The 68,880-nt window shown below is 50.3% G+C and overlaps 2 protein-coding genes and 2 long non-coding RNA genes across 10 annotated transcripts; 3 read left to right on the top strand and 1 right to left on the bottom strand.

Annotated features, from left to right (window-relative positions):
• Positions 1 to 22,634: 22,634 nt before the first annotated feature.
• On the top strand, positions 22,635 to 26,157 carry ATP6V1G1 (ATPase H+ transporting V1 subunit G1). Its single transcript, XM_085076351.1, has 3 exons — positions 22,635 to 22,794; positions 24,475 to 24,575; positions 25,422 to 26,157. The coding sequence occupies exons 1-3, from the start codon at positions 22,713 to 22,715 to the stop codon at positions 25,593 to 25,595; spliced, it is 357 nt and encodes a 118-aa protein (XP_084932477.1). The 5' UTR covers positions 22,635 to 22,712; the 3' UTR covers positions 25,596 to 26,157.
• Positions 26,158 to 26,210: 53 nt separating this feature from the next.
• TMEM268 (transmembrane protein 268) lies at positions 26,211 to 42,946 on the top strand. Of its 5 annotated transcripts, none has more exons than XM_085076347.1 (9): positions 26,211 to 26,310; positions 34,328 to 34,646; positions 36,686 to 36,795; positions 37,524 to 37,631; positions 38,861 to 39,010; positions 39,325 to 39,435; positions 40,819 to 40,899; positions 41,724 to 41,906; positions 42,672 to 42,946. In XM_085076347.1, exons 2-9 carry the CDS (start codon positions 34,547 to 34,549, stop codon positions 42,828 to 42,830), a joined length of 1,002 nt encoding a protein of 333 aa, XP_084932473.1. In that variant the 5' UTR covers positions 26,211 to 26,310; positions 34,328 to 34,546; the 3' UTR covers positions 42,831 to 42,946. The 5 variants fall into 5 exon arrangements, with proteins under 5 accessions (XP_084932473.1, XP_084932472.1, XP_084932475.1 ...); XM_085076346.1 differs by lacking the exon at positions 26,211 to 26,310 and adding an exon at positions 31,191 to 32,095; XM_085076345.1 differs by lacking the exon at positions 26,211 to 26,310 and adding an exon at positions 32,235 to 32,489.
• Positions 42,947 to 43,451: 505 nt separating this feature from the next.
• Positions 43,452 to 45,937, bottom strand: LOC146429979 (uncharacterized). Its single transcript, XR_014855400.1, has 3 exons — positions 45,793 to 45,937; positions 45,432 to 45,542; positions 43,452 to 44,162 (listed from the first exon to the last, which is right to left on the bottom strand). It is a non-coding gene; the product is annotated as an uncharacterized LOC146429979 (long non-coding RNA).
• Positions 45,938 to 45,967: 30 nt separating this feature from the next.
• On the top strand, positions 45,968 to 60,886 carry LOC146429978 (uncharacterized). Of its 3 annotated transcripts, none has more exons than XR_014855404.1 (3): positions 45,968 to 46,079; positions 48,003 to 48,125; positions 60,390 to 60,886. It is a non-coding gene; the product is annotated as an uncharacterized LOC146429978 (long non-coding RNA). The 3 variants fall into 3 exon arrangements; XR_014855402.1 differs by having other exon boundaries at positions 48,003 to 48,151; XR_014855403.1 differs by lacking the exon at positions 45,968 to 46,079 and adding an exon at positions 47,410 to 47,553 and having other exon boundaries at positions 48,003 to 48,151.
• The last annotated feature ends 7,994 nt before the right edge of the window (positions 60,887 to 68,880 follow it).

Here is a 68,880-nt window from a genome sequence, read left to right as displayed (position 1 = left end):
TGCTCAGCCCGCCCGGGATGGATCGCTCTTCCCCAGCGCGTCCATCCCTCAGCTTCCCGCCTGCCCAGCATGGCGAGGACACTTGGGATGGAGGACACGCGGCAGAGGACACTCGGCAGGGATCGGTTTACACCTGAGAACTGCCTGCCCCGCACACGGAGCCGTTACCTGAGCCGCGGGGCTGTTTTTCCATTGCCCGGCGTGCCAGGTGTGGGATTGTTGTTACCTCGCAGTGCTGCTCGCTCTAACTGCTGAGTTGCGGTGCTGGGGATGCACCCGTTCAGCCCAGCACCTCAGCACAGCCTTTGTTTTAATCACACCTAAACGAAATTTAGGCACATTTGTTATTGACAGGGTGTTGAAGGAATATATGACTGGGGGAACAGTTTTAAAAAAGGAGATATTTAGATTAGATCGTAGGAAGAAATTGTTCCTAAGAACTAAATGAGGGTGGGCAGGCCCTGGCACAGGGTGCCCAGAGAAGCTGTGGCTGCCCCTGGATCCCTGGCAGTGTCCAAGGCCAGGCTGGACAGGGCTTGGAGCAACCTGGGATAGTGGAAGGTGTCCCTGCCATGGCAGGGATGGGATGAGCTTTAAGGTCCCTTCCAACCCAAACCATTCCATGATGTCAGGCTTGGAGTTCACCCTAAACTCACAGCAATTAACCTCTCCTTGTTTAGCAAACCCAGAGAAGCCTTTCTGTGAGGGATCCTGGTGATCAAGATGCTGTCAGGGCAATGCTGGGTAGGTGGGATTGTTCCCACCTGGGATGCTGCTGCACACCTAACCACCCTCTTCTCTGCCTCCACACCCATCACTTGTGACCTCAGACCCAAAGGAAAAGCATCAGCATCAGGAATCGCTGCAGAAATCCAGGGACTGCTTTTCTGATTGCTGGATGAATTATTTCTTACTACGTGAGGTTTTAGTTTCTTTTATGTCTCTGGAGCATTTTCCATCTCAGTCATTTGAAATCTTTCTGTCTTTGTTGAAGTGCCTTCCATCTGCTACAGTAGAGGAGGATTAAACCTAATTCATCAGATGCATCTTGATAGCAGTGGAATTCATTTTGTTCATGGGTATGATGGAAGAGCTTAAACAGCTGCATTACAAGTAGCTTTATGTATTAAAGCTTTGTTGAAGCTTTCAATGCCTTGTTTAAAACAAAACTAAACAAAGCAGATTGCTAATTGAAATTCGCGTTCGAAATGTGAGTGATAAATAAGCAGATGGAACAGTCAACATTACTGGAAAGAAAAGGGACAATATAGGACAGAGAAGCAAGTAAAAACAAAAATACGCCTACATCAGCCAAACAAAGTGAGAGAAGGGCAAACAAGGTACTGCAAGCCTTTGAATTGCACTCAAACACAATGTTAGTGCTCAGACTCCTCTATTTAAAGCACTGCTGTTCCCACCAGCACAGTGTCTGAGTTTCTCCAGCCTTTTTCAATCCCACACGAAGACTCCAAATGTGAGTATAGGAGCACATGCTGGGAGAGCTGCCCCTGCTCTGTGCTAGCTGCAGGCTGGAGCAGCCCATCCACAGCTTCCCTTTCCTCATGGCAATGCCCAAAGCAGGGCCACCACGGCTGTTCAATGACCAGAGCTGCCCAGTGGTGGCACTTGGTCCCTGAGCTTTTGACCACTACTCCAGAAATTATCTCAAAACCAGTTTCCCAATCCCAGGACAACTCCAATCCAATGCTGCCCAGCAGAAACACACAGAGCATCCGCAGGAGTAGCTGCATTTGGGAATAATGCTGTTTTCTTGCTGCCACTACAGCCCTGCCAGCAGAGACTGCTCATCCTTGAGATGCCCCAGCTGCCACGGGACAGCTCTGAGCCTTCCCTTTGGATGTGATGCCTCTTTCAGTTTCTCCTCAGAGACATTTTAAATTTAGATTGTTCACACATTGCAAGCTGGATCTTAACCCCACACTCCAGACAGGGGCTCCCACTGCTTTTCCTTTGGGGAAGAAAGGGATTGAGGTCTTCTCATGGAACCTCAGCTTTGAAGTGAATCTGAGAGATTTCTGGGAGCTTTATCCTTTCCACTCTGTAAACACTAAAGCCTATGGCAGGGGGTTGGATTGAGATGCTCTTTAAGGACCTCCTAACCCAAACCATTGGTGGTGGAGTCCCCATCCCTGAAGGTGTCCAAGGAAGGCCTGGATGTGGCACTCAGTGCTCTGGGCTGGGTGACAAGGTGGGGATCAGTCAGAGGCTGGACTCTATGATCTTGGGGGTCTTTGCCAAGTTCAGTGATTCTGTGATGATTTGGAAAGGGAGCTCTGCCAGGGAGGAGTTGGCAGCAAGTTCTCAGGTGGAAGATCAATGTCAGGTATGAATAGCGTCACCTGCAAACATCCTCTGGAGCCAAGACTAGCGAACACTGAGAGTCTGCAATAATTCCTGGGACAACTCCTGCCTCAATAGGTCCTTTGTTAACTGGGGGGACCAGACAGACCCTGGCAAGGGAACCTCAGCACCCTCTCACAGCAGAGAGCTCCAGAGCAGCTGGGCACTGCTCAGTTCCCAAACACCTGCCTTGCACAGCGTGCCTCAAGGCCAGCAAGAGCCCCAAAGGTGTTATTCCTGTGAGTTTCTGAAATCATCCTTGCAGCACGAAATAATCCGATGCATTTGCTAAGTGCCACCCGAATAAATTGCCTAACCTTTCCGCTTTAATCCGCTGTAATCACTTTCCAGAGGCACTCTTTGAAAAGTGAGCTCCGTGTTTCCAGAGCAGCTGTGCTCCTAATTAAAAGGCACTGTAGCAAGAAGCCAACAAAACCTAATTCTGCCTGGAAATGCCTTGCTGCAGTCGGAGGACTGAGGTGAACTGTGAGGAGGGCCAGGGAGGAAGCAGCAGCTGCCCGTGCTGCTTAAGAGAGTATTAGGAGAGGGCTGGCACTCGGGGCTGCCTCTTGGCTAAATCCCTGTTTAGCAGATTGGCTCCCAATCCTCTGTCTCTGGCCGGCTGGGCTGGTTTGCACAGCTTGGACATGTGCAGGAATCAGCTGAGTGCTGCAGCTGAGTGCTCACTGAAGGAGCCAGCGCACAGGGAAAAGCATCCAGAGGGATTTCCAGCAGAATCCCTGGGTGCCTTGGCTTCCAGCACCGTTCCTCCTGCAACAAAGCTGAACCCAGCACAGTTCAGGCACAAGTTCCCCATGGTGCAGGGAGAAGGCTCATGCTCAATCTCTTCAGCTCCAGATAGCACAGGCAGAATTGGATTGGAAGGAAAGCTGTAGGAGCAGTGAGAAATCATCATTTCAAGGGAGGTTTTTTAAGCTCTGCATTATGAGCATAAACCACTCACACCAGGAATGTTTCCAATGAATGGAGGTTGCTGTGCTTAATCAGATCAAGTTCAGTTTGGCACATCCCAGCTGGGGTGGATCCTGAAGAGCAGGGTCCAAGCAGGCAGAGGGGGTAGAAAACTCTGACACCCCTTAAATCCTTCTATATCTGCATATCTACAAATCTCCTGCTGCTCAGTGCCACCCTCAGCCTGTACCTGAGCACAGCCAGCCCGAAACAGCTTCCTTTGAGTGGGGATTTGGTGATTTCCATTGTGCCAGAGAAGATCAAAGATGAGAATTTTAGCTCCAAACCACTGAGACAATGTTTCCACGGGGTGGACACCACAGGATTAGAAATTTATCATTTAGGTAGTCTGGATTAAAAATCATATCAAAGAGACAGCAATAGTTTCACCTGTATTCCCAGCAGTATTTTGATTTCAAGCCATAGGAATGCTGTTAAAACTTATTAAAACCCTAAGTCAAAGCAGTTCACATTAAAACCAACCTACATTTGCTCCATTTTCTGATGCAAAAGCCTTTCCAAGGAGCAGAAGTTTCCCCCTGATTTGCCTGCAGTGATCTCTCCACTGTGCCAACACCACTGAGTGTAACCCTGCATCGCAGAGCCAGATGATTTAAGAGCTGCAATCCTCCTCCCCTCTCCAGCAATTTCTTGCACTTATGCACTCTCCAGTCCTGCTTGAAATGCCTGAAAGAAAAAGCTACTTGCGTCATCAGCTTTTTTTTTTTTTCCTTTAATGCCCAGCACAAATCATGGCTAAGTCACGATGTGGGCCTGAGTGTCACGGCCAGGCAGAGCTGGCACTGGCACAGGATCAGGGCAGTGCCTGTTCTCTGATTTGGGCACCTTGGCCGTTAAATTTGGTGTTTAAGAACACACAGCCTGTTCCTGAGGGCTGAGTGTCCTTGGATGGGAGAGGTGAGGTTTAGTGAACCTGCTTAGTGGAAGGTGTCCCTGCCCATGGCAAGGGCTGGAGCTGGATGAGCTTCCAAGCCAAACCATTCTGTAATTCCATGATTCTAAGGCCATTCTATGATTTTATGATTGTGGAGCCATGGCACAGGGAGGACATGCAGAAGGAGGCAGCCTGAGGGGTGTCAACACCTTGCTCCACAGGACTGGGGTTATTTACACTGTAGGAATTGTCCAGCAAATCCAGAATTCCCACCCAGATGAGCTGGATGGCAGAGGCCTGGCTGGATTTGCACAGGGAGTTGCAGGATGGAAGGAAAACTCAGACTCTTCATCCTCAGTGCTGCCTTTATGCATGACTTGGGGTCGACCCTGTGCACAAGGGATGCCCTGGTGTAAATTGGTGCCTCCAACCCTGAATTCTCCTCCTGCTGGGACATCACTGCCCCAGCCCAGCCTCCACCCTTCAGGCAGGGATTGCATCGTGCTGGAGGTCATCATAGCAGAGCATTGGCTTCTCTTGGAGTGCAGCACATCCCACACAGGCTGGGAGACTTTACTGATAGAACCATGGAATGGTTTGGGTTGATCTTAAAGCTCATCTTGTTCCAAACCCTGCCATGGCAGGGACACCTTCTGCTATCCCAGTGTGCTCCAAGCCCTGTCCAGCCTGGCCTTGGACACTGCCAGGGATCCAGGGGCAGCCACAGCTTCTCTGGGCACCCTGTGCCAGGGCCTGCCCACCCTACAGGGAACAATTCCTTCCCAATATCCCATCTCTCCCTGCCCTCTGGCAATGGGAAGCCATTCCCTGTGTCCTGTCCTTCCATCCCTTGTCCCCAGTCCCTCTCCAGCTCTCCTGGAGCTCCTTTAGGCCCTGCAAGGGGTTCTAAGTTCTGTCTGGAGCATTCTCTTCCCCAGGCAGGACACTCCCAGCTCTCTCAGTCTCCAGAGCAGAGGGGCTCCAGCTCTCAGAGCACCTTCCATTCTCCTCTGCACTCACTCCAGCAGCTCCACATCCTTTTGATGTTGGGGGCTGGCTGGGGAGTACCAAATGAATTTGGGGGAAGTGCAGCCCCTTTTGGAAGAGCTCTGTTAATATATCCACCAATTTCACATCAGACCTGAGCACTGCAGAGCTTAATTGCACAAGTTCAGTTTCCCAGCAGGTGGGAAAATCAGGGGCTTCACTCACCCTGGGAATTGACAAACTCACACAGAGCTAATCTAATTGGAAGGTATTTATCTCATTTGAAAACATTTCTCTCATTCAAATACATTTATGAGGCTGCTGGTTGGGGAAGCCTCTCAGTCTGGCAGGATTTATGGGCCAAGTTCCCAAGCATTTCTGCAGTGGTGCAAGTGACTGCAGTGGTACAAACCATCCCTGCAGGTTTGCATCAGGAGCACAGCTCAGCTCTGCCAGCAGAACTCGGCTTCGAGGTCTGATTGCATAGATTTGGGGAACAAATTGCAGGGCAGAAAAGAAGGTTACTCCTTACAGCTCCTCACTGAGACTCTCCCCTTCCCTGTGAGACTGTTTGTGTCAGGGGGAAGTGCAACACCAACAATTCCCCAGGGAGCAGCTCATTCCTGCTGTGACAGCCCTGGAATGCTGCCAGAGCCCCGGGAAATTCTCTCATCCTCAATTCCCCAGCCCAGCTTCGCACTGCTGGGAGTTTTGCTCCCCGTTCAACCATTGCCACAGGAACACAGGAGTGAGATCTTGGCCAGCCTGGAGGTGAGCCTGGAACTTCCCCACGAGCATCTCTCCTGGTGAGGATGATTTACACCGAGATTCCCCCACTCACTCAGAGGATAATTGGGCTGCAAGGTCACCCTCTTCATCCAAAGCATCACTCCCATCTCCTCCAGCCTGCAAACCCATCCCTGCCAGGCTGGGGAAAGATGCAGAACTCTGGGCTCTGTTATTTCATCACTGCACGAAGACAATCAAAAGAAAAGAAAAGGTTAATGAGGTACTAATCATTATAGATTTGTAGTATATAATGCAATAAATACCCGCTGCCATCGATTAAGTGTAGTGGGGCAAAGACATCTAATCCATCATATCGGCCATTTGATTTTTCAAAATTAATTTCCTACCATCAGGGAGGGGCTGGGAGATGCCAGAGGCCCAACCTCCTGCCTAAGCAGCTCGGCTGGCAGAGCAGCAAAGCCTCCATCCCTCCCAGCACCCATCACACTGCGGCCAGCCCAGACCTTCTGCTGGAGCTGCAACAGGTTCCACTGAAAATCCCACAGAGAAGAATTGGGAACATGGAGAGATAGGAAAAACACCCAGGACAAACTTGAATCCCGGGTCCTTTCTCTGCAGGTTTTTATTTGTTGGCTTCCAGCCCAACCTTCTGGTTTTCTTGCAGAAATGAGGGGTTTGGGAGAACAAATATTAGTTGGGGGGGGGGGGGGGAATAAAAAGAAGAGAAAAACCGTTCTGAATGCTTAAAGTTCTCCTAAAGTGACAAACGGCCAAGAGAAAGCAGATCAAAAACCACTCTCACAGACGTCATCACGATTCTCAGACTTGCCAGAAGACAGGGAAAAGCGCTCGGATTTCTCTTAAGGACACCAAGGTGACAAAACCCACCTACAACCAGGTGTAGGCGATGGGCAGTGCTGTGGCAAAACCTGAGTGACTCCAGGAGTGGCGGGCAGGCGAAGTGGCTGCGCTGGCAGCAGAGGATGACACTAATTAGGGCTGCGATCCCCTGCCGCACACGCGCTAATGCCCGTGGATAGATCGCTAATGCTCTCAATTCGTGCTCATTAGCACCGGCAGCAAAGACAAGACAAGCGTGTTATGTCATCGTTTAAATCCTGTCACATTTCCCCAGTGACTCTGATGACATTTTTAAATATTCATTCGCCTCCCCCGAGGCGGGATTGCCATGCCCTGGAAGCTCCAGATCGGGAGATTCGCTCTAAGCAAAGCTTTCCCGCACGGACTGAGGCAAGAGGAATCCCCTGGTAGAAACACTCAAGGCATCAGCTCGTGCTCCCCTAATTTTCCACATGATTTTACACCTCAGACCGGAGCGAAACGGAGTATTTTCTAGTCCCCTTCGCACGAGGAGGGATTGTGGTACATCTCTGTAAGAGCAGCCACGCTCCAGTTCAATAAGCACAGAACACCTTCGCAGCACGAGGAGTCAATGGTTCCTGTAAGTCAACCGGCAGGAGTGAAAAGAATAAATATTTACAGACACCTCCCGCCCTGATCTGTGCCAGCTGTATTTATAGCAGCTCTCAGAAGCTGCTTTCAGCCTCCTGCCCTCGCTGCCCAGTGACCTGCTGGGGATGGGTGGGTTGGAAAAGCTCTAACTCCTTCCACAGGGCCTCTGAGCAGGGAATACTCAGGAACACCCAGCAGAGAGAGCAGCAGGGTGGGAGGGATGTGAAATCAGCCCTCATGCCTTGAAAGCCTGGGCAGGGCACATGGAAATGCTCACAAACCAACGCTGTCCAAGGGAAGGGAAAATCCCTTCCTGAGCTCAGCACAGGCTGGATCAGGCCCATTCACTCTACCCTGTAACAAACCATTTCCACAATCACTTTACAGATGCCACAGAGGGAGGCAACCTGTCCAGAGGTTGTCCAGAGCAGCTGTGCCACCCCCCAGCCCCAGACTCAACCCCACAGCCCACCCCATCCCATCCCACCCCATCCCATCCCATCCCAATCCCATCCCAATCCCATCCCGGTTTCCCAGCTGGGTTCTGCAATAGGTGTCAGTGTAGGAATCTTTCTCCTAGCCTCACTTTAGCACTGCAAACAGTACCAGCAGGCCCTTGGGGAAATTTTTCCTGCAGGATCTCCTGGGAAAGGGCTGGATTGCTTTTGTTCCAGCATCTGAGGATTTCAGACCTTGCATATCAAAGCAGGGAGAGGAAGAAATAACAAAAATAACTGGATGGACTTGGATGTGCATTAAGAGGAAGGGTTTACACTAGATGGCACCTGATCTCATCACTTTAGATGCAGAAGGGAAAGCCAGCAGGATTACTGTAGGGAATGATGTTATTCCTTCCCCAGGAGCTGCCTTTGGGTCTCTCCCCGAGCTCCCAGCGATGCAGGAGGAGCAGCTCACCCTGCAGCCAGCACTGCTGTGAATGTTAAACACCCTCTGCACAGCCCCACTGGGAATCTCTTTCCAGGTGCTGGAGTTCCCTGCTTTGCTCAGCCCAAGCTGCTTCCAGAGCCACTTCCACAGGCTAAAACACGCCCAGCCTGTTCCCAGCCAGGCTGCTCTCACTGCAAGAACAACCTCACTCGGTGGCAGCAAAGGGAGTAAGGAGAGCTCTGTCCCTCAGGGACTTAGCTCGGTGCTAAGAGGCAGCAAAGCTGCTGCAGGGCCATGACGTGGATAATCCAGCAGATCCCAGCCTGCCACCCTGAGCACAGCACAGCCACTTGGGCACGTGGGGACACCCCAGCTCTGCCAAAGGGGTGGCACAGACACACCAGAGCCCTTCTTCCAGCTGCTCCCTGCAAGGATGTGGAAAGTGCTGGAGACACAAATGAGTGGCTGTGGTTCTGGCAGCCCACAGAGGATGAAGGGTTTGCAGGAACCACTGCCCACACATCTATACACACCCATGGAATAATTCAGGGATTTGCTTTGGGAAAAGAGGAGAAGAGGAGCCTCAGGCTTGCTCCTGGTGCAGCACATCCTTTCTCCTGCTGGAGCCAAACACACCAGAGGTGAAAGCTGGGCACAGTTAGTGGCCATTCCTGAATTACCAGCCTGAACCTGGATCTAGGCTGGATGGATCAGGCTTGGAGCAACCTGGTCTAGTGGAAGGTGTCTCTAGCAGGTGGAGCAAGATGGTTTTTAAGATCTCTTCCAACCCAAACCAGTCCATGATTGTACAACCTGGGCCAGAATTGCCCACCTCATCCAGTTTCTGCTCCTAAATACCATCAGTGAGATTCCCATTAAATAAAAGCTGATAAATAAATAAAATCTAAGCAGAGAGTGAGGAAATGATTCCTCCACAGAGGCAGAGCCACCAACAGGTCTCAGCCCTCACCTGGATTATTCTGCCTCCTCTTGGCTCCTCCCTGCCTTGGGGAAGGGATTTGTGCTGGTGGCAGCTCTGCAGCACCTCCCTCTGTCACAAGGCTCAGAGGAAGGTCACAGTCGTGCTGCTCTGAAGACATTTGCAGGGAAATTGCTCTGCCTCTCCCAGGCACAGACACTCACTGCTTCAGCAGGAGGCAGTGAGCACATTACATGAGACAATTTAGTAGCTGACATTAAAAACACCTCATTTAGCCTGGAATAAAAATATCTTCATTCAGCCTACACTGTATTGAGATAACTGAATTCATAGTAAGTTTTGAGTGGCTGCTCACCTGGGCAGCTGAATGAAGTCTCCAAGTAAACATCTCCCTGTCACCATGTCCTTGCTGGAAAGCAGGAATGCCAGCAGGGACTACTGGAGTAAAAGGATCCTCCTGTGGCCTAAACCTCCCTCTCTGGTACAACAGATTGCATTTTCCAGCTTTCCTGTAGGAATTGCTTTTTACCTTCTCCCTGGTGTGGGCCAAGGCCTCCAGCTAAGAGAGCAGAGAGATGAATTTTGCTGCATCTCAAGCAGCTGCTGCTCTGTTTGGTTTAATGCTGTGCTGTGAGCAGAGCTATGGCTGCAGAGAGCGAGTTAATAATATCCTGAATGAGACAAGCTACAGGGAGAGGAGATGGAATGGGATTCAGGGAGGAGGGATACTTAAAACACTGGTTTATCTGATAAATTCTGCAGTTATACATCCTTTACTCTGCTTTCCAGCAGACAGATAAAAACAATTTTTACGTGGCATAAGCGGAGGAGAAGCAAATGAACTCTTACTCCCAGTGCAAGGTTCAGCTGCAGAAGTGCCACCTCTGAAACCTTTGGAGATGTTCATAATAAAGGATTTACCAAAAAAAGGGAAAGTATAATCCTTGTCCAACCCCAGTTTTGGGGCAGCAGGTGCTCTGAGGTGTTTGGGATTCACTCCAACACCAGTCCAGGAGAATCTTCCCTCAGCAGCTCCGAGTTCCTGACTTTCAGCAGCAGAGCCCAGAGCTCTTGGTGCACTATGGTGTTACCACCCTGCTCTCCCAGCTCCCCCAAAAAAGCACCACTGGCAAAGCCCAGAGTGGCTTTATGGTTCACCATCTCAGTGTTTCTGTTATCCAGAGCTGAAGAATCAGAATTTGCCATTCCTCCTGCCCTGGAGGCTGCCAGCAGTTCAAGGTGTGGTGCTTCCTCTACCTGCCCAGGTAGGGAGGATTCCTTGGAGGTGCACAGGTGCTGTCCCAGCTCTCTGCTCCCCCCACATCATCAGCACAGCACTTTTCAGAGAAAAACACTCAAATCCAAAGCTCTGTGGCACCCTGCTCCTTTGGATCCCTTCCACAGGTGCTCTGGTCTCTTCAGACTCTTTGGGCACCCAGCTTGTGGCTGGTGGTGCTCCAGTTCCCATCCTATCTCTGACCCTGGTTCTCTTCCTAAAGGATTTCTTCTGAGCTGACATTTTATGGCTCAGGTGCTCCTGAAAGTGAGGGCAGAGGGACTTCCAGCCATGAGGAATTACAGCACCAACTCACCTGGTATAAATCACAACAGCACCTTTAGCTGTTGCAGAGGTGCCTGATTTAAAATCTTAGGATCTCCTGAGTTGGAAGGAGCCCACAAGGATCATCCAGTCCAGCTCCTACCCCTGCCCAGGACAACCCCAACAATCCCACCCTGTGCCCCAGAGTTTTGTCCAAACACTCCTTGAACACCAGCTGATGCTCTGGCTCAAGGACCAAATCCCAAAGGAATCCCTCAAAAATCCAACTCAAAAAAAGTCTGGATAGGGCTCAGAACATGAAACCAAATTCTGCCTGTCCACAGACTGCAGGAAACACTGATGGACCAGAAGAGACATCACTGTCCTTCTGGATTTGCTCCCTGGAGCTCTGTCAGGGAAGTCAGAAGGCATTTGGCATGTGCAGCTGAATATCAGACTCACAATAAGGACGTCTGGGCTTGTTTCCCAGCTTTGAGACTGACACACTTTGCAAGCTCAGTCAGTTGCCCTTCCTCCCCAGGCTGGATTTCTCCCCACTCTGCACCTTCCCGAGTCATTTTGTACCTGCACAAAGCACTAGCCCAGCCAGAACGTTTTGCTCCCTGCGATGGGTGTCACATCTAACACCGAGAGGGGAGTGCTTCCAGCATCGCTTAATGAGGCTTTTCTGCTTTGCATGAAAACTTGGCGATGAGCTGGGCAGGATGAGAAAGGAGGAGGAGAGCTGCCAGCTGCCAGGCAGGAGAGACAGACAGCTCCTGACATTCTCCTTCCCTCTGGAGATGAGCAGGAGGGGCTGGGAGGGCAACCAGGCTGCTGTTTGGGGTCTGTGTTCACGTCCCAAAGGGGCTGTGCTCATCCTTGATTCCTGCCTGTCCCACATCCCAGCGTTTTCCCACTGCTTTGAAAAGTTATTACTCTATTATTGCCCCTGCAAACCTCCAACCCTTCCAGCCCACACAAGCCAAGGCAGGTGCAGCCAAATGCTCCTCCCTGAGCTCTGCTAGGAGCCTCTGGCTGCTGCCCTCCCTTCTCACACCCTCCAGCCCACCCTTCTCCCACCACCAATAAACAATCCCAGGGTTTCAAGTTTTCCTCATCTGAGTTTCTTCTTGCATTCCCTTGCAGGATTTCTGTGGGGATTATGCAGCTGGATGGCCCCTGCTCCATGCTTGATGGAAATGGCTCTTTTCCCCATTGCTTCCTGAGCTCAGAAAGGCTCTCAGAGGTGCAGAGAATCCTCAGGTTGGGTTGGCCTCATCTGCAGCTCCTTCTGGGCTGTTTGGGACACCGAAGGGTAGAGTCCCCAGTGCCACCTCAGCTTCCCAGCCCTCCTGCTGTCCCCTTGCACTGTCCACAGCCTTGCTGACCCAGGATGTGCCTTTCCTTCCCTGGAAAAGGGAGACTTTAGGTTCCCCTGCATTGGTTTCAGACAAGTTTCCAGTGACAGGATGTTTGCTGAGTTTTGGCACAAAAAAACTGTTAAAATTGATTTTGTTACTGTTGAAATTAATTAGTCTCCGAGTGGTCAGTGCTGGGGCTGAGGCTGCAGCTTTGGTTGCAGTGCACAGGCTGTTCCTGCAGCTCCAGGAGCTGTTCTCCCTGCAGGATAAGCCCTGTTCCACAGCATTTTAGCAGAGTTTGCTAGGAGACACTGCCTAGTGTTTGATCTTGGAAGCTTTTCCCCCCCTGGTACAAACCAGAGCATTTAAGTGGTAAATTAGGTGCATTTGGGATCTAGATAAAGTTGCAGACTGATAGGCCAGGGGGGCTGTTAGCATTGTTAACCTTGGAAATTCTGAATTACCCTTTAGGCAGGGGCTTGGCAGGGATTTTAACAAGAAATGCTAGGAAAAGAAGACCTTGTTCTCACATGGGTGACTATGCAGCCTGCAGCAAATTGTAAAGGACTTTTTTTTTTGCAAACACCACTGAACTTCCTTTGGCTTTCTCAGAACCAAATAATTTCCGTGATTCGGGTCATAGGAACACATTCCCCTAAACAAGGATTGTCTGTAGTGTTGCACATTTAACTCTCAACCTGCTACAGCAAAGATCTGTTTTCCCCAAGCACCAGACTCTGATCACCTCTTTCTCCTGAAGGCACAGACAGAAAAACCCAAATTTTAATAGGCTGAGTGCTCGTTGTTGCTATAAACAGCAACACAGCAGACAGGAGCTCAAGTCTGAGTGTCACTTCAGGACACTGCAAAAATCCTCAGTACTGGGGGGTTGTGGCACCAGAACAGCAACTGAGACCTTTTATTTGATAAACAGCACATGATGCTTCAGAACAACTTTGGGAGGTAAAACACTTAAAGTCCAGATTTCAGTGGAAAATAGCATAGAAGCCAACGTGGCTAATGATCTGATAAGGAACATGCAAAGTTAATTTAGGAGTTCTTTAAGTAGAATGCTTGATTAGGCACCAGAAAGGCATTAAATCATGTAGGTGTTCCTTGGGAAAAGCATCTGTAATGAGGCTGTGGTGGGAAAGTTTGAGGGAAGTTGGAGAAAACAAAGAGAACAGAACTGATCTGGTGAAAGAAGAGGTGGCAGCAGTCACTGGCACTGCTGATTGCAAGGAGTACAGGCAGGACCAAAGCCAGGGAAGACACTTCATCTGGACATCCTACCCTTTTGCCAGGGTGATTTAGGAGTTATTAAGCAAAATCAGTCCTTAAGGGAGCTCCATCCATCCCTGAGTTCCACCTGGCTCTGGTTGCCCTGGGCAGCCCCAGCTGGAGTGTCACCCCTGGCTCTCAGCTGAGGGCTCAGGAGATGAATTTCAGCTCAGCCCTTGGCTTAGATCATGCTGTATCATGTGTGGGTTTATACCTTGACTGCTTTCCTGGGAACCTGCGTGGAAATTAAAGGATTTCTAATCAACCTAGAGCTCTTTTCCTTCTCCTATGCTCTTCTTGGTGCTGCCCTTTGTTCCCTGCTCACCCTCCTTGAAACAACAAAACGACAGCTCCCCAAAGAGCTGGAGCACGAATCTCACACCCTGAGGAGCTGTGATTGCTGTGCCCAGGCTGTAGGGTCATGTATGCCATGTGATGTGGCACAAAAAAGAGTGAGGAGTGATTATTGATAACAGTGTTGCTCCGCAGCCTGGGCAGTACCTGCAGCAGTCACTGGATGAGAAGAGGCAAGTTACAAAGAGTATGAAAATGAGGTGTTTGCCAGCAGCCAGGTTCAGCTTTGGAGAGGAAACTCCTGATCTCTGATTTAGATGAGATGCTGCCCAAGCTGTTGGGTGATATTTCTGCTTTCCTGTGCAGGCACCTGAAGCCAGGCACTGCCTCCCGTCTTGTTTCTCATGTTTTCTGTGAGGTGTGGGGTTTGGCATTCCCTGCTCTGCTCTTTGCCCGTGGCTGATGGCTGGAGCACCCCCAGCACTCCTCTCTGTGGTCACAGAATGGTGACAAAGCCCTCCCACAGCAGCTTTTGCACTTGTTGGATGCCGTTTGGGCAGTTTTGGGTGCTCCTTTCAAAGAGCCAACAGCTGATGAATAACCTGGTGTTTTCACACGTGATGATAGTCCTCACAGTCTCGATCAATAAACACAATAAGCTTGAACAGGCTGGTGTTGTGAGCTCTTTAAAATCATATCCTCTATTAGAGACAGCAATCGATGGTGCTTATTCCAGTTTAGCAGTGATTATGTGCTGGTTCCTGCAAAAAGCCACCTGCAAGCCAAAGTGGGGACTGTAACTTCCTCCTGCTGTACAGCACACCTGTCCTGCTCCATAAATATTAGTTTTTAATTAAAGTGGGTAAAACGCTTTTGGAAAATGTTCTGTGCTTGTTTAAATACCAACCATCAGTCATGGCAAAGGGATTTAAAGAGGGAAGTTTGGGCTTTTTTGCAATGAAATGTGTATCTGGTGTCTCACTTAGCTGGGCGCAATCCATCCAGAGTGTCAGGCCCGAATTCCACGTGCTCTCTGAGTTAGAGGGAGAGGAGGAAATGGATGTTCTGTGTATCTACAGTCTATAAATATGAAATGTTTAGGTTTGATAACAAACATTTTTATTGAAATGGTGGGAATCACACAGCAAACAAACACAGCTGGGAGCTACAGCCCAGCACATTGATGTGAGGAACACCTGGGAGCTTGAACTGGAGATTGGGGAAGAAAATAATTCCAGGTGTGGATGTGGCAGATAAGTGCACATCTGCTGCTTTGGATCTTATCTGCTGGAGCATTGGAGATAGAGAGGCTGAACTCCTCTTGAGCAAAATCCCAGGGTTCAGGCCTCCTGTACCAATAAACCAGAAGTGGAGAGGGGATTTTACCCATCATAAATGTGGTTTTCGGTATGACAGTAGTAAAACCAGGTTTCCTGGAGTGATGGACAGGATGTTTGTGGTAAGAACAAGCAAAACTGGTTCATTCCCCATTGCTGGGCTGGCTGGAATGGAGCTGGAGTTTGGACACTGCCAGAGTCCTACCCGGTAGCAGAATGAGATGGCAAAGAGAAACTCCACATGTTTGTTCCCCCCTTTTATTGCAAACTCACTGTATTTTATTTTGTGGTGGGCAGAACAACCAAGGCAGTGAGGCAGGAGCTGTGCTGCTGGTGCCAGGTGGGCTTGAAACTGCTCTGACGGGACTTGGGCTGCTCCAGGAGGTGGGTCATGGGATCAGTGTGGGTTGGATATAGGGAGACAGGCTTTTCAGCATGGAATATCGATGGGCTCTTCCCATGGGAGGGAATTCAAGGCTCCTGCAGCACTCAGGGCACACTTTGACCTTGCTCTGGGGCTCTGCAGTGAAGGACTGTAAAAAAGGCTTCTTCTGGGGGTTCAGAGGAGCCTTGCTGCAGTTCCCAATAAGTCTCCAAGCCCTGTGGGTGTTTTGCCTCTGATGCCAATATTAATCGAGGTCAGCATATTCTGTGCTACCAACTGGCCCAGTCTCTTGGTGTCCCAGCAATCTCCTTGACTTGGATCTAATTTTTGTCACTGGCTGTAAATAATCCCCAAATTAAAGCAGTGAGCTGTGGCCCAGCGATTTGAATTGGATGGATGGACTTGTTTTGACTTATTAATGGCAGCAGTTGGCACTTCTTGTCCCATCTGTCCCTGTGAAGACTCCTGCTCAACCCTCAGCCTTGGTACAAGGAGCACAGAGCAGCTGGGATGTAATTCCTCAAGAACTGGAGAGCCAGAGAGCTGGGAAGGGTCTGTGATCTGCTGATTCCCACTGCAAATCAGAGTTAATGGAAGGAAAGAGAACCTTCTGAGCTGTAGAAATACCTGAGCACCTTCCTACAGCTGAACTGCATTTGAGAACACCCAGGAGACATCTGGAAGTGATAAGTAAGAGCCCTGGCAATGGTGTGCTCCAAGTCCTGCTGGTGCCTTCCTGCCTGTGGATGGGGACTGGGTGTAGCACAGGACACTAATCCAAAACCAAATGGCTCTTTTTCTGCTTCTGTGCCTGTGGAATATTTTAAAATTATCCCCTGAAATGTTCCTTGATGTTATAAATAGCCTGCTTCAGAGGCTGAGAGGCATATCCTTTTCCCCTCTCAGCCTTGCTCCTCTCCAGCTCCGGGGATGTGGATTTGGCATGGCAAATGGTCAAAGGAATGATGGTCAAGGAATCTGCCCCAAGAAAAGGAAAAATTCCCCTCCCTGGGGGTGAGCAGGGCCCTTCCTGGGGCTCATTCAATGTTTCCTGTCTGGATCAGGAGCTGTGAGCAGATGACTCACAGTCCACGTGCAGGAGTTATTCACTTGTGCCTCCAAGGAAACGAGAGTTTGCATTCCAGCTGTGGATTATGTGGAGTGGCTCTGGGTGTCTTTAATGTCCTTCAGACATTGCAGCTCTGTTGGATCGCTGTTCCTGTGGGGGGAAGGCAGCTGGATCCAGCAGGGCTGAGCCTTTACCAATAGCCCTTCTGTATTGCAAGGGTTGTGTATGGAAAACTGCACGAGCAAATCCTGGGAGCTCAGGGCTGTGGGATGTGGAGGAGCATTCCATCTCTCAACTGGATCTTGTAGGCACTGGATTGCTCGATGCTGAAGTAGCCATACTCCTTCCCATGTCCTTCATGCCCATGGCAGCTATATCTTGTCCTGCCTCCAGGCCCTGCAAAGTCATTCCCAAAGCCTTCTGGAAAGGACTGGTCAGCAGGTGGAGGTGGGGAGGGGCAGAAAAAGTCACTTTACTTGTGTCCATATTTTACAATTGTAAAATCCAACAGCCTTTCCCTCTTTGCCTTCTGCATTCCCAAAACCCCAACAGTTTAATCCTATTTTGGTGGGCTTTTTCCTGGGTATTGCTCCGTGCTGGGGATTGTTACAGCCCTGTAGACAAACTCATGGCTTTGCAATGCAAAAAACCCGCGGGCTACCTGCATGTATGAGATGATTTATTGTTCTTGATAATCAATTTGTTACCGCGGCTGTTTCAGGTTAATCCCGCTATTAATATCCCGAAACCACTGAAGTGCAATCCCATCACACAGAGCCCAAACTGTGCTGCTGTGCCCCTGCCTGTGGCACAGTCAGGCAGATCATTGCAGCCTCTGCTCCAGCAGCTCTGCAACTCGGTGACCAAATGGCCCTGGGCTGCTTTGGTGGTGGCCACCAACTGCTGGGGAGCTCATCCTGCCAGCACGAGGCTCGATGCCGGGCGGAGCATGAAGCCGCTGGATGAGGGAGTGGAAAAATAGATTGATTTTATTTTTCCCTGCAGCTGAGAGCTGGCTGGCAAATCACATTGGAAATCAAGCGGGATGGAGCAGGGGTTTGATTTGGGGAGGGGAGAGCAGTGAGAGAACAAGGGGGTAATTCAGGCAAACTGGGTGGATTTTATTCTGCAGTGAGCACTGTAATTAAAGTCCAAAGTGGATGTGCAGTGTGGCCAAAGCAGAGCAGCAGCCTTTGGGGTGATTTTGATAAAATCAAGACCATGGGAGGGTTGTGGGTTTATTTTTGGCTTTTTCCCATAGCCCCACAGGACTGGATGGGGACAGTGAGCACAGGGATGTAAAGCTTGGATTTTCAAAGGCATTTAAGCTAAATATAGAAATTGGTTATTAAGATTTTTCCGTCAATGTTGTAAACAAATTAGTTCCACTAGGTAGCTATCTGCATGCCTAGGTACTTATGTACCTCTGAAAAACCTTCCTGGAGGAGCTATTTGTTGTCTGGCTTCAGTCTCCAAACTCTGCTCAGCTGTGAGCAAGGGAAGTTCACCTTCCTGGGGTAATTCTGAGCGTTTGGTTGAACTGGTGCAGTGAAGGGTCTATTGCTCCACTGCCTTAACGGAGAAAAACCTGCAGGGAAACCTCATTTAGCAGGCAGAAGCCCTGGAGCTGAGCGATGTGAGCAGTCCCACGAGGAAGCTGCACATCAGCAGCTCTTGTTCCACATCTCCTCAGGCCCCAGAGGCCACAGGGATGTTTGCTGGAGCTCCAGACATTGTCACTCAGATGCTTCCCGGAATCACTTTTGTTTGAACAAGTGTTGGAGAAGCATCCCCCAGCACCCCCAGCTCCTTCCCCCGTGGCCTAGAAATTCATCAGCTGCTCCAGGCTGCTTGGCATCACTGCTGCAGTGTTTTGTTATTGTCACACATTTCCATTTCTCCCGAGCTTATGATAAGCATCCAAATTAAACCGCGGCCTCAGACGTTTCTGATATTTCCAGGCAATATTGATAATGAGGCTTGTGCTGTGGTGTGTCATTTACTCAAACAGCTCCGAGCACCAAACAATCTACGTACCCAGGGATTGTATCATCCATCACTGGAAGTCAGCAGCGCCTGTACCACGGTGCACAACGACATTACTCAGTGGTTTGGGGCAGAGAAAGCGGAATTGAGAAGCCAAAAGATCTTTTATGGCAGGGCAAACAAGATTTTCTGTGTGTATTTTGTTCTTGCAGAAGCTGGGGAAGAACTGGCAGTGCCTTCAGCACCCAAAACTTTGGTGCTGCCCATTACAGGAAATGCTATTTATTACTGTATTTATTGTGGTACTCCAGAATCTGCTTTGTTTTGCTGCCAGATCCAAAAATCCTGGTCTGAACAGTCCGTGGTGAGTCCATGATGGCCCTTACAGGGTGTTCCCTGATGGAGGAATCCCAATGGATGTGACACATGGGGAACACTCAGTGTCACATCCATTCATCTTCCCAGACACGTCCTTTGCAAAGGACACTTGACCTCTGATTGAGGATGGATGCCAGGAGATGTCAAGGAAATGGAAATGGAGATTTCATTTGGTAGACAAGGAATTAATAAGGTCTGCTGACATTTCATCACAATGGAAGAATATATAAACAGAGCTTCCAAGCTGGTTCTTATGAAAGATCCTGATTTGTATGAAACTGAGCCTGGTGGCTGATGTGAGCCACTGGCACAGCCAAGCATCACCCCAAAGCAGCTCTCTTATCCCGAAGGAAGATAACTGAGGCTGACACAGAAATATGGCTTCTTAAACTGCTTTTAAAAAAATCAATTCTTACAATATCAATGTAAGTCCATTCTGGTGTAATCCCATCACTGCAATCGGGTTACTCCGGGCTTTAAATCGTCCTTGATCACAGAGCAACTCCAAATGAGAAATGGAGCTTTCTTTCTCATTTTGGGATATTTGGGCCAAATTCTTGGTGCAGGTCAGGCACAGAAGAGTGGTACTGGTTTGTGCACTGCAGGGTTTAATTGATTTCTCTATGTAAATTCTACTGCTATGCTGTACTTCAATTTCTAATTCTCTGTTTATGAATTGAAAAATCCCTCCAAAATATGAATGCTGATTTATAATCATTCATTGATCACCTTTTAACAATCAACCAATGATCTTTTATCAACATCCAGCAGCTGCATCAACTCAATGCCTTTCTGTTAATGAATTAAACCTCAGAAGAGAGAGGCCAGCTCTGTTCCCAGGGATGAACACAAAACCTCTTGAATTCTTGAACCTCAGACAATTGCCCAGAATAACAGTTTAACTTGGGGAATGGGGAATAATAATGGATCCAATTGAAAGTGCAAGGGAATTTAGAGAGGAAAAATGTAATTACCTGCTCTGGAAAGAGGCCAGACACTGTTTAAAATCTCATTCCTTCCAAATATGTCTGGGAATCCTTAATGATGGCAGGATCATGAGACATGGCACATGTTGCCTGGGCTTAGAAATTCAAAGAAAAGCAAAAACAAGCTGTATAATTTCCCCCTTAATTCTAGAAATACCTGTTGGTATTTCAGTAACCTGTATGACACATGCTTGGAGTTGTGGCCCAGTATAGAACAAAAACAGAGAGAGGAGAGATGCAGCTCCAAAATTAAAACAACTATTTAAAGCTTGCAAGAAAATGAAAAAGCTTTTGGGAAAAGAGCAAAAATTAATTAAGAGATGTGTTTAATTTAATTTTCATTATTGTGATCTGTGGAAACAGCTACAAAAAAAAGAAAATGCTTCCATTTATTTATTTGAACAGTTTGTTTTCCCATCCTAGAGAACAGGACCAGCCTCAGTCTCCTATAGATATGCTTCCTTCAGTCTCCATTGAATGTGAGCTGCATGAAATTTAGGATTAGCCAAGTTTATCATCCTCAGATGTCTTTTTCCCAGTGCTGGACAAATAAAGGGATGCCAATGTCAGTGTCAGCAATAGCTGCCTGCTCTAATAGCGAGTGACAAGCTCCTGTTCATGAATCTGGGGCAATAAAAGCCAAGCTCAGAAGTACTCCTGATGCTAATTAATTATCAACCCACTGCTGGCAGAATTCAAGCTGTTCCAGCAGCTTTTATTTATACCTGTGCAAGTCTGAGGATTGGAAATGATGGGTTTTGATTTGTTTTTGTTATTGCAACCAGCAAGGAGCGATTTTTCCCAAATGTTACGTGAATGGGGAAGTTGTTCAAACAGCTTTTGGATTCACATGTGTTTCATGTGACACACACCACGAGGTTTCAATTAGCTTTTGGGCACTTGTAAACTAGAAAGCGACACAACCAAGCAAAAGATTGTTTTAAATACAAACTGCTGTTGTCTCATTTGTTAACTGTCAAAATGAAATTGCTACAAACTCATCACATGTTTTTCAAGCAACCCAGAGCCGAAATTCAGAGGGATTTTGGTCCGAAAATTTGGTGTGATCATAGCCAAAGTATTTCTGGGGGCAGAAAAGGGCAGTGTTGTCATTATCACCTTACAGACAGAAGCTGTGAGTCTGAAAATCACCATCACCCAGGAGAAAAACCACACCCCAGTGCTGCCTGTGACTTCAGGGCAGAGCCAGACCCCTTGGGAGCTTTGCTCCAAACCCTGTTTGACCTCTGCTATCCCCTTCAGGGCATCCTGCTCTGGGGTCATCTCTGCCTTCAGCTGAAGTGACTTAATTAACAGGGAACACTTCGGAAAAAATGGGAGCAGCTAATGAGCATGGTGGGTTTCTTGATGGGAATGGGGCTGAGGGACATCATCTGAGGGCTGTGGGAGTCAGAGGGAGAGTTAATGATTTTGTGGCTTTGGTCTGAGCTGAGAAGTGGGCAGGGGCTCCCGGGCTTTGGGGTCAGATAAAAACCTCATTTCTGGGTTGTTACTGTTGTAAAGGAACCTGGATTTGTCCCAGCTCAATCCACCAGGTTTTTTTGGCTGTGGCATCTTTTGGAATAGAGAGAGCACTTCAGGAAGGGCTGGAACTACTGGAAACCCCTTCCGACCCAAACCATTCTATGATTTTCTGTCCTTCCTGAGCTCCCTGAGCTCCCTGTGTCCCCTTGGCTGGAGCTGCCCCATGTGTGACATGATGTAGGACCAGATTCCCTGGGTTTCCCTTCTTCCACAGCTCATCCTTTTGCTCCCAGTGCTCCATCCCAGCATCCCAGCCTTGCATAAACCTCGGAATGATGGTCCAAACTCTTCTCCCCATTTTTATCTTTCACTGAAGCAAATATCCCCCTGAATGGATGGGCACGCTCAGCCCATTCAGTTAATCGCTGGGCCCAGTTGAAGGTCACCCTGAAAACACTCATAATTCCTATTCAGCACTATAAATATGCGTTTGATTCATTGTCTCCTGTCCCTTCCATCACGGGGGATGGAGGAGGCGGACCGGCAGCAGCCTCGCCTCTCCCGGCAGCGATGAGTCACTGGCCTGGCTCTGACGCTTCATCAGAGCGATATTATTTGACAATAATTGTAATTTATGCTCCCAAAGTGCTCGGGGGAGCTGCGCTCAGGGCTTTAAATGGCTCCTGGGACGTGATGGGCGAAGGCTGGGAGGGATGGGGTGAAGTGTGGGGGTGTTTGGGGGAGGCTTGGCTCTGCTGGGAGCCCCTGAGAAGGATGGTCCTGGATGATTGCAAAGTGCCCTGAGCACCAGTGGCTCTGTGATGGGTGACATCCCATGCCAGAGATGGAGGAGATGCCACAGCCCGGCAGGGACCGCAGCATCCCCGGTGCTCCTGTCACCGCTCATCCTGGGGCTGCCGCATTTCCAGCGATCAGAAACCAGGAAAGAAACAAAAATAAACAGCATCAGCGCGTTCCTGAAGGGCTTTAAGTGGATTTCGTGGCGGGAGGCACAGAAAAGGCTCAGGGAGAGGAGACAGGGGACGCCGAAGTGGGAACTGTGCGCGGCCGGAGCTCCCCTCACGAACCGCGGGGGCGGGGCCTGAACGGGGCGGGGCCAGGCGCATGGGGGCGTGGCCAAGAGGCACCGGCCGTTTCTAATGGATGGGGCGTGGAAGTGGGCGGGGCTGAGCTGCGGGGGTGGAAATGTGGGCGTGGCTTAGCCCCTGCGAGAGGAGCCGTCAATGGGAGAGGCGTGGGAGTGGGCGTGGCTTGCGCTCTGTGGGCGTGGCCTGCGTGACGCGGTGACGCTGCGCGGCCCGGCCGGACGGAGCGGCCACCATGGCGAGCCAGTCGCAGGGCATCCAGCAGCTGCTGCAGGCCGAGAAACGCGCCGCGGAGAAGGTGGCCGAGGCCCGCAAGAGTGAGTACGCTCGGCCAGGCTCCGCCGCGGCGGGTGAGGTGGCGGAGGATCCGGCCTGGCTCGGTCCGGCCCGGTGTGGCCTGTCGTGGCAGGGCCGCCTTAGGCCTTGCGGCGCGGCCCTGAGGGCGATGGGGCAGCGGGATCCCCCAGCCCTGCCCGGGGCTGCTCGGGGCGCGGTGGGGATGATGGCCCGCGGGAGAGCAGCGCTGGAGGCTCGCCCCGAAGGCTCAGTGCGGTGTGAGGGGTCGGAGCCGCAGGGACCCTCCTGCCAGAGCCGCAGGGCTCAGGAGCTCGGGGACTCCTGGCTCTCTGCAGCAGCCCGGCCTTCGCTTGGGCCATGGCTGCGCTTATCTCTGTCCTTCCTGCCTTCAGCTTCTTGTTTCCCGATGGAAACAGTGTGTTTCCATATCGGTGATTATGGAGCTATTCCTTATAGATGCAAGTTAGCGTCTTCTGTAAAGCAGGTGAAATTCTGGATGCAATGACCCCCAACTTTGCAAGTCTTTTCTGCTTCAGACAAATACGTGTATATATGTCTATATCCATATTTATATATCTGCCCTGGCTTGCGGTTCAACCCCGTAACAATGTTGCAAGAGGCAGATTTCTGTAGCTCATTCTGGTATGGATAATCTTGGAGGGCAGAATGTGATGGGAAGTCCAGGAGGGGAAGTTGAGAGGCTCAGAGAGACTGCATGCTCATGTGGACTGGGGCTATCCCAGACACGGGAACAGACTGGGAGGAGAACTTTGTGGTAGAAACACTGCAGGGAACTTGGGGGTTCTGGTGGATGAGGGGCTGGACATGAGCCTGGAGGGCATTTGCAGCCCAGAGAGCCAAACACATCCTGGGCTGCATCAAAAGCTGCCTGGGCAGCAGGGCAGGGGGGATTCTGCCCTTCTGCCCTGGGCAGGTGAGACCCACCTGCAGAGCTGGCCCAGCACAGGAAGGAGCTGGAGCTGCTGTAGAGAGTATGGATGAGGCTCCAGGATGACCAGAGGGATGGAGCAGCTCTGCTCTGGAGCTGGTCTGGGAGAGCTGGGGGTGTTTACCTAGAAAAGAGAAGCTTCGGGGAGAGCTCAGAGCCCCTGCCAGTGCCTTAAAGGGCTTGTGAAAAGGAGGGAGAGGGACTTTTTGTATGGGCAGAAAGTGATAGGACAAGAGGCAATGGTTTTAAACTGCCAGAGGGCAGGGCTGGATGGAATATTGGGAAGACATTCTCCCCTGTGAGGGTGGGGAGGTCCTGGCACAGGGTGCCCAGAGAAGCTGTGGCTGCCCCTGGATCCCTGGCAGTGTCCAAGGCCAGGCTGGACAGGGCTTGGAGCAACCTGGGACAGTGGAAGGTGTCCCTGCCATGGCAGGGGTGGAATGAGATGGGCTTTCTGGTCCCTTCCAAGCCAAACCAGTGTGGGACTCATTCTCTGTATAAAGCCAGACCTGAACAATGCCTGATGCATCCACGTGCCCTGAGAACCTTTCCACTGTGAGATTCACTGGTGGAATCTCACAGCTTGGTGACCTTGGCTGTGGTTTGGTGGGGTCCTCCTGAGATCAGCAAACTCTGGGATGCTCATGCCTCCTGCAGAAGGAGCAAACCCTGTGGGGATGGCTGTGCATTAGGAAAACAAGCTCTCAGTGCTTTCTCTTCTTTCTTTCTTTCCCTTTGTCCTTGGGAGCAGGGAAGAACCGGAGGCTGAAGCAGGCCAAGGAGGAAGCCCAGGCTGAGATCGAGCAGTACCGCCTGCAGCGGGAGAAGGAGTTCAAGGCCAAGGAGGCAGCGGTTGGTTTTCCCCATCACTCACTTATTTCCAGCCCCTTTGCCTTGTGCTGGGGGTTCCTTGCCCTGGCAGCACCCTCAGGGTGGAGTGAGTTGCAGCAGGAGCACTTCCCCAAGTGCCTTCCTGTGAGACACAGCCACGTGGCCCAGAAAAACCCGGGGAAGTGGCTCAGGACATGGTGTGTTGCATCTTAACTGGCAAGGAAACAGCTTAATGAGCTCCTGGGTGCCCTGAGGAGTGATAGCCTCCCAAGCCTGCTGTGTGTAGCAGTGGCCAAAAAAAACCTGAGCTCATTGCTCCTGTCACAGGCTCGTTTCCCTGATGCTGACATGGCAGAAGCCACTTGACTTGCCCCTAGTCACCAGAAGGGAAAGCAGAAGTTTTACAAAGATTCTCCGAGGGTAGAAGGAATGGGATGATGTGAATTGTGCTTAAACTGACTCCTGGATGTTACTTTGCTTTCAGTCTCTAATGCAGTTGTGCCCAGGGGTTCCTGTTGTCTGTACCTAGGACCTTTATTTTGGGCAGTCTTTAGAAGCTCATGCTCTAAACTGGTGGATAATAAATAAATGCTCCCATGGCAGGGAGCTCGAACAAGATGATCTTTAAGGTTCCTTCCAATCCAAACCATTTGATGATTCCATGAAAGAGGGTAAAAGGCAGGGCCTGAGAATGAAATACTTGGACAAATTTAGGGCAAAATCTGAACCAAAAAGTACTTTTGCTTTTTTAACATGAACATTAACACTAATCTTCCCTCAACAAATGTCTGAGATGCCCCAAGGTGGTCCAGAATAACAAAACCCAGAGCTTGATGGGTTGATCTCCCTTTATTCTGCTGTTTGTAGGCTCTTGGCTCCCATGGCAGCTGCACCACTGAAGTTGAGAAGGAGACTCAGGAAAAGATGAGTGTAATCCAGCAGAACTTCCAGAAGAACCGGGAGGTGGTGATGTCCCAGCTGCTGTCACTGGTGTGTGACATCAAACCCGAGATCCATGTCAATTATCGCATCAATGGGTAGAGCTGGGAGGAGGGAGGAGTGTCCTGGGAGTGCTGGGAGTAAAATCTGAGCTTCAGGTGGAATGTACAGCTCTTAGCCATACCTTACCTGTCCTCCTTGTACATGTGTTAAGTTATTTCAGTGAGCTCTTGGAGTTCTTAGTTTCTCTTTTGACTCGGATTCAGAGCTTATTCAATCATGAAGTGGCCATGTGTCAGCTCTGTGCTAAGTTATTAAATATATATTGCAGTTGGCACAGGAATGCTCCCTTTTTATGGTGATAGTATTCAATGAGAGGTTTCCCTCTGCAGAGTAGAAAAGGGGGAGATGCTGGCCTGTGTCAGTAATTGTTAAACCTGTGTACCTGTATTCTTGTTGACCCAGCTGCATTTTTCAGTGTGTTGTTAAACCTCTGCACAGGGTTTAAACCCTGCAAGAAGAACTCTCTGCCTGTACAAGTCCTGGCTGATCATTTTCAGGTGCTTTGAGTTTCTCTGTATTGAATCCTCTGTATATTCTGCTGTTAGCTTGAGGTGCAAGTCTGGCACTGTGACACTTGAAAGTAAAAACACGTCACTCCAAAGCCTCTGCTCAGTCTGGTTCTTCTGCTAACTTGTTTTGGGAATGCTGGCAGGTCTCACTGGGCACCTTGGGAGTCTGGACTCTTCAGAGTGACCATCAAGTATTGATAAAAGAAAGTTTAAGAGAGACAGCCAATATCTGAAGGTCACAGCAGGTAAGTTAAAACCCATTACAGAGCTCCTCCTCTTGGCTCCAGTCTGATGCTTTACCTGCCAGATCATTCTGCAAACCTTCAGGAACAAATGTTCTTGTGACCATTAGGGGAAATAAAATGGTGCCAGTTCATTGGAATAGTTTGATAGCCAGGTGCTGCACAGTAATTACCTTTCCTTGGGTCCAGTGCTGGTCACTGTGTGTTTGTACCAAGGTCATCCCAAATCCTGCAGCATCCTGTGTCTGGGAACAGCGGGAAAGAAAAGTTTTGGGGTTGTCTGCATCACTTTTTAGCTCTTTAATCAAAAATACACACAAATACATCAAAGGCTTTTATGTTCCAGTGGTTTCTTCCTCTTACCAGCAGAATATTAAAGGCAGAATATTAATTTGCATTTTTTGTTGAGTTCAAATTCAGGCTTTTTGTGGAAAAGGGACCTCAGCATGTCCCTGATTTGACCCAAGAGTTGTGCACTTCAGGATCTTTACAAGGAACCTCATTGATGCTGTTCTGTTCCTCAGACAGAACTTGATTTCCTCAGAGGCACTGCAAAGCCTCTTGGACCTCTGGAGCTGTGATTGGGAGGGAATAAAGCAGGATGGATGTGAATATGAATCCTGCAGGCACTGAAGGAGCAGACAGCTACAGGCTCTCCTCTTGTCATATTTTATGGTAGTGCACTGTACTCCTGAAAAGATCTCTTCAGGAATTCAAGCTATTAAATGGATTATAAAATTGAAACAAAAGCTTCTTACAAAGTCAAATATGCCAGGCTGGGGGAAAAGCCAGGTGGGTACAAGCAGAACAGGATCAAAGCAGTTTTAATCTGTGTGCTGTAATGTGGAGAGCTGTTATGGCCTCATAAAAGATTGCAGCCATGCTAATTCCACTCTGTCCTTTGGAGATGAAACATTTCTCCCTGTTGAGAGCAGGTGCTCAGGCTCCAGCAGGACACTCCTCAAAGCCCTCTTTGCTCCAGGCTGTAATTAGCAATTTCATTCCCTTTGTTATCAGTGACGGACTCAAGACTCTGTCCAGAATAAAATGAAGTGCGTGCTCCACTTTCTGATATTGGTTCATAAGTTTCCCTTGGTTAATGAGGACTTTTATCCTTCTTTAGAACAGTCAGAACCAGGAGAAAAAGGGGAAAAAAAATCCTGATTATTTCTCCTTGGCAAATGTGCCGTAAAGTTGCTCCCTTTAGAACATGCAGAAGTGTTAACGTGTTGCAAGAATACTAATTTTCTGCAATACTTCCCTGAAACTTAACTACTGAGAATAACTCGAACTTTGCACTGAAGGAAGTATTTCCAATTACTGCTCTCCAGGAAGGCTAGCTTTGTTTGTGCAGTGCAGAGATTTTATTTTCAGTTGAGATTCTTTCATCTTGCCCTGTGATGCTGTCTGTGCCTAAGCCAAGCTGTGCCACAGAAATACTCTGCAGGGAACAGTCCTGACACAGCTATGGAGTGGGACACGCTGCTTCTTGCCACTGAAATCTGATTTTTTAACCATTTTGCATCAAGTTTCAGGAGCAAAAGTGAAGCCCACACCAGCTGTTAGAACAAGTCTGTATCTGAATTCTTCCTGCTGCTCCTCTGCCCAGAGAAGCTGTGGCTGCCCCTGGATCCCTGGCAGTGTCCAAGGCCAGGTTGGACAGGGCTTGGAGCAGCCTGGGACAGTGGAAGGTGTCCCTGCTTGTGGCAGGGGTGGCACTGGATGATCTTTAAGGTCCCTTCCCACCTGAACCAGTCTGTGAGTCTGTGATAATCCCTCATGACTGAGGCACAGCCTGCTCGTGTACCACAGAAAGAGCAGCAGCTGCTTTGGGCACACACAGCATTGTGTGATTCCCTTGATTTGGGTTCCTATTGCTGGAAATACCACCTGGCTCCTGCTCCTGGGGGCAGTTTGGGCACTACAGAGTAAGTATCTGAAGGAGGGACACAGGGATGGGAAGGGTCTGGAGAGCCCATGAGGAGCAGCTGAGGGCACTGGGATTGTTCAGCTGGAGCAGACTGAGGGCAGAGCTGCCCAGGGGCTGCAGCTCTGAGCTCTGCTCTGGGACAGGGACAGGAGCCAGGGAATGGCTGGAGCTGGGCCAGAGCAGGTCAGGCTGGAGATCAGGAAAGGTTCTTCCCCCAGAGGGTGCTGGGCACTGCCCAGGCTCCCCAGGGAATGGGCACAGCCTGAGGCTGCCAGAGCTCCAGGAGTGTTTGGACAATGCTGCCAGGGATGCACAGGGTGGCATTGTTGGGTGTCTGTGCAGGGACAGGAGCTGGGCTGGGTGACCCTGTGGGTCCTTCCAGCTCAGGACATTCTGTGATCTCAACATTCTATGAAATAAAGGAGGGAAATCACCTCTAACCCTGTGTGTGGAGTCCAGAGAGCTTTCTTTAGGAGGGCAGCAGTTCTGGCTGGCAGTGCTCTAGGAGCTGCCCTGGCAGCTTGGTTTGGGCAGCTCCTGAAGCAGCAGAGAGAACTCCACATTCTCCTGCTGCTAGAGGTCAAGCAGCCATTCCCCTTTCTGCCTGAGCTGCAGCCTGGCTGTGACATCAGGGAATCATTCAGGCTGTTCCAGGCTGCAAGTCCACATTTGGCAACCTTCAATTCCTCTTTCTTCTGCTTTTCTGAGGTCACTACACAGTTCCTGAAGAACTTTAATAAAGTTGGAGCTGTTTAAATGCCAGATACAAGCCCACTGAGCTGCTGGCAGTCCCTCTATTCCTTTCCTGCCATCCCCAGCTTTGGGCTCCTGCTGTTTTCTGCCATCCTGAAGCCCAGCTGACCCCAGATGAGGCAGAATTTGGTAACCCTACAGAAAATCCAGCAGTTCCTGGCCAGTGGGGCAGCTCCTGTGGGGTGTGAGCAGCAGGATGGGGGATCCCAGGTGCTGTCCTGCTGTTGTGGGGTGGGACCACCCTCTGCAATGTCCCCTCTAAGTGACTGATGACTGTGTAAAAATAATGCAGCTCCTCTGCCTTCTCTCTGCCTGCATTAAACCTGCTCTGTTTTCCCTCTTTGCCTCTGTTTTCCTCATCTGGACTCTCTTTCCCTTTTATCTCTCCACTAGTTCTTGCATTAATGCATAATGGGAGTGACAAGCCAAGAACCTGCTGATCCCAGCTGAGGTTTTGCCTTTAAAGTCTTAACAGAAAATACTATCAAGAACCCTCTAGATCAATGTTCTGCCGAAAAAGTTTTCCCTAACTAATCCAAGGAAGGACCACAGTGTAATCTTTCTTTGAGGTTGAAAGGAGAAAGTGCTAATTTCATGCAGAAAAGATTGTATCTTGGACTGGCATAGGAATAGAAAATAAATTGGTATTAAATTACATTCGTCTGCCTCAAAATAATCTAATAAAGCATCTCCTGGATCAATAGCTGAATCATTATCCCAGGCACACAGCGAGCCTTCCTTCTTTTAATTTGAGATTCAAGAAAAGAGGTTTTTGCATTACCATAGTAAAAAGAATAATACTTTAAGTCTTGATAGGAAAAAGGCAGAAGTAGGAAAAAAAAAGATAAGAAGCACACTTCGAGCCTTAAGCAAGTGTCATTCTTCATTTGAAACTTGTAATATATGGGTGGTGTGAAATAAATTTTTATATTTAATGACTGTCAATCTGTCAGCTTTGCTGACAAAAAAACCCAACAACGCAGAGTCTGAAAGGACTTTGTGTGCAGGAAGGGAGGAGAAGGGCAAGACAAGGCTTTCAACAACTTTGTTCTCCTAATTAATGCTCACCAGGGGAAAAAAAAATAAGAAGAAGATGGCACAGTTCTCCCCTGAAAATGCAGTTTCATCAAAAGAAAATGAGATGTGCCAGCGTTGGCTGCAGTGTGCACAGTCCAAACAAGGCTGACGTGGGGAGAAACTGCAGACTGTGGCCAAAAAAAGAGCTGGAATCACAGGGGTGTGGATTCCAAACACTGCAAAAGAGTTCAGTTTATCAAAGCATGGAGTAAATATAGAGAGAACATGGTCAGAATGGGCAAAATCAGACTAAATGTGTGTATCTCAGTGTTTAAAGCAGTGAGACTTCAAATAGGTACTGAGGAGTGACCTCAGAAATGACATTAAGGACATGATGAAGGGTGAGATTATTCCTGAGGCCAGCAGGGCTTGGTGGGCACTGTCAGCCTGGGACAGTCCTCAAACTTCTCCTCTCTTCAAACAGCAGATTTATTTCTTTTTCCCCAGAATCAGGTTCCCTGAAATATATTCATTAATGCAGCAGGTGGAACAGGGAGTACAATATAAGTCCAGGGCAGCAAGCTGGGAAGAGATACAAACAGTACAGAGCACTGAATCACAATTCCAAATGATCTTGATAAGTGGGAGAAATGATCTGAAACCAATAGCCTGAGACTCCCTGCAGGGAAGAGTAACTGAGAAAGGTGAAATCAAATACGGGAACTCTGAGCAATCCACAACCAGCTGCACAGCACTGCAGGAATTTGGGAAAAAGGAGGGGAAATCCTCCAGAGGCAGCAAATATTGTGGGAAAGGGGAGGGTAAGGCCAGGCTGGATGGGCTTTGGAGCAGCCTGGGCTGGTGGAAGGTTTCCTGCTCATGGAAGGATGGAATGAGATGGGCTTTAAGGCCCTTCCAACCCAAACCATCCTGGGATTGCAGCCTCTGGTGATCCCAACGCTCCTCTCACACGAGCAGGAGTTTTGTTCTGGAGGTTTTGGTGCCAAGAGCAGCCCACAGAGCAGTCTGGCCAAGCAGAGGGTGCAGGGGATGTGCTGCAGCTCATTATCCACCTTGCTTTCCAGTTGATTGTCCCCCAGGGATTTGCCTGGGGCGTTTTCCTGTGGAGAGCTGACAGTGCTCTTGGCTTCTCATGTTCCCTGCCAGCATGTCTGCGTGGGTGAGGAGCAAACGCAGCCAAAGCTTTTGATGAGGAGCGTTTGCAAAAGAGCCCAAAGCTTCCCATGGCCCTGGCTGGGGTGGGGATTGGAGCTGGGCCTTGAGCTGGGGCAGATTTAGGGGATTTTCCCCCATGCCTGGATGGTGTTGGCAGTTTGCAGTGTAACAAGATCCCAGCAGGGTGAGTGGTTTTGGATTTGCTCCTGTTGCCTGTGGAGCCACGTGATGGGATGAACTCAGAGCTCAGCAATGCCTGGAGCAGGCAGGGCTGCACAACCCATCCCTCCAGGAGGAGAGTGGCCTTTGCTCCAGGAAGTGCACAGACACTGCAAGGAGCTCCTTGGTTCATTTTCTTCAACCACTCACCACTGGATTTGCTTTGTTCCAACTCTCCATGGATCCTGCAGCTTTTGGGGAGCTCTGAAACTGCAATTCCCAGACTAAGGAGTTTTGTTTTCATGGTGTCTCTCATCATTGTCTCTGCATGAGAGCAAACAACTTCTCCAGCTGCTCTGGAAAGTCCACCTGTGCCTGAGCCTCCTGCTTCTCTTCTGGACCTGCTGGAGCAGAAACTTGCTCCATATCAGCACAGCCTCCTGTTTTGAGGAAGGCTACAATTCCTGCCCTGCCTGTTATCCCTGTTCCTGTGTGCTTTCCGTGACTTTCTGATAACTAGACAGTGACCTCTTGTCAGCCTTGAGATCTCTGTTTGCCTCTTCTGACATCTCCAGCCCTGTCAGGGGTGTTTGGCTTTGGCTGAAACACTCAAAGCAACTGATGTGGTGCAACTGTGGGATTTGTAGTTCTTGAATCCTTCCTGGCTGTTCCAAAAGGAGGAGGAGGAGGGGGAGAGCCACTCCAGCTCTTCACATTGCTCAGGCTCCAGCTCTGGACCACTCCCTGCCCAAGGTGAGGAATTCCTGAGGGAAGGGGGAGAATCTCCTGCTGTGGCTGTGCCTTCGGTGTGGGAACACCTCTGAGGAACTACAGAGGGTTAAAACCACATTTCTGCACCCAGCCCAGGGGAAGAGTCACATGCAGCAGGGAGATTTTGCAAGTCGGTGCTCGCAGTGAGGGGAAGGAGAGGGAGGCAGGGGCACAGGCTTCCTGCTTGAGGGGAGCTGTGCCTGCTTAATCCAGGAGGCACAGGGGACAGAGGGACTTTATCCAGCCCAGGCTGGCACCTTCCTGCCCGCTGGTGGCACAGTGTGGCACCTGTGCAGTGCACAGTGGCACAGAAAGGACAGGCAGGAGGAGGAGGGAGCTGAGCTGCATTCCCAGCACCACGAGTGAGCTGGACCAGGTAAGGCACTGCTGGCTGCGCTGGGAATGAGGCAGAAGGACCTGCTGGATATTTCTCTCGTTTTAATGAGGGTGTGGAGGTGTCCAGAGAAGAAGGACCATAGTGTGGAGGAGGTGAATTCACCAGGGGGATGTTGAAGAAATGAATGTTGAAGAATGAGAAGAAATGTAGAGAACACAGAGCCTGGGAGTGCAGGAGAGGAGAGACTCCCAGGAGGCATCAGAGGAAGGTCTGGGGGACACCCAAACCCCAAAATGGGCAGTTCTGCAGCAAAAGGCAACAGAGCCAAACTGTGCTGCACTGAGAGGTAAAAGCAAAGCTGCTTTGGCTGAGGAGCTCCAGCACTGGGGAAGTTGTTCCCCTCTGGGCATGGCTGAGCTGCCCTGGCCTGCTGCACCTTCACTGTCACCTCCTGGGGACTGTCCTCATCTGAGGCAGAGAGCCTTGATTCATCTCTAAATGGGAGTGCCAGCAGCAGCAACAGGCTGGTTGGTTTTAATCAGGTTTTTCTTTAGTTTCTAATTAGTTTTTTCTTTAGTTTCCTCTGTTTTTCCCACTCTTTGCTTCTGTTTGCTGTGGGCTTGTCTGTGTTGATTTTACACTCCCTCCTGTTTGATGGCAAAAGAGGGAAAGGAGTGAGGGAATTCAGCCTGGATGCACCTTTGGTGCTGGGATGTGCCCTGTGACACGTGGCTGCCCTGATCCTCGTGGGAAAGCTGTGCCCAGGGAATCTCTGCTCACCTGTGCAGGTGAGGAATAAGGGCTGTGCTCATGCTGTGTGCAAACACACACTGCTCACCCTTTGTGCAACCATGCTTTGATCCCTTTCAGTGGGAGTTTTTAGCCCTTTCATCGTTTGTTTCCCTTTGATCAGAAGAATTTCTCACGTTGTTTCTCTTGCCTCCATTTCCTTTCCGACATTCTTCAACCTGCCTTTGTGCAAAGGGGGTAAATACAGGAACAACCATCAGAAAAAACCCAGTAAAAAGGTCAGAAAAAAGCCAATCCTCTTTGGAAGGAGAGGGGGAGAGATCCATGAGGGACCAGGAGACAGCAACAGGCTCCTGCTCTGAGCAGAGGTTGAAAAGTAAGTGGTGGTTTTGGAGAGCTGGAGTGGCAGATAATTGAAAAGTAAACTCCCGAGCCTTCCGAGCATTTAACAGCCACCCACAGGTGCTGGCAGGGGGTTGGAGAGCTCTGTCAGCAGGGAAACAAACACCTGGAAAAGCTGGGGAATGGTGGCTGCTGGGAGAACCTTGGAGAGGAGAGGAGAAAGGAGAGAGGAGAAAGGAGAAAGGAAAGGAAAGGAGAAAGGAAAGGGAAAGGGAAAGGAAGAAATGAGAGCAGAGGAGAGGGAAAAAGAGGGGAAAGGAAAGCAGAGGAGAGGGGAGAGGAAAACAGAGACCCACAAATGCTTTGCTGCTGCTTGGTGGGATCTCCTGTCCAGCTCTGCCTTCAGCAGATGCATTTTTCCTCCCTGTCTGCACTATTTCCTTCCCGTGGTGGGATTTGTCCCATGTCACTGATCAGGAGTGGCATTTCCAGGGAGGGACATTTCCAGCAGCTCCAGGTTCTTCTGAAGGTGACAGCAGAGAGGCTTGGCAAGGAGAAATCCTGCCTGTTCCTTGCTAATTGCTTCCAAAATGTGAATGCTGAAGGATGTCAGGATAATTTATGGAATATTTAAGGGTAACTTTTCCACCTCTTAACAAAAAGCAAATGTAAAAAGTGAGTCTGTTTGTGTTGTGCTCACACTGGCCAACACCAGGTGCTGACCTGGTCACTGCTATTATCCTTTATTTGCTGCCTCTGCAGGATTTGGGATTTTCTCTTTTCAGGGCTTGAAAATGCCTGGTGGCTGATGGAAGGCAGGATCCAGAGGAGGACAGCAGTGGGAGTGTGAGTGAGGCTTTCACAATCTGCTCCCCACTTGGCTGCAGTGGGGCTGCTTGGTGCTTCCCAGCAGGGAGAGAGAGAAATCAATGCTGAATTAGAGAGAGAAATGCTGAATTTCTGACCAGACAACACAGAACCCCTCAGGGAGAGGCACCTTCAGCATGGCCCAGAAAAGCCAAACTGGTGGAACTGAGAAAAATGGGTCCTCTCTCCTCTACTGCAAGAGGGATTTCAAGGAAGGAGCCCTGCAGTGGGTCACAGGTAAGGGAGCAGCTTGTTGGCAAGGGGAGAGGCAGATCTGAGCTCAGCGTCCTTAAAATAACCACTGACAGATTTTATCAAAGATGCTCTTTAACAGCATCTCACTTGTGAAAGGAGCAAAACATTGGGGATGTTTCAGCATTTTGGGAAAGGGATGGAGATGCTTTGATTTTTTAATTTTTTTTTTTTTAATGCCTGATATGCAGGAATTAATGACTCAACCTTTTGAAAAGCAGCTCCCTGCAAGTCTTGTCCTCTTGACCTTCAAAATCAAGAAATATTTGGAAAATCTGACCTGTCCTGGGGGCAGCAGGGCAGGGGGGATTCTGCCCCTCTGCCCCCTCAGGTGAGACCCCAGAGACCTGCAGAGCTGCCCCAGCCCTGGGGAACAGCACAGCAAGGAGCTGGAGCTGCTGGAGAGAGTCCAGAGGAGCTCCAGGATGAGCAGAGGATGGAGCAGCTCTGCTGGGAGGAAAGGCTGGCAGAGCTGGGATTGTTCAGCCTGGAGAGGAGAAGCTTTGGGGTGACTGAATTGTGACCTTGCAGGGCCTGAAGGAGCTACAGGAAAGATGGAGAGGGACTCTTGACAAGGGATGGAGTCACAGGACACAGGGAATGGCTTCAAACTGACAGAGAGTAGGGAGAGATTGGATTTTGGGAAGGAATTGTTCCCTGTGAGGGTGGGCAGGCCCTGGCACAGGGTGCCCAAAGAAGCTCCTTGCAGGAGGCAAAGCCAAGGCTTGCTGCCCTCAGTGCCACCCCCAGCACCCTCCAGCAGGGTCCCCTTTTTGCTCCAAGTGTCCCCAGGAGCAGCCCAGGGACACCTGGCTGACCTTGGAGCTGCAAATGGGAAGGAAAGCTGGGTGAAACCTTTCCATGAAATGGATCTCAGCTGAACCAGGCTCTTCCTCTTGCTGCAGCACAGCTTGTGTAAGCTCTAGGTGGATGCCAGATGGGCTGCCTGGAGATCACAGCTCTCCTGTGCCCCTCCTATGCTGCTCCTCAAATCTAGGACAGGCTGTCCTCACACTTTTGAGGCTCCTGACTTGCAATCTCTAGATTGCATCTCTGATCCTGGCCTGAGCTGACACTGAGAGGAGCCCTGAGCAGAGCCACACTGCAGGAGTGCTGCTGGAGAGGGGAGCTGGCTGCTGGAGGATCTGTGGGCTGCTCCAGGACAGCCCTGCCACATTGCCAGGCAGTGGGGTTACTGGAAAGCACTGGAATTAATTGCTCAAGTTGGTTTGTGTGGTGGGTGGGCAATGGGGGTGATGCCTTAGGATTTTAGCTTCTCCATTTTTCATGTATCTGTAATTCTGTAATTTCTTTTAGTGTATAACTCTGGGCTCCACACAGGGTGCTAAAGCTCCTGTTCTCAGCATTTTTAGACAAAACAATTCCTCTCTAAGCTCGAACCTGAAGGACGCCTCACTATGTCAGGCCCCAAAATATGTAAACAGCAGTGATTTGGGGGAGCAAATTTGGACTAATTGACTTCATTACCTGAAGCTGTAATTGGAGGATTAACCCCAGATATGCAAATGGGCAAAATTTATAAAGTATGAAAAACTCATGACCTGCAGTCCATTTTGGGTGTAGCTCTGGCTGGGCTGTAATTGCCCTAAATGCACCTGAATGCCTTCAATAAATAGAACTGCTTTTTATTCTCCTAACTTTGCCTAGCCTGTGTTTTAGGTTAAGCCCACTCAGGCATCAGGGGGATCTCTAACAGAGCCTTGGCACCACCCAGCAGCTTGATCCCATTGTCCTCCCAGTCATTAGGACATGCTGCAGATCAGAGCATGTTGGTAGCTCTTGTTATCTCTGCTGCTCACTCCTGGGATGTTTTTGGGGTTTCCTCCCTTTCTGCAGTTTGCTTCCTTCCAGAGGTCTCTGGCTGCTTCCAGAGCTCCTTGGCAATGTCCAGGGAGGAGTTCTGGACCCATTTAAAACCCACCAGGGTGCTTTGTGCTCTCAGGAGCTCCTCAGCTGTGGGATAAACACAGCTCCGTGCTCACAGCTCCTCTGGGCTCTTGCAGAACCTGCCCAGGGCCGAGTGCTGCTGGTGCTCAGCATGGACAACACCTGCCCCACCTCCTCCTTCGACATGGACCTCTGTGCCCAGAAACTGCAGTCCCTCGGGCTCCAGGTGAGCTCCCCTGGCAGATCATTCCAGCTGGATTTGCATAATTTGCATTTACACCCACGTCCCAGATGGCTTTGGGGTTTTTTTTGGTTTGAGAGTTGCTTGTTTCAGTCCAACTTCAGTCTATTCCCCCGGGGCTGGAAGTCAACTGGGATGAACTTTCTCCGTGGAGAAACTCTTTGAAGATAGGTTGGAGTGAATTTTGCTTGAAATTCAATCTGATAGGGCAGAGCATCCCTGGGACAATCTGTCTTGTCCTGTCCTTTGTCATAAAAAGGCATTTTTATCTATCCTGGCTTTCTCTGCCCTTCCCAGGCAGATTTTACTCACTGCAAACGAGTCAGGAGCACAAAGTTTTGGTCTGTGACAGCTCTGTGGATGGGGCTGGAGATGCTGGGATGGAGTTCTGGGACAGAGATTTGGGGTTTGGGTTTCTAACAGCTCTGTGGATGGGGTTGGAGATGCTGGGATGAAGCTCTAGGACACAGATTTGGGGTTTTGGTTTCTAACAGCTCTGTGGATGGGGTTGCAGATGCTGGGATGGAGCTCTGGGACACAGATTTGGGGTTTTGGTTTATGACAGCTCCATGGATGGGGTTGGAGATGCTGGGATGGAGCTCTGGGACACAGCTTTGGGTTGCAGTGCCCCCCGAGGTTTGCCCAGTCTGGTTCTGGTGGCAATTAGAGCCCAGACTGGAGGTGGCTGTGGTTTTGTGTTTGCCCCTGGGCAGGTGCCGGTGGATCCATGGAAAAGGCTGATCCAGGATGGAATCCTGCAGCCCCAAGTGAGGCGTTACCTGTTCTACAGCTCCCGGGGCTTCCAGATAGCCATGGCCATGGTAAGGGCTGCAGGGCTCCCAACCTGGCCAGGACCTTGCTCTGGGCTTCTCCTGCCCAGGGAGGGAGGGAGGGGGGTTTGGCTGGGGAGCAAATCCTAAAAAAAAATTATACTAAAAAATTTATCCTAAAAACTTTATCCTAAAAATTCCTAAAATTTATCCTAAAAAGTCCTAAAAAATTGAACTCATCCCTGGTGGGTTCCTTTGGCCATCCCAGCTCCCAGGATTTCTGCTGATGGAGAGCAAAGCTCGTTCTCTACCCTCTTGCTGGCAGTGCCACCCCAGCAGGCTGGGCATGGCTGGGTGAGCAGCACATGCTGAGGTAGTGATACCTACAGCAGACCTGGCTTATAGCTTGATTTTAAAAATCTCAACATATTCTGGTCCTGGTGCTAATTTAGACCAACGAATCAGTAAAATTTTGGTCTTGTTTGTCTTCTTCTGGTGAAAGAAACTCCTCCAGAGACCCAGCCATGAGCGTCTGCTGGGAGGCTGGTGCTGTGCAGTGTGCTGAGGGTGGGATCAAATCCAAATCCTTGTTATAGTTCCTTTTTTCTTTTTTTTTTTTTTTTGGATAGCCATTATACAAATCTTCTCCTTCCCCCAGTATTGTAGGAATTGGTGCTCAGTGTTTTGAGGGGTTTGCTGCCTGTCCAGTGCCTGGGAGTTGTGTCATTAGGAGATGATGCTGTGACACTTTGTGCTGCATGTCACACCTGCTCCTAGGCAATCTCCTGCCCTAATCCATGCTCGGTGAAGCCAAGGAATTCAGTTTTCCCTGACTTTACCCAGTCCTTGAGCCCTGTCTGAGTGCCCACTGGTTGAGCATGACTGTAATGGAGTGCTCTGTGCAGCACCTCAACACAGGAGCTTTCTAAATCCAGGCACTGGGAGAATTATTATCAATATGCCTCACTGAGTGCATTTCTTATCTAAATGGAAGAACTCTGTTGAAATCCTTCCTGGGGATGAATCATCATTAATAATTCACTCTTTGTCTTTGGTTGAGTGGTGATTTTTTAAAATAAACTAGGGCTGGCTCAGTCCTTCCAGTCCTTTCTTTCCTCTATTTATTATTGGAAAGAACTGTCCTTTCTCACCCTCTGCAAATCTCATGGGACTTCATTTATAAGAGAGAAGGGACTGTTATTTTCTTCTTCCCCTGACTTTTCTCACTTTCATGGGTTTGTGACTCTCACCAGCCCCTCTATTTTTTTTTTTTTTTGCAGGTTTTCTACATCTGTCTCTGGACAAACCTTTACTCCACACTCCAGCTGTGCTCCGTGGGACACCACTGGGGGACTGGAGTGCTGGTGACACTGGTGGCCATGGCTCTCACTGTGCTGGTGATCCTGGTCATTGATCATCACCAGAGGAAGGTGAGAGGAAGCTCCTGGTGTGGGGTAATGTGGATTCCCTCCTTCCAGGACCCAGCTCATTCCCTAGTTCCAGAAAAAAAATCCAATTATTCAGGGAGGAAGGAATATTTTTGCAGCACTGGGGGAGCAGGCTGAGACAAGGGATGTTCTACAGCCAAGGGGACAACCCTGTCCTGCCCAAAATCTGTCACTATTTTCCTTTCAGAAATTTGGGATAATCAGCTGCAGTTTGTATCCACAGGCTGATCTGAGTTTTGCTGCAGAGTGTGTTATTTTTCCTTGCTATTTTCCTTGCTGTTTTTCCTCTTTAACAGCTAAATGTGAACACAGATGTGAGGCTGGCAGCTGTCAACGAAATCTTGATCAAACACAACCTAATCCTGGGGATTACAGATGTCCTGGATGGGCCACACAACATCCTAAAAGTATCCTTTCTGCTGGGAATTGTTCAGGTCCCTCCTGGATAAACACCTCCTGGTGTGCAGGTATTTCTTGATGTTGTGATCCAGAGGGTGGAATTCCTAGGATCTGGTTTGTCTCCTATGGGATGGCATGAGGAATTGGGTATTTTTATTTCTCCTGTAAATTGGGATTGAGATATGCCCAAAGGTGATTGAAAATAATGAGTCTAAAGGATTGAAATGGGATTCCCTAGGGCAGATAATTATTCCCGAAAGTTTTTTTATATTTATGTGACAGTGATGGTTCTTACTATAGACAGAGTGACAAAAATGTGCCTATGGCCAAAAAAAAATTAAAAAACAAACCTAAAATCCTAAAAGAACCAACAGAGAGAAAACCAGACTGTTCCCCAAAAACTCCAACAAGGGAAAAAACAGAATCTCCATCCCTGGGCTCATTTGCTGCTTTTCAGAGATGCTTTTCCTGGACTAGAATGGATTTAGGGAAATGAAGAGAGTTTTAAAACCCCATGAAGGTGTTAAAGGAAGGTGAGAAAGAGACAGAGAGAGGCTTGAAATAAAAATGGAAAAAGAACCCAGGGTGAAGCACAGGGGCAGGGAAGGGGACAGAGAACACTGCAGGAAGGCAAAGTCATTCAGGATGAGAGGGAAACACTTTTAAACCTGAATCCCACATTTGTTCAGAGCAGCACAGTCCATTAGAGGACTAATCCAAGGAACCTTCACCTTTACCTACCTGTCCCAAAACTGCCTGGGAGCAGCAAATAGCCCAGAGATTTACAATTGCTGTCTGCTCCAATGTCAGATCCGTTTCACCCTCTGGCTCTGACACTTTCCCTGGATCCCTGTGCTGCTGGCAGGGGCAGGAGATGCACAAGGACAGAGCTCTGGCTGCCTCGGGGCTGGCAGGACTCACATCCACATTGCCCATGGAAGACTCTTCCCAGCAGTGTCCTCAGAGCAGCACCAGTCTGGTCAAAAAGAAATGGAGTGAATCCCTAGGGACAAAGGTGAGGCAGCAGAAGGGGTTCAGGGGAGCTCAGTCCCCGTGCCATGCAGTTTATTTAGGTGTAAATCAGTGAGCTGAGCATGGGCGATGAGACAGGGTTATCCCAGGCTGCAGGAGGACAGGGAGGAGGCACGGTCCCTTCCCTGGTCCCTTCCCTGCCACCCTTCCTCTCTCCCCCATTAGCTTGCACTTTGTCTCAGCCCACACCCTCAAGGCTAAAAGCAGCCCAGGCTGGGTTATTTGGCTCCTGGCTGTCCTGAGCACCCCGTGGCCATCAGCTGCCTCAGCTCTGCTCCCTGCAGGGCTCATCCCACCATCCACACGGGGCTGGGAGGGGAAAACATGGAGACATTCCATCCTCAGCCTGCCCCTTCCAGCTGTGGTTTGTGCACTTCAGCCCCGAGCGCTGCCTGCAGTCCCTGTCAGCCCTCATCGCTCACCTGCAGGGGACACAGCAGGTAAGGGACAGTGGGGACAGCCTGGGGACACGGGCAGGGCCAGCCCTGAGCTGCTGGGATGGAGGTGGGCAAGGACTGAGGAGTGTCTGAGTGCCCTGCTGAGGTGCCCCTGGGAGCTGGGCAGACTGGGAGGTGAATGAAGTGCATCTGTCCATGCCCAGTTCAGCAGGAATTCATCCAGACCCCGTGGAATGTGCGTGTCTGGATAATTAACTGAGCAGCTTTAATGAGGGAAAGTCATCAGGAATCAAAGGCAAATTTTGGAAGCACGTGGCACACCTTGGAACAGCTGACACCTTGAGCTGTCCTCCTGGAGCACGTGGGATGGCCTGGAGGGGCAGGAAGTGCTGGATTGAGTTAATTATATAAAAATGTTGTCCTCTTGGCCTTCAGAAAATGCTTTGCTCTCGCTGGGTGTATAAATATCCACTGAGCTGTCTCTGTGGGATGAGAGGTGAGAGCCATTCAAGAATCTCCAGGCAGCTCATCTCCCTGGAGGCTGCAGCTCAGGGATGGGCAGTGATTCCCACAGGGGATAATATAACTTGGTTTTTTAAAGATAGGGTTCTCCATGCCAGGCTGTGGGATGGACCCCCAGCTCCAAGTGCTGGGTGTGGTTCTTGGGATGGAAAACCCCAGGAGTGAAGAATGTGCAGCAGGAAATTGTGCCTTTTAAACTCTGTCCTCAGGACACCACTGCTGCCTGGGGTGGGAAATCCCAGGAGTTCAAACCCTGCAGGAGCAAATCACACCCTGTAAAGGCTCTCCTCAGGACACCACTGCTGCCTGCCCCTGGAGAGCCCCAAAATCCCCTTCTCTTGCAGGCAGCCCTGAGGCACAGCCTGGAGCAGCTCCGTGTTGTCATGGATGTGGCAGCTCAGCCGGAGCTGGGGCTGGAGCAGGCTCCCTGTGAGGAATCCCCTCTTTTATCCAGCGGGGTGACCCCAAATAAAGACCCTGTGACCTGCAGTGAGCTCCTGCGCCTCATCCCCGAGGGCCCACCCGAGGTAAGGAGGACTATCCCCCTGCCAGAGGCACCAATCACCCCCTCAAGGCATCTCAGCTCCCAAAACTCATCCCAGCAGGGGGGGACACCTCCTTTTTCTCCAGCACAAGTGTCTGAAAATCCACAGACACCTTCTCCAGCCTTGATGCTGCCGAGCAGTCAAAGCTGGCTGAGCAGCTGGGGCTTAATCCTTGAGGAATTCATGGGTTGGGCTTTTCCTTGCTGGTCCCAAGGGTCCTGTTTGGAAGAAAATCTCTCCCCAGGGACCTGGTGCCCCTGCCCAGGCTGGGGCTGAGCCATGGATGTGACCAGCCTTTGGAAAGTGCCTTCAAAGACTTGTGCCACGCTGAGCAACAAATGTGCCCTGATTGCCGCTCGGCAAGGAGCTCCCACGGGGAGGATTTGGATTTATTTCACAGTTTTCCTGTCGCTGTCACTGACTGAATTCAGTGCAGGTGACATCCCTGCAGACTGAGGCTCTCTGGCTGTCCACAGGCAAGAACAAGAGGAGGCAGGGACAGAGCAGTCAGGTCCCCAGGCTGCCAGGCCACCCTCGGGCCAGCAGTCATTTGGTGCCACCCTGCCGTGGGGACAGTGTGCCAGCACTGCTGGCCACAAGGGGATCTGGGACAGCTATCTGTGCCATTGGCTGCTGTCCTGCTCCTGTCAGAGTAGGACAGTCCTTGGAGCAGGCAGAAAATGGTGTTGGTGTCTGCTCTGCCCACAGGGATGCTTATTTTACAATTTGCTCTCTCGTTCCTTGCAGGCCATGGCCCAGCAGCTCCTGGTGATCTTCAGTGGCTGCTATGTCCGGCTGCTGGTCACAGGGAGGCTCCCTCGGGCCAAGCCAGGGGCACATCTGGAGCACAGCAGCTTTCCCTGCCCCTGCCAGTTCATCCAGAGCTCTGTGCTCAGGGCCAGCTGAGCAGAGGGGCTGGAAAACACCAGAACAGAGCTGTCCCCACACAGCAGGGTGGAGAAGCTGGCCTGGAGCAATAAGGGGATCTAGGACTCTAATAAAACATGCAAGAAAGCTGCTCACCTTGGAGATCTCCTGCCCATCAGCTCGGTGTGGAGGATCAGAAACAACCCAGGGACAGCCTGGGACTCGTTTGGGTCCAAACCCTCCTGCCACCAACCATCACCCCCTCCCACAACTTCATACCAGCACAGGTCAGACCACCACTCAGGGTGACAGCAGGGGCCCTGGAGCACCAGGAGCTTGTGTTTGGCTCTTCCCAGGGTCTGCTCCTTCGCCTGTTGTTCCTATCAGCAGGAATGGTGAGATGAGTTCCATCTGTTCCTCCGTGAGCAGCCAGAGAGCCCTCAGCAGTGATAATAACCCCCAGTAAAGGGGTTATTATCCTGCCTTATCAGTAACCCCCCAAAACCTGATCCCCTTATCAGTGACCCTCCAACAAAGGATCCCTTATCACTGACCCCCCACATGATCCCCTTATCCCCCCACACTGCCAATGCATGATCCCAAGCACTGCAATGACACCAAACCCATTCCAGGAGAAAAACCACCACACTCCCAACCAGCTGATGTTCAGCCACCTTTACTTCTGGGTGAGCTGTCACAGGAGGGGGTCGGGCAGAGTCCCCCCCACACGGGTGGGCTTTGGGGTTCTGCTGTCATTGCTCTGTGACAGGGCAGGGTTTGGGGGAGATCCTGCTGTGGTCCCTGCAGCCTCTGCTCTGGGGGTGCTGGTGCAGCACCTTCAGCAGCTCACTGGGCATGGGGAAAGGGATTCCCACACACCTGAGCTCCATGACTCCTTATTCCAGCTCAGGAAATGATTTTTCCTTGATGGAAACTGAATTTATACCAATATTACTGGGAGCACAGTTTGGCTTCACAGCATAAAAATCCAATTCTCTGCTGGGATGCAATGGTTGCTGCTCTTTTCCTGGTATTCCATGAGGTGCCAGGAGCATCTGATCCACACTGGGAATCTTCTTTTTGTTCCACCAGCTGGAAAATCCTGGACATGAGAGGCTGATCAGGACATTTTCTACCAGTTTGCTGCTGTGTTGAGAGCAGATACAGCAGGGATTTGTTGATATTTTCCAATCTCTGGGATACAGGATTTCCAGCAAAAATCAGGGAAGAGATCTTGTGGCCTTCATGGGAGGACCACGAGGGTTTTTAATCCTTGAGGAATTTACCGTCAGGACCTGCACTGGATGGGTTTGGTGGTGCTGGGAAGTGAGGCTGCAGCTTCAGGGGGTGCTGGTACCTCTGCCTTTACATCTGCAAATGCACAAGGGTGGGAGAAAAGACAGGGATGCAGGATTAACCGAGGGGAAAGGTTCTGGAAGGGACATGGCTGGGGTGTGAACTGGTAAGGTCCCCTGATTGCAATTAAACAGCCAGCAATTAACTGCAGAAAGGAGGTGACACCCTTGGCTCAAAGGAGGACTTTGATTCCTCTCCCTGATATATCCGTGTGCATCCCTTGATCCTCCTGGAGCCTTTGCAAATTCCTGGCTCCCACTGCCAGGATGGGAGCTGCTCCTTCCTCCTGCCTCTCCTTCCAACACACTTAATTAAGTTAACACACTTAATGAGTGAAGGGAGACATCCCCTTCCCCTCCCCATTGCGGATCCAGCTGTCACTGCAGGGCACAGGTGAAACCCTGGAGCATTTCTATTCTTTACAGGAATTCCCTTCCCTCCCCTCCCACACAGCACAGAGGGGCAGTGAGGGTGGAATGGCTCAGCCCTACACCTTCCCTGGGGTGTCCAGAGCCAGCTGCAGGCTCCTGGCAGAGGTGGCAGACCCAGGAATGTGCTCCTGCCTGGTGCAGCTCTGGGAATGTTTGCACACCGAGAGTGGTTCAGCCAAACCAGTGCAACCAGTACGGCTGGGCAGGTGCCTTCCATGCTGGGATTGCTCTGCCTGCTGCTCAGGGCTGAGTTCCCTCTGTCAGGGAGCTCTGACACCGCAGCAGTGCCGGCAGGCGATGCTGGAGCAGCTCCCGGTGAATTTTCCACGCCTTGGCTGGGGCAGGGAGAGGAGCCAGGATGACCTTTGCTGTACTCACTGGGCCAAATCAGGGCTGGCCGGGAGGAGCAGTGATCTGCAAAGTCATCCTGGTTCAAAATGGGTGCTTTAGATGGGCCAGAAGGGGAAGGTTGGGAAGCGAGGAACTCTCATTTCCATTTATACGCTAATATATTTTGGTGTTTAGCAGGGCCTGAGTGACAAAGGGAGGCCCAGGGACACAGAGCTCTGCGGAAGCAGGTGACATCCTCTCGTCCCTCTACTCCCACCCCAGAGCAGTCTGTCCCTCCTTCCAAAGGCTGCTTTTGCTCCTCCCTTCTGCTAGGGGCTGGAATGACATTAAACAGCAAAACCCAGCGAGGAAAAGCAAACCAGGGGAAGAGAGAAACTTTTGCTGTGAGCACAGACAAGGAGTGTGGCGGTGCTGAGCCCTGGCCCCCCATGCCAGGGTTTGGGGTGAGGCCTGTCCCTGTCCCTGTCCCTGTCCCTGTCCCCGTCCCCGCTGCGACACTCACTGCGCTGGTGGCTGTGGGGCGCTGCTGTGGCCGGGCAGGGCGGTGGCTCCCGGGGCTCCCGGGGCTCCCGGCTGCACAGGCTCCTCATCTTCCTGGCCACATAGCGGCAGGCTGGGGGGACAAGGAGAACGGGAGAGCTTTCAGCAAGGAAACAGCAGCGAGCCCCGAGCAGCCTCCCCAGCCAGCCCGGAGCACGGGGAGAGGATTTCCTGGGTTTACCGGGATAAGCAGGACTTATTTCCGGGTCAGGCTCTGTTCCAAACCCCTCCAGCACCAGCCTGCCTCCCCCCGCCAGCCAAGGCCGTGCAATATGCAGACTATTTGCCCTCTTTGCTCTCTCCTCAAACCAGAGCTTCCTTACCGTTGATTATTACTCAGACCATTTTCTCGCGGGCTCAGCCAGTCTGTCCTTCGCAGCCAGCCTGCCTCTCTCCCTGGCTCTCCACTCGCAGCAGCTCTCCGGTGTTGACTCAACAGCCTGGTTTCCTCCTTCCCTCCCTCCCTCCCTCCTCCCACGGGGATGCTGTCCCCGGTCACATGCGGGATCGCTGCCCGGCAATGGATCCCTGCTCCTCCCGGCCAGGAGAAAACACTCCCCGTGATGGCTCAGGGCAGCTGCTGGGAGGTTTGGGGCAGAGAAAATGAGAGGTGACCCTTGGCTGGAGGAGGGTTTGGAGTGTGGGATGTGCTGTGATCCCAAACTGGGCTGGAGGGGATCCCTGCAGTGGGGACTGAGCTTGTGTGGGGCAGGGGCGGGGAAAGGGAGCTTTCCCTTTTCCGTTTCCCCTTTCCCTTCCCCTTCCCCTTCCCCTTTCCCTTTCCCTTTCCCTTTCCCTTTCCCTTTCCCTTTCCCTTTCCCTTTCCCTTTCCCTTTCCCTTTCCTTCTGCTCTCTCAACACTGCAGGGACAGTCTTGGAATCACAGGATGGTTTGGCTGGGAAAGGACCCTAAACATCATCCAAATCCAGTCCCTCTGCCATGGGTAGGGGCAACTTTCACTATCCTTCCATCCCTCAGTCAAACCTTCAAAACCTCTTACATCCACCGTCCTTGCTTTTTCCAGAGTGCTTATCCCATCCCACCTCCAGAGCATGGATTGAGTTTAGTCCTCACTGCAGCCATTTACTGAAAAGAAAGCAGGTTTTGTGCATCCTTTGCCAGACCTTGCTGCTGTTTGTGCTTCTCTGTGCTCCTGAATCTCGGTCAGGTGAATTCTGAAAGCTCCTGAAAGCTTTGCTCTTTGGCCAGGGCAAGGTGCTTCCCTTCCTATCTCTGCACCAAGCACTCTCTGCTCCAGGCAGGTGGACTCTGGTTTCCACGGCTTTGCTCTGGGATTGTGTGAGCTTGGTGGGAGCTGAGGGTCCATGGAGTGCAGGAATTGCCTCTGACAGTGGAATATCTCCAGTCTGGAAGACTCCACAGCCTCTCTGGTCTCTGCTCAGGGCTGGGCACTGCCCAGGGAAGAAGTTGTGCCTCCTGTGCAGGTGGAGCTCCCTGGGCTCAGTCCCTGCTGTCCCTCTGGTGCCATTGCTGCCCCCAGAGCAGAGCCTGGGTGGACACAGCACTCCAGATGGGGCCTCTGCTGAAGCCTGCAAGATCTGTAGGTGGTGCAAGATCTGTGGAGGATAAAACAAAGTGAAGAAAAAAGCCCATAAACCCTGAACATGACCCTCCAGACCTCCTGCCTGAAGATCTCAACCTCCAGTTCCTGCAGAGACCCCACTGCACAGAGGTCAAAGGGGATGATTGCACCCTGTGAAGGTGACAGGAGGGATGAACTGCTCTGCTGAGGTTTGGCTTCCCCCCAGCTCCAGGGCGTGGGTGTTCCCCTCACTGTGTGCAGACATCCCTCTAGATGGTGCTAAGATAAAGAGAAAACATGGGTGGGGAGAGGCCTGGGAGGAGAGGCTGCCCTGCTGGGCACTGCCTGAGGTCTCCTGGGTGAGGAGAACATCTCCCATTCTGTTTTCTCCCTCTGTGCTGCTCATCGCTTCTGTTGGCACCAAACACATCCCAGATTCTTCTTCCACTTCCAATTTCCCTTGCTGCTGTATGAGACTCCACAAATCCATCGTGAATTTAATCAGAGCATCTGCTGCTATCCCTGCACGAGACCAGACAAGTGGGTTTTTAATGGCAAAAATCCATCTTGGCTGTTTTTTCCACTTCAACCAGTTTTTATCGAGCAGCACAACTCGTCAGCTGAGTCCTCTTTTATCTCATGCACCATTAACCAGAATCTTAACCAAATTCAAACATAGATAATATATGATTTATTGATGTGGGCAATCAAGAGAGAATCCAGCCTGGCTGCCAGAGAACAGCAAGGATGGTTGAGGATAAGTGTGAAGGGAAGTCTTTTAGATCCACAGCTGAGCAGATTTCACTTTGGAGTCCCACACGGGCAGTAAATGAGCTGTTGAAAAAGAGCTGCTGTTAGGAGAGACTTTAAAAAAGAATAGCCCCATTAAGGTCTGGGGTTTTTTTCCCATTCAGTATAAAAAGGGAGAGAACAACTCTGTGAAGCTCTGAGGCAGGAAAACTGAGCTCTCCTCCCTGTTCCCTCTGCAGAGGGAGATGATTTCCCACATGCTGATGGCACCAGGGCACATCCTGCTGTAGTGGAATGGCTGCAGCAGGAATCTCCTTGGCACAAGCAGGACTGGAATTGAGGGATCTCCAGCTGCCATCCAGGTGTGTGACCACAGCCCAGCCTCCAGGTGGGTTTTGGTGCTGGAATTGAGGATCTCCAGCTGCCATCCAGGTGTGTGACACAGCCCAACCTCCAGCAGGGTTTGGTGTCACTCCTGCTGCTGTGCACTCAGCTCTTCCCTCACTCCCAGCCAGAGCTGTTATCTTTCATTTCTGCCCCATCCATGCTGCTTGGCCTGAGCTCTGTGTGTGGTTTCTACTGAGGCACTGCAGAAAGGTTTCTTTTGCCAGATTTTCTTTCCAAGAATGGCTCAGCTCCATTTGTGATGAACCCATAAACTGGATTAAGAGCTCAGGGACAGATTTTCTAGTATTTGAAACCCATAATCTGGGCTGAATTTTCAGAACAGCTCAGGCCCCTTGTAAGCAGCAAATTACAGCTGGAAGTTCTCATCACTCTGTGGTTTGTGTTAGGCTGTTCAAGGCCAGGTTTTCTGTGGAGAAGCACCCACAGCTCCAGGATTTTGGGAAAAGCAGGACAGTTTTCCCAGTGCTGATGTGAAACCAGAGTTTTACTGACAAAGAGACTCCCCAGCATCTTGATTCTGCTCCAGATGTGCAAAAATCACTAAAAAATTTGTTGTCACATTAATCCATGGGCTGCAAACAACCCATCATGCATTCAAATTCCTGCTGCCCATGAGCACAGAACATCAGCTGAAGTTACTGAGGGACTTCATCTCTAGCCAGCAATTTGATGCCATTTCAGATCCTCTGCATGACCTGTGGGGTCTGCACAGACCTGAGTTCAACCAGAGCTGATCCAAGGACTGTTGTGGAGCTAAATCATGGACCAGCTTTGGGTTGGAAAAGACCTTAAATCTCATCCCATTCCCACCCCCTGCCATGACAAGGACACCTTCCACTATCCCAGCTTGCTCCAAGCCCTGTCCAGCCTGGCTTTGGACATTGCCAGGGATCCAGGGGCAGCACAGCTTCTCTGGGAATTCCATCTCAGGGCCTCCCCACCCTCACAGGGAAGAATTTCATCCTAAAATCCAACCTAGCCCTGCTCTCTGTCATTTTAAATTCATTTTCCTTTGTCCTGTCACTCTCACCTGGAACAGAATCCTGTTCAAAGCCTCTCTCCAGCTCTCTTGGACTCCTTTAGAGAAATGCCCCAAATTGTGTGATGGATTTTACTCTCAGCATTGCTACACCTGCCCTTCTCCCAGAGCTCCAGCTTAGCTCCATGGTGGCACTTTCTGGAACACCAGGAGGGGAGGTGGATTTAGGGATCTGGTCCAGTTCAGAAAAAGCAAAATGTCCCCATAGGGCCTCCTGCTCAGGCCTGGCATGAGGGGACAGAGGGGTCTCAGTGCCCAGTAGACTCTTGAGATGGCAATCCATGACTATGGATAACAAGACATGGAGAAGGATTTTTTTTTGATCCAAAGCTGGAATTGTGTTTTTCTGGATGCTTTGTTCTTGGTGTGGACAGTGGGGAATTTCTGTTGAATCAAACCTTCCTCAGGGGCTTGTGGCTCTTGTCACCATGGTGACCTCTTCGTGCCACCAGCCCAGCCTGGCTCTTGCTCTCCAGCCTGGATACAGTCATGGGAAATAGGGCATTTCTGAGTAATCCATCCCAACACTCACAGTTTCGAGGAGAGATGAAGGTGACTCCAAGCCTTTTATGGCAGAACCCTCCAAAATCATTTCCCTGTGCCTTTCCCAAATCATTTCCCCGTGTCTTTCCCAAAATCACTTCCCTGTGCCTTTCCCAAAATCACTTCCCTGTGCCTTTCCCCAAATCACTTCCCTGTGCCTTTCCCAAAATCACTTCCCTGTGCCTTTCCCAGCCCTCGGCAAGGTGACGTCCTTGCAGGGAGGGACGAGAGTCACCAACCCAGCTCAGAATAGCAACCACGGCATGGAAAATGCCCAACCCAGCGAGGTGTCAGGAGCAGGGATGATGTGTCAGAGCCCCAGGCTGAGCCAGCAGATTGCTTTGTCCCCTGTGGGGCACAGGTTGGCAGCGATGCCAGCCGGGTTTGGCATGGCCCCAGAGCCAAGGCAGGAGGTGCCTCGGGGCAGATTCCATCCCTGCTGTTTGCTCATCGCTCCAATGGCATGGCAGCATCACCTCCTGCCTCCCTGCCCGTCATCCTTGGCACAACACCTCCTGCAATTACTGCACCCTCAGAAGGAAGAGTATTTTGGGCTGATTTGCCTGCAGAACACTGGATAAAGATCCCAGTCCCTGCAGCTGCTCTGGGAGGACACAAATGAGGGAACAAGCAGCTCAGAGCTTCAAGGACTCGTGTGTGGGTTCTCTTCACCCTGTGCCATGTAGGGTGGCCATAAAAACCCAAACAGGCCAGGCCTGCATGGAAAGCAGTGCCCAAAGCCCTGCTGAATCAGGAGATTTCATCTTCCTTCTTGTCCACGCAGTCAGATGTGTGTCAGAAAGGTACAGTGTGTTCTGGGGTACAGTTTGTACTGAGAAGAACAATCTGGGTGTCTCTTGCCATTGCATCATCTGAGGGCTCATGTACAGAGTGTTCTGTGGATGTTCCTCACCATCCCTGTCCCACTCTCCTCTGGGTGACCAGATCATCACTCCCCTTCCACTCTCTGCCAGGGGATTTTGGGGTGGCTGGTAGTCCTTGGAGTATTTCACCCTTTAAATACCAGAGTATTCAATACAGCCAGTATGTGATGCTTTTTGAAAGAAAGAAATAAATATTACACAGCTTTTATTTTTAGTTTCTTCCTGCCTCATTGGTGGGCAGCTGGGGAGAGTGGAGCACATTTTTTTCCCTCTGAAAGCTGAAACAAGAAGGGTATCTAATACTACAGATTTCCCCATGTTTCCTTTTCTTCCCTTGGTTCAGATGAATGCAGAAAATGCTTTTTTTTTAGTGTCTCTCTTAACTCTATCTGCATCTCAGTTTGAAGCATCTGAGTTTATCACTAAGTCCTTGTGCTACTCTCAGCTGGCATTTACCCTTCTATCCCCATTTCCAGGTGTTGTGTTTCTCATTCTGATTTTCTGAAAGTCTTCTCTTGCCACTCTGCTAGTTCTTCCTAACACTTTCTATTTTTCTGAATGGGGAGCCTTTGCTACTGAGCCTTTCTTTTCTCTCCCGAGCTGCCCACTCTCCTGCTTCTCTCTGATTTCTTTCTGGTTTCAGGTTTCAGTCTGTTCACGTTATGAACAGAAACTAAAACCGACTTGTTCACATCATCTGAAACAATTTAAAAGCCCGAATTTGCCTTCTCTCTAAAAGCTGTGGTTGTGTTTCTCACTCAGCCTGGGCACCAGTGCAACCACACCAGTACAAACCAGTGCCCAGGCTGGATTTAGTGGGTGAGCCAGGCAGCTGGCAAGAAACTCCCTCTGGCTCAGGCTGTTCTGTCTAAGTAGTTGTTAATTACATGAAATTGTGTTTAATTGCTCCTCCTCACCAGAAGCCGTTGCTTTGGGATTAGTCATGTTTGGGACGTGGTTAATCGTGGGGAAGGTTTAAGGGTTGAGCTGTGGGGAAAACTGTGCCAAAGGATTTATAAGGAGCAGCATGGACCAGGGCCATGCTTGGCTGTTGCTACCTTGAATTCTGGACAAAAAAAGGCCTCTCCTTCCTATTAAAAAGTGAATATTGCCTGGTGTACCTCGTGTTTTGGGCACAGCTCGAGGATCAGTGCATCAGCTCCAGGGTGTCTTTTCCTTAAAGCTCTTCCTTGTGGTGGAAGATTTCTAGAAAGCCTCAACAATCATTTCTTGAAGGAGAAAATAACCCACTCGATTACATCCTCCTGGGGAATTTTTTTCTCTGGGTGAGAAATTGAAGGAGAAGTTGTAGGACCTGGTGGTTTCCATTCAGATGTTGTCCTGTGCCTTGAAAAGGGATGGAGCAAAAGGCTGATCCTCAGCCAGGCCAGTGTGTATACCCCTGTTAGAGATAGAAATAAATGTGATTCACTCCAGGGGAACAACATCAGCTTGCAGCCACTGCTGCTGTGGTCTGCCAGCCTCGGGAGCAAATTAAATCACAGCAGTGGCTGCTAACTTCGGTGGGGCTGTGGGTTTTAAGGCAGGCCAGGGATTTAGCTGTTAATATTAATGGAACATTTATAGACAAATTTCTCTGGGCTGCTTTACAAATCAGCCCAGGGTGGCTGCAGGCCAAGCTGTTGGCTGCACACACCTGAGGTGACTTTTCCTCCTGGTGCTTTCAAGTCTCTGGCATCAGCAGCCCCGAGTTTAATATGGCTAGCCTGGATTTACAGCGTTGTAAGTGGGGCTGAAATCGAGTTTGCTGTGCCTATCAGAGGGTGAAATTGATGTCTTTGCAAAGAGCCCAGCCAGCCAAAACTCCTGCAATGCCCAAATCTCAGCGTGGGGTTTGAGAACCTGCAAGCAGATCTGCAGTGGGACTCGTGGTGGGGTGGGCTGTGAAGCTTGGAAAATCCCAAAATGGCCAGCCTCACCCCTCCAGGAGAAATGGATTCCATCAGCCTGAGCACAGGCAGGGGAAAGTCACAGAATCCCAGGATATTCTGAGGTGGAAGAGATCTCCAGGAGCAGCTTCCCCTTGGAGTGAGGGATGCAGGGGTGAGATCTTTCCAGGAGTCACCCCTGGAAGGGACACCTGGCATCTCCTGTGCCCTGGGCACTGGCTGGTGATGCCCAAACCAGTGCAGAACCCATTGGGACCTTCCTGCCATCCCTATGGAGCCAGGCAGCCTCCTGGAGTGCCATCCTACCTGGCAATCCTCAATCTCCCCTTCCTGGGAGCCAGGCCAGCTCTGAGGATGTGACAAACTGGGACATTTCCTGAGCAGGAGCAGCAGTTGGGTGCCCAGGGCAGGGCAGGGCAGGAGCAGCCAGCTCTGCTCCAGGCTCTGCTCCAGGCTCTGCTCCAGGCTCTGCTCTCCCTGTGCTCTTCATCTCTCCTTTCCCATCTCCTGCTCAGCCAAGGTGTTTTTCTCCCATTTCAGGGATGGCACTTTGTGCAAAGCAACCCCAGAGGAAGCTGCTGGGATAAATCCCACAGCACATCCCACATCCCTCAGCTCCCTCTGGGTAATATGGCACTGCCCTGTGCACAGAGCCTGCCGTGGGATCCCAAATATGGGAATTTTGGGGATTCTGGGGTGCTGCTGCTGCTCCCTGTGCAGCCCAGCCACCTTCCCCATGCCCTGAGTGTCGCCAAGGATAATGAGTGAGGCAGGATTTGGGTGGGAGATGGAAAGAGAGCTCAGCTGGGAGTTAAATGGCTGAGGGGCTTAGGCTGGTGTGAGTCTTTCCTAAAGAGAGATCTCAAAAATTATTCATTTCAGTTTTCTAAGTCAGAAGCAAAGATGCATTGATTCCAGGAAAATGTTATTTCCTCCTCGGTATAAATCTAAATAAAAAAATCCCCTAAAAAGGTGATTAATCATCTCCTTTCTGACTTTGGATTATTGAATATTCACCTATTAAGAATTATGGTCTCATCTGATCACCCTGGATGTTCAAACCCATACTTTAAGAGCCTCATAGAAATAACCCCAGCCAGCTCTTATTTCCCCTTGACCACTGTACACTGTCATTCTTATTCTTCTTTTGGAACAACCCTTAAAAAAAAATTAAAAAAAAAAATTAAAAAAAAAAAAAGAGAGAAATGGGGTAAAAAAAATTGACAAAGCACCAGGGAGATTAAACATTTTCCTGATGAATTTTGCCAGCGCTGTGTTTTCCTGGAGAATGGTTTGGAATTCATTTCCTTGGATCAGCTGGGAGATAGAAGAGGTTTATAAATTAGCATTCATCCATATTTCTGTTGGCAAACGCTCTGTCCCTAATCCATTCCAGCAGCTCTGTGGTGTCACATCCATTGGCATTACAGCTCTTGGAGAACATGGAAAATCCGTGTTACAAATTCCTGTGGCTACAATGCTGCTGCTGGTGGAAAGTGCAGACTTCTGGGGCTGCAGAGGTTGGGCTGAGCTGGGATTTATCCCATTTATTCCCTGGGACTGGGAGACAGCCCTTCTCAAAGCCCTTCCTGTGTTTTAGGGCTCTGAATCCTCCCCTCAGAGCATTTAAGGCAAAGATCCCCTTTTTGAAACTATTTTTGGCTATTAACTTTATTAGGATTTATTATGAGCTATTATTGATCTATTATTAACTCTTTTTTACCAGAATTCTTTCTACATCCCCTTCCCTAACACTGGGCTGGAAGATTCCAGTTCAGTGAAGGATGAGGGAGGTGCTGCTCCTTGGGAAATAATTATCAATTATTAAATAAATAATTATTAAATAAAAATAACAAATAATTTGTCCAGAAGAAACCAAACCAATCCAGCTCTGGGCACTCAGAGATCAGAGCCAATTCCACAGCTCAGACCTCTGCAACCTGGCAGAGCAAGAGGAAGTGATCTAAAGTGACCCAGGAACTGCTGTTGGCTACAAACCAACCCCAAAGCCCCTTTTTGGGGCAGGGGGAGCTCTGGGGAAGGTCTGCTACTGTTGAGGGCTGATCCAGATGTGCTGGCAGCTGGCAGGGAGGGGTGTGAGCTGGGAAGGTTTCCCAGATGTGCCCCACAGAGCAGCTGCTTTGCAGGGTGCTGCTGGCTGGAGGGATCTCTGTGGAGATTTCTCCTTTGTTTAGTCTGGTTGGGAAAAGGGAAACAAATCATCTGAGCAGCCCTGCTGTGGAACTAGCCAGGCTTTTTGGGGAAATGCTGGAATTTGGTGATTCTCTTGTAGCTGTTGGCCTGACATTTGTATATATATTATATAATATATATTGTGAGGAAAGGCTGGGAGAGCTGGGGGTGTTCACCTGGAGAGGAGAAGGATGCAGGGAGAGCCCAGAGCTCCTTCCAGTGCCTAAAGGGGCTCCAGGAGAGCTGGAGAGGGACTGGGGACAGGGGATGGAGGGACAGGGCAGGGGCAATGGCTTTAAGGTGACGGAGGGCAGGGAGAGATGGGATATTGGGAAGGAATTGTTCCCTGTGAGGGTGGGCAGGCCCTGGCACAGGGTGCCCAGAGAAGCTGTGGCTGCCCCTGGATCCCTGGCAGTGTCCAAGGCCAGGCTGGACAGGGCTTGGAGCAACCTGGGACAGTGGAAGGTGTCCCTGCCATGGCAGGGGTGGGATGGGATGATCTGTAAGGTCCCTTCCAACACAAACCATTCCAGAATTCCAGCATTATATTTATTATATTTATACCTACTGTATATTTTATATAATACATAAAATATTACATATTTTCTTCTCTATGCTTGGCACTACCTCTTGGGTTGTATTTTCTCCCACCATCCTTTTCCCTCTGTGTCCCTGGCCAGGGAAGTCACCACATTTCAGCCCCCAGAGGTGCTCATTCCCCCTCTTTGGGATACTGAGAACCACAGCAGCTTCCAGCAGCAGCAGAGCAGATTTTGCTGTAAGCATCATCCTTCTCTTCCCACAGTGGGTGCCAGGCTGTGTGTGGGATGAGTTTCCAAGCCTTTTTTTGTCCTGGGTAAGCCATTTTTCCCTTACACACAGGTGACCTCATCCCAGCTGTTTGGTGAGCAGGGCCAAGGGGGTCACGTTCCTGGTGACGTTTGGCTCCTTCCTCCCTTGTCGGACTGCCAGGAGCAGGCAGATAACTCTGACCAGGCCTGGATTAATTCCTATTTATATCCCACATCCAGCACTGGGCTGGCGTGGAAATTGAGCTGCAGTGAATAAAACAAGAGACTTAAAAATAGCTGGGGTTACTGGATCTGAGCTCCCTGCTGGAACAGCTCAGTCAAGGGCTTTATCTTTCCAGATAAGCACCTTACTGCTCAAGCAGCTGCTGCCACTTGGCAGTCCTGGAAATGAGGGTTATTTACGGGGTGGAAAAGCAAACCAGCCCGGTTTTGGAGGCTCTTGAGCCTTAGTGGGAATTCCCAGTTGAACAATGGAGCCAGGGAAAAGGGATGAAGGGAAAATATGGAGCAGCAGGTTGGAGAAGGACCTGGGGGTTCTGGGAGTTGGGCAGTTGGGTGTGGATCACTCCTGGAGCCAGGAGGGACATCGCTGTCCTGGGGACACCAGGGACAGCAGCAGTGGCAGGGGAGGGATGGGATTGTCCTGCTGTGCTCTGGGGCAGCCTCAGCTCCAGTGCTGGGGCAGTTTGGGTGCCTCAACAGCAGAAAGAGCCACAGCTGTTCCAGAGTGTCCAAAGGAGGGACACAGGGATGGGAAGGGTCTGGAGAGCCCATGAGGAGCAGCTGAGGGCACTGGGATTGTTCAGCTGGAGCAGACTGAGGGCAGAGCTGCCCAGGGGCTGCAGCTCTGAGCTCTGCTCTGGGACAGGGACAGGAGCCAGGGAATGGCTGGAGCTGGGCCAGGGCAGGTCAGGCTGGAGATCAGGAAAGGTTCTTCCCCCAGAGGGTGCTGGGCACTGCCCAGGCTCCCCAGGGAATGGGCACAGCCTGAGGCTGCCAGAGCTCCAGCAGTGTTTGGACAATGCTGCCAGGGATGCCCAGGGTGGCATTGTTGGGTGTCTGTGCAAGGATAGGAGCTGGGCTGGGTGATCCTGTGGGTCCTTCCAGCTCAGCATATTCTGTGCTCAGCTCTGTATCAGCACAGTGTCTGCCCTGCAGCACACACGACGCACCAACCTTTCCACACACCAAAGGCAAAGCCATCCTTTTGAACATTTTTTTCCCTCAGCCCTTGACCCTGAGGGATGGATGACTGGAAAAGCTGTGTCCCCGGGGCTTGGTGACACTTCCCAGGGTGCCCTCAGTGACTCACATGTGCTGTGACAGGGCTGCAGTGCAGTCACTGCTCAAACACAGGAACCACACACCAGTGATGGTGACACTGTGTTCATCTGTGCTGCAGCTCCTTATCTGCAGGAAATGGGTGAAAAGGGCATCCCTGTGTGTGTGCAGCCCGTGAGGGATCTGTGACAGCCTTAGCACAGTGCCAGGATGTGCTGATAAAGCTGCTCTGTCCCAAAGGGAAAAGCCTTTCCCTGTACAGAGCTCCAGGGCTTGTCTGGAGGAGCTGGGGCTGCAGAAAATCATGGAATCATCCTAAAATCGTAGGATAGTCCATCCCCCTGCAAGTGCCCAAGGCCAGGTTGGATGGGGATTGGAGCAACCTGGTGTGGTGGAAGGTGTCTCTGCAGGGGAGTGGGATGGGATGGTTTTTAATGTCCCTTCCAACCCCCCAAAAAAGTGTAAGTACAAAAGGAGGTCAGTTTGTTATGTACAACTGCTGGGATGGACTCTGAGCATGGAAAAGCTTTTGGCCTGGAGGGTCTGTTACTTCTCCAGGCCTTCAGGAGATGGCCCTGATGGATCCCTGGTCCTGCTTGGGCTGATCACCTCCCCATTGCACAGCCCTGAGCTCCTCAGACTAACAGGAGACAGGACTGCAGCCCCATTCACCTGATGGTGACAATCCCAGCGAGCTGTGGGGACTTTGGGCAGCTCTGCTCCCATCCCAGGAGGGTTGGACAAGTCCCTGTGCCCTGTCAGCATGCAGAAATCCTACCCTGAGAGGACTCACCACGTGTGAATCACCCAAGTGACAAAACCACATCACCTCCTTCTCCCAGCTGAGGGCAAAGCCAGGGCGCTGGGAGCCAGACGTGGTTTGTGCTCAGAGGAAGTTGGTGATGAAAGCAGGAGCTCAGGCCTGGCCAGCAGTGAGCTGCAGGATTTCAGACCATTTGTGCTTTTCAACAGCAGCTTTCCAGTGGTTTCTGGGTGTTTAAGTGGGTCCTGCTTGATAGGGCAGCATTTGGGGATGGGAAAAAGGCCAAAATAAGAAGGGCAGCTCTGAAGTTTTTCAAAACTTACAACGGATGCAGAACAATAAAGGTAAATGGTTGGACAAATTTTCCTGGGTGGAATTATCAGGGTTGAAAAGCAGGGTTAAGAGCTCTAGCCAAGCTCATGCTGGATGAATGATCCTGCACCTCAGCATGTTAGACAAGACACATTCACACCTCTGTGTAATTAGCCCAACAGGAGAGTTATTTATGGACGTGATTAGCATAATTGAACTGCTGATGGATAGAGCTGCCACTGCCAGGGACCAGAGCAGGCAGGTGTGATTTGTGTCTGAGGTCACCAGTTGTTGAATTGTCACCTCTCAGGTGTCTCATGTGCAAACATCAGACACCTCTGGATCATGCCAGAGCAGGTGAGGGATTGGAGAACCTGAGCCAGCACTCACAGCCAAATAAAAAATTTTATCATGTCTCTTGGGGTGGTTCCAAATCTCAGCAAAATTAGGAAAATCTTGTGGCTGATGATGTGAACTGGCAGGAGCATCCTGATCAGCCCTTCCTGCCTTGCTGTGTGGGAAAAAGGGAAGAGAGCACAGGGTTTCTGTGGCTGCTGTGGGGTTTGAGGGGACAGATTTGGTGGAGGTTCCTCCCTGGGCTGCAAGAGATGCTTCAGGAAAATCAAGGCTCAAGGCAGGTTTGGTTTGTTCAGGGCAGGCTGGTGGGATGTGATGGGATATTAGTGCCAGAGGGGGATGGCATGGACTAGGGATGGAGCTGAAATACACATTGGGAAATAGGAATTTGTCCCTGTGGGAGGCTGAATCTCCCTCCCTGCTCAGGGCTGGGGCAGCAGCCTCCTCCAGACATCCCTGTGCAGGCAGGGGAGGGAGGAGAGCTGGTGGGGAGGGCTCTGCAGAGCTCCTCAGGGGATGTGATCCCCAAAACGCTGCCTCAGGAGAGCTGGTGGGGAGGGCTCTGCAGAGCTCCTCAGGGGATGTGATCCCCAAAATGCTGCCTCAGGAGACAGGATGTCTCCGCTGGGCTCAGCACTGAATCCAGACAATTCCTCTAAGAGCTTCAAAGTTGAGTGAGAGGAAAACTCTGGGCTGCAGGACTGCAGTGCAGGCTCAGGGGCAGCAAAAATTAATTCTGGCTTTGGGCACCGTGTTTCCAAGAGGTCACCCTGGGGCATTTGGAGGAGCACAACCATCTGGATGCATCTCCAAAAATGCTTTCCAGCCTTTCTGAAACCCTTCCAGTGGGAGGGTCAGGCATGGCACAGCAGTGACAGCAGGGAAAACAAGAACCAAAGGGTTTGGGCCTGATGGTTTTGCAGGGAGATTTGATTGAATGAAGGTATTGTGGTTGGTTGATTGGAAAGCACTGCCCACCTTCCTGGAATAAAGGGCCCTGCTGGAAATTGGAGAGTGGGAAGGGAGGGATCAGGCCAGATCCATGATGTGATTTGGGGTCAGTGCCAAGGATGGGGTGGGATGGCTGACACAAGGCTCATTTCTGCCCTTCCACCCCATTCCCCATCCCCTAAGGCCTTCCTTTTCCATGCCAGTGACATTCACACTTCACAGAGGTGCAGAACAGACAAACTTATTGGCAATTCTTGCAGGGCCTGTAAGTATTTCTTCAGCCAGGTGGATTTTGGGGAAAGGATGAATGCTAAGAGCTGTTAGGGACAGTCAGGAAAACAAAACATCTTCACAAAAATCCCCCACATGAGCCAGACAAGATTGTCCTGATGGCTCTTGTGCTCAATCCCCTGTGTCCCCAAGTGGCTGCTGTGCCCTTTGGCAGGAAGGTGATGGAGATACAGACCCAGAGGTGCCTCGCAGAGGGAAAGAGAGAGCAGAGAAACCAGCAGGAGGGACAAAGTGACTAATTGGCTGCCTGAGTCAGCAGGCAGTCATTTCGGGAGCCGGGGTGTGAAAAGCCCTTTCTCATGTGGTTGTCGTCAAGCTCACAATGGGTGCTGGGAAGTGGTCCCGACCTCAGCACAATCACCGTTCATTTGTTGAATTTCCCTTCCACCCAATCTTGTGTTTCCTGATCGAGCTCTGTCCCCTGTACCTGCTCTCTGTGAATTTGGAACCGAGAGAGCCCAGCAAGAGCCAGGGGACTTTTACCAGCACCGCAGAGCTGCGGATGACGCTCGAAGTCCTTTGTTATTTGCTTTTGTTTCAGCCCCAAATATGTTTATATGCGTGGATCTGACTGAATGGAAAGATGGGGTGGAATTTTTGTTTTTTTTGTTGCTTGACATTTCCATGCATTTTCGGAGCTGATTTAAGCGGCGGCTGCTGAAGTCATTTGCGGTAACTGAGTGAGAGGAGTCAGGGTCAGAAACTCAAGGTCCCAACTCTGTTGTTTTGGATGCATGAATTAAATGTCCTTGAGCTTTTTTTTTTTTTTTTTTTTTAATAATCCTCCCTGGCTCAGACCTGTTTGGAAAAACCAGCAAAAGTTGGAGAAAATTCAGGATCTGCACATCAATCTAACCTGATCCACTCTTTTTTTTTCCCCAGTGATCTGCACATCCTGTCCCAAGGGAATGCACAGCTCCACTCTCTCCCTGTCACAGACACCATACGATATTGGAAAACCTTTTTATTCATCTGAGGTATGAAATATAATTACTGTTGCTAGACAGGGTTTTATATTCTCAATTCTCATGACATCTCTGCAGTGTGAGCTGAGCCTTATCTCCTTCCAGCCTGTGCCAACACAGCCCACGGAGCCTTGTTCCCGTTTAGTGGAGGGAATTCTCCTGTCACTTCACTGCCTCAGCTCTCACCCTCCTGCCACACTGTGCAGAGCAATAACCTCACACTGAAATGCTCATTAGAGAGTGAAAATCCAATCCTGTTTGGGCACATCCCTCTTGTTTGATCTAAACTCACAGCACAAAGTCCTCACCCAAAACAGACACCGGGGGAAGCTCAGGCTGCTGGTGCTGCTTCATTTCTGAGCTTGGCTGTGCCTTTGGGACCAGAACAACCATTCAACCTCTTGGCTGAAGCTCTGACACCAGAATGTTCGTGGTTTCACCTTATTTTAAAAGCAGAAGGAAGGCAGGTGGCTGCTCCAAGCCAGGTAAGATTTAACCTGTGGTTATTAACAGCAACAGGTTCCACTCTGTTAGAAACTGCCCACAGCTGATTTCTTGTGCTCACATCAGACATTTCCATGGCCCTGGGAAAGGCTCAGCATGGAACCTCCAGGAATGCAGGCAGATCCACAGGGGATTGCCTGAGCCACCCCTTCAGCTGGCCCTGGGCAGATCTAGGCTGACCTGGAGCAGGTGGGAAAGGCAAACCCAAACCTTCTCCACTTGGCTGAACCATCCCAAACCTGGCCCTGGTGGAGAGGTTTGTGTTGAAAGCAGGCTGGAATGGTGCCCTGCAGGGAAAAGTTTCTCCTTTGCAGTGCTCAGAGATGTCTCTGTGAGTGTGGCACTGGCTGGGGAGGAACCTGGGGATGTCAAATAATGCTGGAATGTGACTTTTCCACGGGAAGAGCTTCTCCCATGTGCAGCAAGAGCACGAAGGCTCCAAAAGGGCTGTTTGGAAGTGACTCTGCCAGGTTTTGTGTTTGATTACAGCCCTCTGGCATCCCTTAGATGGACAGACACATCCTTGGAGGATGGGAGGCATTGTGGGGGAGCTGGGGAGTTCACAGGGTGCTCCAAAGGCTGAGCCACGTCCTGGCTCAGGGCCATCCAACAGTTCCTCAAAGGCATTTGGGACTCGCTGGTTTCTAAACCCTCGAGCTGGGCCCTGTTCCCTTCTGCCCCCACACCAGTGACACAGCCACCTCTCAGCACAACACAGATTCTCTCAAAAGGCACCTCGGGTCACTCTGTCACTTCTGCAATGTCCCCAGCTGTGTGGGACAGCCAGCCCTGCCCTGTGCTGCTCGGGCCCTGTTCCCAGCAGAGCTCAGGACTGGCAGGGCTGATGTCTCCTTCCTGTTGCTGTCTGTGGACTTACAACTTCCTCATGAGGGGAAGAGGAGGGGCAGACATGGACCTGTGACACTGACAAGTGACAGGATGTGAGGGAATGGCTGGAGCTGGGCCAGGGCAGGTCAGGCTGGAGATCAGGAAAGGTTCTTCCCCCAGAGGGTGCTGGGCACTGCCCAGGCTCCCCAGGGAATGGGCACAGCCTGAGGCTGCCAGAGCTCCAGGAGTGTTTGGACAATGCTGCCAGGGATGCACAGGGTGGCATTGTTGGGTGTCTGTGCAGGACAGGAGCTGGGCTGGGTGATCCTGTGGGTCCTTCCAGCTCAGGATATTCTGTAATTCTGTGACCTCCTACAGCAAAAGGTCCCCATGCTGTGGGCTTTGCTCCTCCCCTGAGCTCAGCTGGGGAATGATACTGGGATGGGATTCAGGTGCAAAAAATGTCCCAGTGTGGGAGCTAACTGCACTGGAATGGAGAAATACCTGGAAAAGGAGTGTCCAGCCAGAAGCCCAGGGCTGTGGCTGTATTCCATATTCCTGTTTCCCAGCACCACACTGGGATGGTCAGGGATACCATGAACACCCCAGCCTGTGTCACATCTGCAGTTACAGCCCTGCTGGGGCTATATATTTTGTCCATCATGTTGATCACCTTCTCACCCTTGGTGAAATAAATTGTCTTCTCCCCTCTTCATGGGACTTCCAGGAGGAATGCATCATCTCCAAGCAAAAAACCCCCAAAATTAGGTGCCATTTTTGTAAAAGACAAGGAAGAGCAAAGCTGTAGGAGCTTCAAACCTCCTTAAGCTGCATCCAGCCTGAGCACAAAGCTGGACCTTACAGGAGTGGGACTGAGCTGAGTCTTGCCCCAGCTCCCTCCAACCAAAAGCTGCCCTGCAGGTCCCTCGGTGTTGGTGCTGAGCAGCAGGTGAGGTGGATTTTGGGGAGCTGCTGGTGCTGAGGAGCCCAGGGGAGCAGTGCTGAGCTGCCTCACTCACTCTGGTTTCCGTTTCCCTGCTCTGGCTTGTGACTGGAAGTTGCACAGCTGAAAAACAAACAACATGGTAAAGGCCCATCCTCACCCTCATGAGCTCCGCTGAGAACAGTGTGGTTGCAGCAGAAATGAGCCTGGCACAAGGGGGTTATTTTATTTTTAGCCTGACTGGAAGGAGAAAGAATAGAGATTTGGCAATTGAGCAATTTCCGGCCTCGTTTTGCAAACTCCAGAGGATTCTGGTGCTCAGGTAAACAGGCAAAGTGCTCAGAGCTTTGCACCTCTTCACCATTTCCCATTGCCTCTGCCGACCTTCAGCCACAGCAAACAGAGCTGGGAGGCTGAGGATTTGGGATTGAAGGGGCTGGAATGGAAAGAACTGATTTCCAGCAGTCCCTCCATCCCTTGGCTGCATCATCCCTGGTGGAGATGCAGGAACACCCGGGATTGGGAAGGCATTGGGCACTGGGGGAGTGGTAAGTGTGAAATGCCAGCTGGGAAACCCCTGGTGCCCCTGGGGTGGGCAGCATGAACTGGAGTCCTGACGGTGAGCACAAGGCTGTGGCTTGGCAGGAAAGCTGACACTGAGAAATCATCTTCCCAGCCACATCAGAGCCAGGAAACTCTCAGTGAGAGCAATGGCCTTTCCATGACGAGATGCACCCGCTGTTCACTGCACTCAGAGCTCTCCTCATCCCAGTGGCTGTGCAGATATGCCTGGAGGGAGGTTCACTTTGGGAGCAGAGGTGTCCCGAGGCTGAAATGGCACGAGGAGGTTGTTTGTAGGCAGCAACAAGGCTGCTTTGGGGCTTGGAAATGTGGGAGGGAGTGTTTGCTCTTCAGTGAACATCCCTGGCTGCTTCTGCTGGGATGGGCCAGGTGGTACCACCTAGCAGGATGGGAGGAAAAAAACCTCATCCTAATGAATCTCAAAAATTCATTAGTTCTGTCTCATTGTTTCCACTTGGTGGGTGCTCTGTCTCTCTAGAATATACAGAAATATATCTTCCAATTTTCTTCTGAAGGAAAGAGAACCTCTTCACACAGTTTATCTGGCTAGCTCACACTTGGCTAGGCCCTAGCTGCACAACAGGAGGGTGGAAGGAAATTTGCTAAAAACACACTTTTCCACACAGAATAACACAAAGTGAATATTTTGGGAGGCACATCAGTCTCCTTGCCGTGCCTAGAAACAACCTGAACTGCACAAACTCCACCTGCCCTGTCAGACAGGGAAACACTCATTTCCTGTGCTGGGATCTGTGGATTCTGGCAGCTCCTGCAGGCTGGAAATGCTTCACAAATATTAGCACAAGGAACTGTTCCAGTGCAGCTTTCTTGTGTGCTTTAGCCATTTCTCCAGGGAGAAAAAGCCCTTCCTCACCCAGCCATCCACACCACACGAAGCACAAGCCCTGGACAGGTTTGCAGGTGAGTTATTAACCCCACAGGGAAAATTAAACCTGATTTTAGCACTCTGCCCATCTGCCACTGGTGGTTCTGGCAGGCAGTGAGTGCAGAATGATCCCACCAGTGGAAATGCTGCAGTGCTTGGGTTTTGCAAGGGTGCATTGCTTCCTAAGGTGTTTTCAGCCTCAGTGAGGGACAGGAAGGAGTTTAAGCAGCCCAATTGCCACCAACCCACCTGGGAAATGGGGACAGGGATGGCACTGCAGTCTCCTCCCAGTGTCCCCTTCAGGACAGGGTTTCTGCTCTGGAATCACCCTTTGGCTCCTTGCCTTCCTTCCTGGCGCTGTTTCCTCAGAGGTTTCTCCACTCCTATATATATATCTATCCCATATATGCTGCTGGAGCTGAGCTGGTTTCCCCCAGGCTGTCCCAGCAGCTCCTCACTCCCTCGGGGTGAGGGAAGCAGGGAATCCAGTGAGCTCAGCCAGGCCAGGAGCTCTGCAGGGAGGATTTGTGCTCTGGGCTGAGGAGGGAGCAGATGGAGCATGAGCTCCCAAAGGCCCTGCAGGGAATGGCTACCAGCTCTGCTTTCCCTTCTCCCCCACAGAAGTGATGGTGAGAGCAAATTCTTGCACTTTCAAGTGCCTAGCTGCATCAGCTTGAACAAAACCCAGGTGTGAAGCAGATTTTCCCAGGGAGAGACTCACTTGAGTCAGCATTAAAGGTGTTCAGTGGCCACAGGCTGGACTTGGCACCCCAAATTCTGCCCTCCTTTTACACTTTTACCATTTCAAATGCACTGCAAACCACACTGGTTTGATTGCTTAAGCAGAAAGAGCTTTTTTTTTTTTTTTTTCCCCCCACCACGGAACTGGACAGCTGGGCAAATAGTGGAATTTATTTTAAACAAATAAACAAGTTTTTGGAGTGGGTGGGTGTGTGAGAGGTGTGTGCCCACCTGTCTGGGAACATAATCTTACAGCTAGGATTGGCAAGATTAAAGATCCCATTTGTGGTAAGATGTGGAAGTTTTAACCATCAAGGACACACATTCACTGCCACAGCATCAGGCACCAATTAGCTGAGGTTATTCTCTTGGATGGCATGACCTATTTCATTGCTATCATAAATAAATATGAAATCAAAAGCTAAATTCCCCAGACGTCATTCAGGGAAACGATTCTCCATGAATGGCTGGCAAGGAGCACTGGGGGTTTCCTTCCCTTGGCACCTCCCTGCACAGGAACATGCCTGGCGTGCTTGCAGAGTGAAAATTGAGGAATATTTCACCTGAACACCTCCCTCATGCCTGCACACATCTCCCCAGCAGTCTGCAGTGGGGATGGGATGGGTCCATGAATTTCCTGGCATTTGAGGAATGAAAGGAAATATTTCCAGGACTGCATGCAATTCTCCTCTTTCATTCCCAGGCATCCCCAGCACATTTTCCTGGAGGAAATCCAACGTGGCTTGTGGCCCATCTGCTCCCAGGTGTGCTGGGGATAAGGAGCAGCCTTTGATCTCAGATCCCCTCTCTCATGATGCTGAGCAGATGCAGAGTTTGGGAACAGCCTGGAAGAACCAAGGAAGGGACTTTTGGGACTGGCATGGGACTGAGCTGAATCCCTTCATCCCACACGAGCTCAGGGCAAAGCACTGTGGGCACTGAGAGCCCCACAGGGGTGTTAATTGGTGTCCACATTAATTAGTTTAGACAAGAGGGACCTGAAGAGCTTTGCTTTGGGAGGGAACATCTCACTGTCCCTGGGGTGATCCATGGCTGTCCTGCCCATCCAGAGGGGGTTCTCTCAGAGGTTGGTGCTGCCTTCTCACCATGCCCCCCTTGGCACATCCCTCTGGGATTTTAGCCTCCCTATTTTTATTTTATCTCTGTTTTATTTAGGATTTTAGCTTCTCTATTTTTCATGTATCTGTAATTCTGTAATTCCTTTTAGTGTATAACTCTGGGCTCCACACAGGGTGCTAAAGCTCCTGTTCTCAGCATTTTTGGACAAAACAATTCCTCTGAAGTTTGGAATCCAAGGACACCTCACTGTCTCAGTGCCCAGCAGTGAATTAGGTATAGCAAACTTGGAGTAATTGACTTCATCACCTGAAGCTGTAATTGGAGATTAACCCCTGATATGCAAATGGGCAAAATTTATAAATTATGAAAAACCTATGACCTGCTGTCCATTTTGGGTGTAGCCTCTCAAGTGGGCTCTGTCTGCCCTAAATGCACCTGAAGGCTTTCAATAACTATAACTGCTTTTATTCTCTTAACTTTGTCTAGCCTCTGTTTAAGCTAAGCCCCTCCAGGCATCACCTCCTGAACGTGTGAATTTGTTTTAATTAGTCCCACTCATTAAGCAGCCCCCACAGCCACCCTCACAGATGGAAATGTGAGGCTATGAACCCTGAGTGGTTCCAGACAGCTGCAATTTTTCAGCAGAGTCAGCTCCACACTGCCCTGATTTCGTGGCTTGCTTGGGTTTGACTAATTTAATTGAGGTTTAACTAAATTTACTGAAATTAAGCTGCATAAGAGTGATTAAATTCCAAGACTGAGCATCCACTGGGTGTTGGGAGCACTTTCCAGCTGACAATTAGTGCTCCTTGCCCAGAGGAAAAATGGGAAAAGCCTGAGGATTTGTGTCCTTCCTTGTGCCTTGATCAGGTCTGGAAAACTGTGGTGCTCTTTGCTGCTGCAGCCTTTTCTCCTACTTTGGGAATGCAAAAAACAATGGAGAATTATGGAAACTGCAGCATCCTGGCAAGGAGGTTTCTGTCAGACTGGAAAGTTTTTTGCATTAGCAGTTAATTCACTTTTACATTTTATTCAGAGCCCAAGAGCATAGTGATGGACCCTAGATGATGGTAATGGTGCTAATTAGAACTAGACAAGGTATTTTTATGAATAGCTTATCCATTGCAATTTCAAATTTAGGACAAACAGAACAATCTTTCAAATTCTGCATGGCTTCTCCTTTTTTTTTCTGAACCAGAGTGCTGCATATCAACATTTTTCAGTATGAAATGTTTCAATTCCAAATTTGAGGCTCCAGTGTTAAATTTAGACACCTTTTGATTAAAAAAGGAAAAAAAAAAGTTTAATCTCCACGAGAAGATTTAATTCGACACCACGACCTTCCCCTGCCAATTTTCTACTCTGTGTTTAGGAAGAAAAAAGTTCCTAATGGCTTTGACCTTAATTTTACAACAGCTGGAAAACAGACATTTATTCAGAGTGATGAATGCAGCTGTTTCCCAGTGCCACCATCTGAAGGTGCAAAACAAAGGTGCAAATCCAGAGGTTTCTGGGGACAGCACATCCCTGTTCTCACACCAGCCCATTTCCCAATGCCCAGCTCACACCTCCTGTTGGAGTTTAACCCTGATATCCTCTGGTTAAGAGGGTTAACCATCCCAAGATGGGATGAACAAGGGACAGGTTTTCAGTCAGTGTTAATTGGCAAAACTCCCAGGAACAGCAGCAAACAACATGCAGTGGGGAAGAGAGCAGGGGAATCACAGAGAGGAGTGATGGGCTGGCATGCCAGAGGGGTGAGAGCTGAAGTCATCTCCTGTGCTGGATGCACACATTCAGGAAAGAACCAGGATTGCACAGCTTGGCTTGGGTTACTGTTCCAAGGGGCAGGAATGGCTCTGGCTGGGTTCCCAGCATGGTCCCTCAGTGCTGCTGGGCTGTGGCCTGGCCCTGCAGTTTTTAGGGACCCTACTGACCCAAAGAGGGGCTGATTCTCAAGCCTTGCCAGCTGGTTTATGATCTCAGTCCCTTTGCAGGTGGCTGAGGTGGGGCTGATCCCAGAATCCCTACTAAATCCTTCCCTTGAACAGCATTTCCCTCTCCCTCCCTCCCCTTTCTCCTCATTTCTCCTCCAGCCCTATGGAGTTTCACTTCCAGCCTCTCCACCTCCCATCCTTCTCCACTCCCAAATCCACCTTCCTTCACACAAGTCTGGTTGCCCAATCCCTATCAGTATTAATGGCTTTGGGCTCCTTTTTCTCAGGCCTGCAACTTTGCTTTTACCAACAAAATTTATCTTCATCAGAAATATTGACATCAGGAGCTTCATCCAGGCATCTCCTGTAATTATTTTTCCCTTTTTGCTCAATGGCAGTCTTAGCAAAAACTCAGCCCACTGCTTAGAAAAACAGTGCTGAGATCAATGGCAAAGCTTTATTTTCACTTTTTTTCAAACAACTTAAATATTATTGTAGCCAATTTATGAGCTGAGCAGCAGGAGCAGAGGAAGGAGTTGCAGCAGCTCTTGTTTTTCTTTGGCCACCTGAGTTTTTTCAGAGGTTTGTGGAGCTGGGCATTTGGCTGGAGCATCACAAATGGCTGGGAAGAGGGAGGGAGGAATAAAGGGCTCCAGGATTTATAGGATCCAGAGAGGGAGTAGATAAAAGATGCCAGGATTTATATGGTCCAGAGAAAAAGGGGAAGATAAAAGGGGATTTATAGGATCCAGAGAGAGAGGGATATAAAAGACTCCAGGATTTATAGGATCCAGAGAGGGATAGATAAAGGATTCCAGGATTTATATGGTCCAGAGAGGGAGGGATATAAAAGGCTCTAGGATTTATATGATCATTCCAGACTGGAAGTAGATAAAGTTCTCTGGAT

Source organism: Lichenostomus cassidix, chromosome 17 (assembly GCF_008360975.1).
Source record: "Lichenostomus cassidix isolate B80296 chromosome 17, HeHo_3.0, whole genome shotgun sequence".
Lineage (NCBI taxonomy): Eukaryota > Metazoa > Chordata > Aves > Passeriformes > Meliphagidae > Lichenostomus > Lichenostomus cassidix.
The sequence above is the reverse complement of the archived record's forward strand: the minus strand, read 5'-3'. Positions and strand labels throughout refer to the sequence as shown.

Coding starts and splice junctions, on each gene's coding strand:
- ATP6V1G1 (XM_085076351.1), top strand. CDS start 22,713: ATGGCGAGCCAGTCGCAGGGCATCCAGCAGCTGCTGCAGGCCGAGAAA. Junction 22,795..24,474: donor GGTGGCCGAGGCCCGCAAGA/GTGAGTACGCTC, acceptor CCTTGGGAGCAG/GGAAGAACCGGAGGCTGAAG. Junction 24,576..25,421: donor TCAAGGCCAAGGAGGCAGCG/GTTGGTTTTCCC, acceptor TGCTGTTTGTAG/GCTCTTGGCTCCCATGGCAG.
- TMEM268 (XM_085076347.1), top strand. CDS start 34,547: ATGGCCCAGAAAAGCCAAACTGGTGGAACTGAGAAAAATGGGTCCTCT. Junction 36,796..37,523: donor TGCAGTCCCTCGGGCTCCAG/GTGAGCTCCCCT, acceptor GCCCCTGGGCAG/GTGCCGGTGGATCCATGGAA. Junction 41,907..42,671: donor TCCCCGAGGGCCCACCCGAG/GTAAGGAGGACT, acceptor CGTTCCTTGCAG/GCCATGGCCCAGCAGCTCCT.